Source organism: Aethalodelphis obliquidens, unplaced genomic scaffold (assembly GCF_003676395.1).
Source record: "Aethalodelphis obliquidens isolate GAN/ISIS:26980383/991018 unplaced genomic scaffold, ASM367639v1 scaffold10, whole genome shotgun sequence".
Lineage (NCBI taxonomy): Eukaryota > Metazoa > Chordata > Mammalia > Artiodactyla > Delphinidae > Aethalodelphis > Aethalodelphis obliquidens.
This window is the reverse complement of record NW_020837954.1, coordinates 21,338,998-21,411,086: the sequence shown is the minus strand read 5'-3', so window position 1 is coordinate 21,411,086 and position 72,089 is coordinate 21,338,998. Positions and strand designations below refer to the sequence as shown.

The following is a 72,089-nucleotide window of genomic DNA, read 5'->3' as shown; positions in this document are numbered from 1 at the left end:
CAATGTGCAGTGCTTACATGGATTCTGATGAGGTTAATACTGCTCACAGTGAGACTAAGTGGTATACTACTGATCTCAGGTGGCCTCGGCCTGCAGTGGCTTGAAGCAGGGTTTTGGTTCCCGGTCAGAGATTGAGGTCGGGTCGCGGAAGTGAGACACCGAATCCGAGACACTAGACCAGGGGTCAGTGACAAGGCCCTGGCCCTTCGGCTTTGCAGGAAAGAATTCCCACAAAGACGGAAGGTAGTGAAATAAGTGCTTATTAGGAGGAAAAGAGTACAGTACGTATGGAGAGACACACAGGCGGACTCAGAGAGAGTCGCACACTCGTAGTAGTTTAAATCACTTATATGGGGCATTTCTTCCAGGCTTCCTTTAGCCAATCATTTTGTTTTGCCTGGTTCTAAGCCCATATTTGGTTTATCTCAGGATCCTCCCATGTGTGCGTGCGTATCTCTTAGCCAAGATGGAGTCTAGCAAAGTGGTCTATGGGTAGTTGACATCTCTTACTATGGGGTGGTTCCCCCTCCCTTTTTGACCTCCAAGGAGCTTTTTAGTCGGGAAGGTCTCCTTGACTTTGAGAATGAGAAATACGTGGTCTTTTATCTTCTATCTGGGAAGGGCCCAGCCTCCTCTCTCAATTGTCCTGCTATTCTCATCTTGGAGTATCAGTCCACTGGGAACGAATCTCTAACTGCTTACCCTGGGGGTGCCCATCTACCTCCCACCTCACTACGACTGCAACTCTTTTACAACTTCTTGTTTCTCCTGAAGATAATAATTGCTTTAAAACTTTTCATTTCCTGTCCCATAAATTCAAATGCATTTACAAATTGCTGCTAGCCTGTTTTGAGCTACATAAATGTGTATTATACACATACATTGACATACACAGGATGACATGTAGTGTTTTTGTCACTTGAGACTTATTTCCTCAGGTTCCACTCAGAGATTGTTTCACTCAGGGGCAGTTTTCATCGGGAACTGCCAAAATTTGTCAGGACAAGATGCTAAGTTATAAATCATACAACTTTACATTCAAATATACTATGTTTGTGACACTGCATATACAAGTATACGCCCTTAACACACAGGAATTCAGATAAATCGTATTTTTGTACAATTTTCATCAAAAAAACTGTGGTGCATTTATAATCACGAATTCTATATTATCCAGTACTTTCCCGACTGAAGAGAATGTCCATTTTTTTCTGGGCTTTGATGAGAACTGAATGCTCTGCTTACAGTTTGCATGCATGATGGTTGGTAGATTTCTCCGCCTCTGTAAATTTCACATCCTCCATCTCCTTCCCTACCTAGAGCTTTCTGGTGTCAGGTGCAAAAGGACACATTCTTATTGAGATAAATCTCTGGCTCTGAACTTTGATGCCACTAAGGCAGTTAGCATAATGGTAAGAGGAGATTATTAGAAGCTATTCTTACACTTCCAACTGGCAAAACTTTAATTATACATGGAAATGACATAAGCCTCATAAATATATCCTACTAAACAAAATATAATGTCTCCAACACAGCTTCTTCTTAGCTGGATCCCAAAAATGCCTAGCACACCTATACAAGGAAATGTGACTGTCTTAACCAATAGTGGTTATCTTTCTTTAAAATTTTTTCAAAATCATTTGATTATGTCACCACATTGCTAGGGCCCTTTCCATTCATTGAAAGGGGGAACTGTGCAAGTGAGGGATTCTAAAATTGAAGATTCATTAACTTTAGAGTAAATCCACCAATCCCCCACTCCCTGCCATTTTTATTAAGCATATGCAGCAGTGGCTTCCTGAGAGGGGATAGGGAAAGTTAACACTTGAGTCCTTGCGTGTCTAAAGACGTCTTTAGCCCACCTTTACATTTAATTATTAGTTGGTTATGAATAGAATTCTAGGTTGAAAATCATTTTCCTAAAGAAGTTTGAGGGTATACTAAGAAGTCCAATGTCATTCTAAATCCAGTTCCCTCTATGTGATCTGTTTTATATATATTTTCTTTTGGATGATTTTAGGACTTGTTATAGGTTAAATTGTGTCCTCTTAAAAATCATATGTGAAGTCTTTTTCCCCACTACCTCAGAATATGACCTTATTTGGAAGTAGTGTCGTTATAGATACAATTACTTAAGATGAAGTCAATAGGGTTGGTTCTAATCCAATCTGATTGATGTTCTTATAAAAAGGGAAAATTTGGACAAAGAGTAAACACACATAGGGGGAAGACAACAGGAAGAGGTACAGAAATAATACGGTCATCTACAAGCCAAGGAGAAAGGCCTGGAATAGGTCCTTCCTGCACAGCCCTCGAAAGAAACAAGCTCTGCCAGCACCTTGATCTTGTGCTTCTAGCTTCCCAAACTGTGAGACGACAATTTTTTTTTTAAGTCACTCAGTTTGGGGTACTTTCTTACAGAAGCCCTGGAAAACAAATACAGGACCTTCTCTTTATCTTCAGTGTTCTAAAATTAGATCATGATATGCTTTTAATTTTTTTTGTTCTGACTTCCCTTTTAATATGGAAACACAGGCCCTTCATTTTGGGGATTCTTAAAATGTCTTTAATAAGCTGCTACCTTCAGTTTTCTGTTTTTTCTGAAATTTATGTTCACATCTGAATTGAAATTCTTAGTTTAGTCCTTTAACTTTCTCATTTCAAATGTTTTTATCATTGTCTTTTTTTTCACCACTTACTGAGTGATTTCCTCAATTTTGTGTTCTAGCCCTTCTTTGAATATATTTCTACTGTATTAGTTTTAATATCTAAGAAGTCTTGTTTCCTGAGTGTTCCTTCTTTCATATTATTCTGGGTTTGTTGTTGTCTGTATCTTCTTTTTCTTAATTTTTTTTTAATTCAGAAGATTGGAGGTTTGCATTGGGATCAGTTTGGCAGGTCTAATTGGTCTTGGCTTTTTCACTCACACACACACTCCTGCTCATTTAATAGATGGGTTAAGAGCAGTTATCTTTTCATTGTTCCCTGTCTCAGGGGAAATCATTCAATCTTTCACCATAAAGTATGTTGTTAGCTGTAGCTTTATTTCAGAATTTCCCTCTGTCAAGTTTAAGAAGTTCACTTCTATTCTTAGTTTTCTGGGCATTTTTATCGTGAAGGATTATTGATGTTTTTTCAAATGCTTTTTCTGCATCTATTGAGCTGATTACTTGATTTTTTTTTTTTTTTTTTTGCGGTACGCAGGCCTCTCACTGTTGTGGCCTCTCCGGTTGCGGAGCACAGGCTCCGGACGCGCAGGCTCAGCGGCCACGGCTCACGGGCCCAGCCGCTCCGCGGCATGTGGGATCTTCCCGGACCGGGCCACGAACCTGCATCCCCTGCGTCGGCTGGCGGACTCTCAACTACTGCGCCACCAGGGAAGCCCAATTATATATTTTTCAGTATATTTTTATCATGAAAAAGGGAGAAAAGTCACTATATCCCACCTGAATGGCTAAATGGAAAGAGCTGAACAGTATCAAATGTTGGCAAGGATGTGGAACAACCAGGACTTTAATACATTCCTGGTGGGAATTATTATTTCCACAGTCATTTTGGAAAGAAAATAGCTTGGCAGTATAATCAGAAGCTGAACATACGCATATATTCAATTCCATTCCTATGTATATGCCGAACAGAAGTTTATGTATATTTTTACCAACAGATCTGTATATAAATGTTCATAATAGCACTATTTTAATAGCCCAAAACTGATAACTTAAATCAATAACAAAATAAGTTGTAGTATCATCACACAATGGAATACTGTATAGCAGTGAAAATAAATGGACGATCGCCAGGGAAGTCATGCACAAACCTCATAAATATAATGTTAAGGGAAAGAAACCAGAGTCAAAGAGTACACACTATGTGATTCCAGTATGTAAAGTTGAAAAAGCAAACAACATTCATCTATGGTGTTGAAAGCTAGGGTAGTGGTTACCCTTGAGTGACTGCAAGGGGGCACTTCCAGAGTTGCAGTGATGTTCTGATTCTTCGCCAGGTGCTAGTTTCGTGGGGTTGCTTATCTTGTGAAATGTCATCGAGTGGTATGCTTACGATGGCACACTAGCTAATACTTGCTGTTCTGATTGCGAGCTAATACCTGGGCAGGGAACAGCTAAGTCTAGATGAGAGTGCTTGCGGTTCTGATTGCTAGCTAATACTTATTTCTATCCACTGAATAGCCCGAGGGGACATGAGTCCTGTACTTGCTTTGTTTACAGACCTTCAGGGGGAATAAGCGTTTATAAAAAGAATAGGGGATAGTGAAGGAGAGCTTCCCAGACCATAGTCTGACTTTGAGCCATGGCCCTGGGGGGCAAAGCCAGAAAGGAGTGGAGGCCAGATGCAGCACTGCTGTTGGCGCTGAGCATGTGTGTGAGGTGGGGCTGCCCTTGACTGGACACTGGGTCTCAGACTGTGGCACAGCTGACATCACAGAATCCACTGTGAGGCTACAGCTGGGCTTCGGGACCTAGAAATTCAGACAAAACACTGCATGCATTCTCAGATTGTTTGTTTTTTTATTTAAATTGCAGTAAGGAAGCTGAAATGGGCTCTCCAGGGGTATTTCCCTGAGCCCTGGTCCCCTTTGCAGCTCCCAGCTCTAGGTCCTATTGATGGGCTTCAGCGGTCACTGGCTCTATGGTGTCAGATGTCACACCTCCAGTGATCTCCAGCCCCTGGCCACTCTCTGCTGTCTCTACGACGGCCTCCATTTGGGTCCCTTCCACTGGCTTCGCCAGGATGCTCACATATTTATCACGTGAGGAGGCCACTGTCTTTGTAGTAAGACTGGCTCTGACGTTCCTGAAGAAAGAGCTGATCCTGCTGAGTCTCTCGGTGGTGGGACCTGAACTCGCTGTAGATAAGCTCCTACCCGATTTGTGCGAGGTCCTGGACTCGGTGGTGATGGGAGCACGGTTGATGCCTTTGTGAGCAGTGCCCTGCTCGCTGCCCCCCGGGCTGCCATGGCCTTTGTCCTTTTGGTCATCGCTAGTGGCTCTGCCGCCACCTGAGCACGGGCCAGCTGCTTTCTGGATGGTCTTGTTCCCCGCTGCCTTGTGGTGGCTTTCCACTGAACTGCAGAGCGAGGGGCTCATAAGAGCTCTGTCCTCTCCCCAGTGCTCCCTTCTCTCCCTTCTTTCCTTGCGGGCCTGGGACACCCTCTGTGAGCTGCCATCCTGTTCACTCACTTTGCCTTCCGGTGGCAAGGTTGAGATGAGGGTCCCCTCGTCCTCCTCGTCGGCTCTTCCTTCAGCAGTCTTGCCGGTGGGTTCTGCTCCGACCACAGTCACGCCAGCCTCTGGGGAGAGGCTGGTGGACGTGCTGGAAGCACCCTGAAGAGCTCGCGGCACCTGCCGAGCACACCCTGAATTGTTCGCAGCACCGTTTTCCTGCTCCTCGGGGATGTTCTGGCAGTGCCCCCAGTGGCTATGTGGGTTTTCCTTCCTCCTGGACCGTTGCTGGCTGTGGCTGCTGTGGCCGTGCTCTGCTCTTCAGGGGCAGGAGACTTGATCACTGCCACGCTCAAAGCACCCGCTGCGGTGCCTCCTGCCACCCCTGCTGTCTCCACCTTTGTCGTTGCCCACGACGCTGACGCTTTGTCAAGCACTGTAGATTTTGCTTTTGCGGTGGCCACATCGGGCATGGTATCGGACTTGTGGGAGTCCAGTTGGATCCCCTCCCCACCAGCAAAAGCTGCAGATGTGGCCCCAGACAGCTCAGAGCACGTGTGGAGGCTGCAGATGCTCACCTGGTCCTGATCCCACATTTCTTGGAGATCCTCCACTGCCGGGCTCCTGCCGTCCTCCTCCTCCTCCTCGAACACAGGCAGGCCGATCATGTCCCAGGCTGGAACGGCATAGGTGCGGCTGAGACTCTCCACTGGTGGTCGCAGAAGGTAAATCAGCTCTTCCCAAGAGGTGAAGAGGTCTTCCTGTGCGTCCGGAGGGGCACACAGCTGCAGGTACCAGGAGCGGCCAGTGGCAAACTGCACGCGCAGCTGTTGTTTCTCACGGTTGTGAGTGGAGATGCTCACGAACGTCAAGGGAAGGAGCCTGGTGAGCTCTAAGGTCTTTGCAGGCTCGTGGCTCTTGCCCTTGGCGGCCTGGCTGTGCTCAGCATGCTCTTCACAGCCGGTGGCCCATCGGGCCAGCAGCATGGTGTCTGGGAGTGGGAGGACGGGGCTGCTGGATGTGATGCCCACGGTCACCATGCAGACACAGTTGTGCACGTCAATCAGGTCTCCCCTCTTCGTGATCTGGATAAAGTCGCTCTCGAATATCGGTGCGTACTTGAAGATGTCATATTCGCCATTGCGCAGTTGCTGCTGCAGCTTCCCCGTGGTGGTGTTGAGCAGGCCCACGCTGGTGCTGCTCTGGGCCGTGTGATATGGGAGCAGAGTGTCCCCACTCATGGCTGTCTTTGATCACGACAGGCAGCGCGGTTAAGGTGGGCCCCTGGCTCTTCCCTCCCTCGGCCTCACTGGCAGAAGAGCGAGCTGCGGTGCTCGGTGCTCGTAAGTCACACACAGGCGGCCCTACGGCAGGTCTTCCAAGCCCGCCCCACAGGCCCCACCTTTGCCTCAGGGTCTCCCAGAGGCAGGGGCGTGCGTAGGGGTACAGATGATCACAGCGGGGACGCTGTAGGGTGCCTGGACCCCAGGCTGAATCTCTTCAAGTGTGTAGAGAGGTATGGTAGGCTCCCCCTCTGCCTCCCCTCACTTCTGCTTCTGGGTTTTTATCTCCCCAAGAGGCTGTGGTGAACTTCAGTCCTAGTGAGAGAAGTAACCACTTTCTCAGCCTAACCCCCGGCACAGCCTATTTATCCTCTGGGCCCTTTGTGACCTATCACTGTCGCATAGCCCTTTGCCTCATTGTGACCTATCACTGTCACATAGCCCTTTGCCTCATCCCCCAGCTGCCCCCTCAGGGCAGGGCCCCCATCCTCTCCCAAAGGAGGGGGAGAACATGTCCTCCCGCGGAGGACAGGCCCATCCTGCCAGGGACCCAGGTGCGTACCGAAATAAAAATGTCTTCAACTGGGAAAGTTTTGTGTGGGTCCTTTTTCTTTTCCTCCCCCAAATTCAGCTACTGGATGAAATCTATAGGAATGTAAGATGATGGGATAAATTTGAACCATTTAAGCTCATGGTTTAATTGTATCGAATAACGTAGAGTTGGCAGTTGCGATCCTTAGTCTGTCCTTTCATAAAATCTCAGTAAAAGTTGACGACGGTGATTTTTAATAATCACATTAAAAATTGCTTCTCCTAGGCACCATGCTGCATTCTTCACATATGGTGGTAAGAATGCACTGAGTTTGGTACTGTTAACTACTGTTCCCAGTTTATAGGTGAAGAAATTGAGGTTGTATCTCCTGTTTAAATTCCCAGAGCTAATAGTAGCAGAGGCACTATTTGAATGTAGGTCTACCTGATTCTAAAGCCTGTGTTCTGAACCACTACAGTACTTAGCCTCACAAAGAAAGCTTGGCCCAGCCAAATGTTTTCAAACTGGACTGATCTAACTACCTTTAAGAAGACCTATTTGGTGCATTATTAGAAGTTGCGTAATTAAGTTTATGTGTGTATACATGTTATGGAGAGAACCCAAGACAGCAGTTGGGCTGACGTGAGGATTAAATTATCCAGGGGATCACTCAGATCCTCCCTTCCTTTATGCTTGTGCAAACAGCCTGTGTGTGGAAACCTACTTATTCTTATGACATGTCCTCCCCCAGTGAAATGGGGGGTGAGTAGCCTGAGATGTAAGCTTTGATTCCAAGAGCCTGCCAGATGCCGTCCTGTAGTAACCTCCCTACCAGGCAGAAGTGGTTTGGAAGCCTTGACGCCTGTGGGGAGCATGTACCATTAGACATCCGGCCTCACTGCCACTCCCACAGAGCTAGTCACAGAACAAGTGATTTCTAAATTGTGACTTGAAAGTTCTGAGAAAGGCCCTTGCTGCCAACTCTCTTATCTCCAGTTTGATGTTATGCTTGAAATCCCACCATAGAGATTCATTCCTTGAGGATAAAGGCTATCTTTCTTTTAAAGTACACACACCTGTCCCTCAACAGATGACTGGATAAGCAAAATGTGGTCTCTCCAAACAGTGGAATATTGTTCGGCCATAAAAAGGAATGAAGTACTGATATATGTCACAACATGGTGAACTTTGAAAACATTATACTCAGTGAAAGAAGCCACATATTGTATGATTCTATTTACAGGAAATAGCCAGAAGAGGCAAATCCATAGAGACAGATATTAGATTAGTGGTTGCCTAGGGCTGGAGGGAGCAGAGAATGGGGAGTACAGGATTTCCTTTTGTGGTGATGAAAAATTCTGGAACTAGTGGTGATGGTTACACATTATTGTGAATGTACTGAATGCCACTGAATTGTACACTCTAAAATTACAGTGGTGAATTTTATCACAAGCATACACACACACACACACACACACACACACACACACACACACACACTCCTGCTCAGAACCTTTATAGTTAAAAAACATAGCTTCCAGCTTTAGAGAGGTCACCTGTGTGACCCTGGGCATGCTACCTAGCTCTCCACTTCATCTATAAATTGGGGATAATAACAGTTGCCGGTGAGGATTAAATGAGATAATGCATGTAAAGTATTGAGCATATTGTCTCACTCAATAAATGTCAGCTATTATTGGCATTAGTTTCAACTGGCCCTTTAAGCTTCAGTGTGAATTCCTTCCTGACAGCAGTTTTCGGTAAGACAAATAGAGAAGCTTCTGGGGTTAGAGCCACCATGAGAACTCAGAAGGATCTTCACTGGACAAACCTGGCCTCCTTTGAGGTTTTTTCTCAGGCAAATCCATGAAAACACTTTACTCCACGGAGAAACTGCCTGAACACAACCAAAGAGTATGGGATGCGGAAGAGAGGAAAAGCTTGGTACGGGTTTGGGTTTCAGGGTTTCTTTAAAGCCCGTGGGAGAAATTCAGATAAAGATGGAAAATAGCATTTTAGCTCCTGGCAGAAAGTGGAAGTTTCAACTCCAGAACCCCTGTCCTGGGCCAGCACCCTTTACAGCTCTTTATTCTGAAGTAGGTGTCAGGCCAGATCTCAGGGCAAGGCCAGGGGACAGGATGAGGGCGGGAGACAGGAGGGAGGGTGGGCTGTCCATGCCCTGCCACTGTGACATCACAACCCCAGCAGGTCGTGGCCCAAGGAAAAGACCTTGTCAAACCAGGTGTCTGACTCTGGCAGAGATCCCATCCAAGTTTATTCTTTCCGAGCCCCGGTTTCCCTCTCTGTCGAACGTGAAAGTAGATGAACGAAGCAAATTGATGGTAAATACTTATTAATCCTTTCTTTTTAAAGTACAGAAACATAAACTTGGTTACAGAAAACAAAACTATTTTTAATGCATTTGTTCAGAGAACTTACAGTTCCACTGATGATTTACATGCGTTTCTCAGATCAATGTTTCTTGCCATCGCCACTTCCCCCTTCCTTCCTCTCTAATTCGTTGTTGTCCATGGCAGCTTTAAAACTGTCTTAAGTTTCATAACGGCTGATTGGTGGCTCATCCAGAATGTAAATGCAAGGAAATTCATCCCCCTCCACCAAGACAAGGAAAATAGATTATCTCCTGAAAGAAGTGGTAAATGGTACTTCGCCCAGATGCTCTGTGCAGGTTAGGAACTTCCCCTGATATGTAGTTAAAGCAGCAAAATTAGGATGCCTGTGTCACAGGTGATAGTTTAAAGGAACTATACATGAGTTCAAAGGAGCAGGCATGCTTCATGTGCATGAACATTCAAGGAAGCGAGGATCTCTCTGAAAAATGGCATTGGTGGCAGAGTAGCCAGTTTTTATTCCCAGCCTGTGAGTGTTACATATGTAACACACAGGGAAAGAGCAAGGGACCCTGGTTCTGTTTCAGACCTAAGGAATCATATGCTCTGGAGATTCCAGAAAATTAGATGGACTGTTTTCTTTGAATTATCACACCTATCCTGTCTAAAGTTATACTCTCTCTTCCTCCCCATCCTCACTGCCATTCTTTTCCAAATTTGAAATACCTGTTTGCAACAATGAGACACAAACTTGGACCTTATAAGAGATGTAATTCAAGTGAACACGAGGAGTTCTGTGACAGATTGTAAGGTTCAAGTTGAGCAACAGGTGTACATTTTAGGCTCTTGTGTATTCAGAGAAACTGGTAGTTGAGGTATTCAGATTCTATATCAAAATTCTATCTTTTGGGCTTCCCCAGTGGCGCAGTGGTTGAGAGTCCGCCTGCCAATGCAGGGGATATGGGTTCGTGCCCCAGTCTGGGAAATCTCACATGCCGCGGAGCAGCTGGGCCCGTGAGCCATGGCCGCTGAGCCTGCGCGTCCGGTTCCGCAACGGGAGAGGCCACAACAGTGAGAGACCCGCATACTGGGAGGAAAAAAAAAAAAAAAAAAGGACTTTTTCTAATATATCTCTGGGTGATCCCTATAAGTCTCCTTTGCTGGTTGCTCCTTATGACCACATCTCTAAATATTGTTCAACAGGCTTTAGTCCTTAGAGCTCTTACCTTTTTTAAACTTATACTAAGTTCTTTTGTCATATCATCCAGTCTCAGGACTTGGGAAAATCCTATTAACTGGATGACCTCCAAATTTATCTCCAACCCAGTTTTCTCCCCTAAACTCCAGACTCTTACATCCAACCGCCTACCCAACATGTCAACTTGAATGTCCAAGAGGGATCTCAGACTTACATTTCCAGAATTGAGTTCCCTGTATTCCTACCACCCAAGCCTATTCCTGTTGCAGTCTCCCCCATTTCCTAAAATGGCAACCTCACCTTTTCCATTTCTCAAACTAAAAACCTTGCAGTCCACCATGACTTTTCTCTTTCTTTACAGTTCATATCTAATTAATCACTGTTACCTGTTGTTGCTAACTTCAAAATATATCCAGAATCTCACTACTTTTCTCTATATCTATTTCTACAATCCCAGTCAAGTCATCATCATCTTTTCCTGGATTATAGTAATAACCTCCTGAATGGTTCTCCTTACTCCAGCTTTGCCCGACTCCTATCTTCGTCTATTCATAAAGCAGCCAGAATAATCTCTTTCAAATATAATTCATACCATATCACTCCTCTGCTTGAACTCTGATAGTGTCTTCTCAATTCACTGAAAGTAACAGGCCATTTACATTATTTTTAATCTTTTGAGATATAATTGACATATACCACTGTGTAAGTTTAAGCTGTACAACATGTTGACTTGATACATTTATATATTGCAATATGATTACCACTGTAGTGTTAATTAACACCTCCATCATGTCACATAATTATTATTTCTTTTTTGTAGTGAGAACAATTAAGATCTAGTCTCTTAGAAACTCTGAAGTTTATAATACAGTATTGTATTGTAAACTATATTGTTGACTATTGTTGACTATAATCACTATGCTGGTGACTGGAACTCCAGGACTTATTTGTCCCTTAGTTGAAAGTTTGTATCCTTAAACAAATCTCCCCAATTCCTCCACAGTCCCACCCCAAACCCCTGGTAACTACCATTCTACTCTCTCTTTTTATGGTTTCTCTTTTTTTTTTTAGATTCCACATATAAATTATATCTTACAGTATTTTTCTTGGTCTGTCTGACTTATCTCACTTCGCTTAATGACATCAAGGTCCATCCACGTCCACTTACATTATCATGAAAAAAAGTAAGGTTTCAAGGAATACATCTTACAAATGATGTAAAAATATTATAAAACCTATAGAAAGTTACAGGTTATAAAAACAATAAAAGAGGAGCTGAGTAAATTTTGAAAGACCTAGATCTAGTCCATGTTTATAATCAGGAAAAGCTTTATACTAGAAAATAAAACATCTCCAAAAATTGATCTGTTATCCTAGTCAAAACCTTTAATAGATGAAAGAGAAAACTGCCAAAAATAATCAAGACTCCTGAAAAATAAGAACAAGGATGATCTAGATTTATAATAGGTCTTAACATATGATATCACTAAAATATTGTATTATTAACACAATGGTATAATACTGACTGATGAAAGAAGAGAGAGACTGGAAATAAACTACACACAAAAAAATTGATATATGACAAAGGTGTATATTGTTTTCCATCAAGAAAAGAGTATGCCAATTCATACACTCATATCAATTTCAGATAGATTACGGACTTAAGTATGAGAGACAAAAGTATGAAAGACAAAAATGTTTAACTCTTAGAAGAAAATTTAAGAGACTCACTTTACAAGTCTAAAGAGGAGTTTTTAAAACAAAAAAGCACAAAATCACAAAGAAAATTTTGACGAATTGGGCTCTATTAAAATTAAGAACTTCTGTTTATTAAAAATTACCACAAAGACAGTGGGGAAAGATATTTCAAAACATAAAACTGGGGACTGGCAATATAACATGAAAAGTTCTCCCACAGTAAATATAGGATAGATGAAAGAAATTGAAATAAAAAATGGTCAAATTCATAAAGATGCATATACAGAAAGGAAACATGATTGGGCAAGAAACATATAAAAATACACTAATCTTTAGCAGGGAAATGATCAAATATCATGTTACACTGACAAAAAATTAAAAAGTCTTATTATGCTAAATATAGGTGAATATGTTCATCAATAGGAACTTTTACATATTTCTGACAGGAGTATGAACTGGTACAACCTCTTTGGAAAGATATTTGACATTATCAATAAAACCAGAATCCTCACCTATACAGTGTAGCTAGAGAAGAGAAGAGGTTTGCACATAGAAGACCCAGAATTGCCAAAGCAATCCTCAGGAAAAAGAACAAAGCAGGAGGAATAACCCTCCCAGGCTTCAGACTACAGTAATCAAAAGAGTGTGGTACTGGCACAAAAACAGACATATGGATCAATGAAACAGAATAGAGAGCCCAGAAATAATCCCACACACCTACGGACAAATAATCTTCAACAAAGTAGGCAAGGATATACAATGGGGAAAAGACAGTCTTTTCAACAAGTGGTGTTGGAAAAGTTGGACAGCTGCATGTAAATCAGTGAAGTTAGAGCACACCCTCACACCATACACAAAAATAAACTCAAAATGGCTTAAAGACTTGAACATAAGGCATGACACCATAAAACTCCTAGAAGAGATCATAGGCAAAACATTCTCTGACATAAATCGTACCAATGTTTTCTTAGGTCAGTCTCCCAAGGCAATAGAAATAAAAGCAAAAATAAACAAATGGAACCTAATCAAACTTACAAGCTTTTGCACAGCAAAGGAAACCATAAACAAAATGAAAAGAGAACCTACAGACTAGGAGAAAATATTTGCAAATGATGTGACTGACAAGGGCTTAATTTCCAAAATATACAAACAGTTCATACAACTCAATAACAAGCAAAAAACACCCAATCCAAACAGAAGACCTAAATAGACATTTTTCCAAAGAAGACACACAAACGGGCAACAGGCACATGAAAAGACGCTCATCATCGCTAATTATTAGAGAAATGAAAATCAAAACTACAATGAGGTACCACTTCACACTGGTCAGAATGGCCACCATCAAAAAGTCTACAAATAACAAATGCTGGAGAGGGTGTGGAGAAAAGGGAACCCTCCTACACTGTTGGTGGGAATGTAACCTGGTGCAGCCACTATGGAAAGCAGTATGGAGGTTCCTCAGAAAACTAAAAACAGAATTATTATTGATATATGGTCCAGTAATCCCACTCCTGGGCATATACCCAGACAAAACTATAATTCAAAAAGATACATGAACCTCTATGTTTGTGGCAGTGCTACTTACAATAGCCAAGACATGGAAATGACCTAAATGTCCATCAGCAGATGAATGGATAAAGAAGATGTGGTGTGTTTACATATATACACACACAATGGAATATTAATCAGCCATAAAAAGGAATGAAATAATGCCATTTGCAGCAACATGGATGGACCTAGAGATTATCATACTAAGCAGAGTAAGTCAGAAAGAGAAAGACAAATACCACGTGATATCACTTGTATGTGGAATCTAAAATACGATAGAAATGAACATATCTACGAAACAGAAACAGACCCACAGACATAGAGAACAGACCTGTGGTTGCCAAGGGGGGAGGGAAGAACTGGGAGTTTGGGACTAGCAGATGAAAACTAGTATTTATAGGATGGATAAACAACAAGGTCCTATCGTATAGTACAGGGAACTATATTCAATGTCCTGTGATAAACCATAATGGAAAAGAATACGAAAAAGAATATATGTATAACTGAATCACTTTGCTGTACAGCAGAAATTACCACAACATTGTAAATCAACTATACTTCAATAAAATATTTAAAAAAGAGAGAGAGAGAAAAAGTTTGCAGACAGAACCTTCTCAGTATCTACAGAAGCAGGTATTTAATAGATTTATACTATAGATGCTCAGTATACATCAGTCCACTTCATGATCAGAATTGTTGGCAATGGTAGATAACACTTATATAAGCTTAGATAAATAATTTTTCACATATAGTTTTACAAATTTTGGAAGACGTAGTTTTATTCTTAAGGTCTGATTTGTATAGTATCAGAGAAATAATCATCTTTCTTATGAAGAAACATATAAGAAAGAATCTGAGTTTTGGTCAAGTCTCCATAACTTATAGGTTAGTTTTAAATTGGTTATTTAAAAATGAATATCAGCAATTAATATTTGTATCTGTGCTGCACATCTACACATTTTAATAGGTGCTGACATGTTCTGGATTTACAAAAACCACTATTTCCTTATGCCATTTGCAACTTAAAACACATTGGAAAAACGTGAAGCCCTATAGGTATTTATATTTTTTAGAAACCTATAAAACATAATATTAAAAGAAAATATGGCCGAGAGTAAACCCCTACTCATTTTTACTGCTTTCAATATGCTTTTCCATTTGCATAGAGCTTTTTGAATTCTCAGTTATGCTTGTTTTCATTACTGCCTTTTGTTTTAGCCGTGCTTTTTGGAATTTTTTACTATATGCTAAGGAATATAAAACTGGGATACACAAACAAGGAAACATTAGTGACACTATATTTTCATCGAGTAACTCTAAAATGTTCCCACATAGGTAGGATTGTGCTGATAGATGGCTGTTTTACAGAGAGAATCTATCTACTTTTAACTATAATGTCTAAAGTGACAGAATCTCTGCCAGTACTTTCTATGAGAAGTAGTACATGATAAAAGAAAATATATGGTTTATGGAAGCAGAACAGGATTTAGAGATTTTGAAGCATATCAATATTTTTGGATTTCTCCCAAAAACTAACTCCTAATTATGAAAGCAATCATAAAAATAATACTGATTTTAATTTTGCTCTAGGAATCATGGCCTTTTCATCATATTTGAAAGGGCTGAATTCTAATGTTTGCGATTCAAAACACATTAACAAAAGGCAAAGAATTATTTCTAAAGCTTATTGCACCATAATGTTTTCCTGAGTTGTTGACAATATGTTCTGGTGAAGACGTTCACATGTTTATGCATCAAAGACTTATCATCTGAGTTAATTAAGCATGAAGCAGAAAACATTTTTGGAGCACTTGTTACTTGGACCTTTTTCATTTCTTTGTGGTGATTCACAGCACATACTGTTTGTGACAGTCACTGGGTTGCTGATAACTGAATGGGTTTTCAAGTTTGAAAAGTCTGATAAGCTTCTTGTCTCATGAGGCCAAAGCACTTAGTTTCTAAAGCTACCAGGCTGCTGTTGGTATAGTGGAAAGAAAAATTAACAGATAAGAAGAGCAAGAGCAGAGGGGGAAAGGAGTAACAGGATTTTTTCTCTTAATCTGGGAAAGCTGTTTACAGAAGTATTTTCCCTAAGCTCTGCTGTCAGAGAACCTGTCATCACATCATGACACGACTGGACTCTGCCAATGATTCTGTGATTCTATAATTTTTAACAGTAGCCTTGAAAACTGCCCAAACAATACTCTTTAATATCTATGGGCAAAAACCCACGTAGGCAAAATGTTTAATTAATTAACATGCTACTTGAGGGCAGAAGCCACAGCTAGAAATAACTGAAGTTTTGACATGGTCTTTAAAAGGCTGTAATAATTAAATTGTGCATATTATCAAAATACTTGAAGTTTCATACCCTGTTGATATAAAGCCTCCCTTCTTATAAATCCCTTTTATATTTCAGATATTTAGTGATTTCAATTTTCTGAAGGAAACACATTTTAAAAGGTTACCTAATGACAAAAGTTTATTCAACAAGCTAACAAATACTTAATTTCTCAATCATAAACACAAATGAGATTCCTTCTCCTTCCTTTGAGCTAAATGGTAAATATTACTTCTTACTCTGAAAAGAGTTGGGCCTGACGTTATTCGCAAGGTGAAACAACTCCATTCGTGAGTTTTTAGAGGACTATAAATGAATTTTTTTCTACATGTTGAATTTTCACAAGTATTCATAAAATGTATTCAATCTTCCATTACCTGTAAAGTCAAATTAACAAGTTTTCATCTTGGTAGTTAACTTATAGTGATATAACTTCAAGTCTTCAAAGTTAATATGTCTATGCTGCTACAAGACCAGTGTGACTCTTACAATAAGCTCTGAATTTTCCTCCTTAGGCATGTATATAGTCAGAAAAATGACAGTATCATTTTGCTAGAATTTGAAAACAAGATATAAAGTATTCCAGTTCAAAATTATTTTCAAACGATTTCAAAAAAATTATCTCTAGGTCTCTCATTTCTTTTGGTCAAGGCAACTGTAAGATAGGGGAAAACACAAACACACTAAGGAAATAACTGCCTGCAGGATACCTGTATATGAATGTAAAATTATGAGAAATTTTAGATGGCTAAGGCCAATGGAAGGAATTATCTAAATTGGGGAGGAGAGGGAAATGAAAGAAAGAAAATATATAATAAAGCCAGTCAGTATTTTTTAGCCAATTGAAGGTCTAAAAAGATGAGTGATAATCTACCACTCCTTAAAAGTGGAAATAGTCCTGAATACATGTTGAGATATCATGATCTTTAAAAGAGTTTGTATAAAAAGCCAAAGAATGCAGAATTCCATGTGAATGTGCAGTGGCCATTCCTGCAGGTTTCCCTTTCACCATCTCAAGCATAGGATTTGATCACTCATGTATAAAGGCAACCGACAGTAACATCAGGTCCAGTGTTAACATCTGGTTGCATATGCATAGTTACCTGAAGTCACTAAATGTTTAAGTAAGTTACCACACATGTTATAATTTGTGAAGAAGTTTCTTTTCTTGACCTTTGGTTGATTCTCTCCCATATGAGAATCTTAATGTATTCTCTCTTCAGAAAAAAAAAAAAAAATTTCCTAAGTAAAAAATAATAATGACAGGGGCTTCCCTGGTGGTGCAGTGGTTGAGAATCCGCCTGCCAGTGCAGGGGACACGGGTTCGAGCCCTGGTCTGGGAAGATCCCACATGCCGTGGAGCAACTAAGACTGTGCACCACAACTACTGAGCCCGCGTGCCTAGAGCCTGTGCTCCACAACGAGAGAAGCCACCGCAGTGAGAAGCCCATGCACCGCAACGAAGGGTAGCCCCCGCTCACCGCAACTAGAGAAAGCCCCGTGTGCAGCAACCAACACCCAACACAGCCAAAAATAAATAAATAAATTTATTTTAAAAATAATTCAAAAAATAATAATAATAATGACAAAACTGCCAAATTCCAAATTTTAATAGCAGTTTGATAAATTTTCCACTTACATAAGCAAAATTTTCTTCTTCTGTTCTCTCACCTTGACAGCGATAAAATATTCCTAGATCTAACGTATGTTTTAAATATATATTTGTTTTCACATGGGCTTTAGTGTACAAGGAATATTCATGCAAATAAACTTCTATTTAGACATACTGATAGACTTTCTTCATTTATCATTAAATAACTTCGAAATATTAAACTATTATGTCCTTTTCCTATATTTCACTGGTTTATTTTAGTCAATGAAAGGTTTCTAGAACATGTGGAAAAAGACCTACACACCAAGCATATTTAAAATTGCTATGTAATACGTGTGTTTTATTATTAAAATAATGTTATTTTATTCAGGTCTACATAATTCAATCTATTTGAATTATCTCCTATTTTATGTAGAATGAAGTGATGGGCTTTTTTTTTCCACTTGTCTTCTTGTACTTGTTTGCTTTAGCAAGAATCAGTGGTCTGGGAATTGCATACCATTGTCGCTATTTATCTACTTTCATCCCTTTCTTTGGTCCTATGTCTCAAAGCACTGGGAAGGAACAAAAGATTGAATGATTTGTCTTGGGGCCAAACTTCATTGACTGACCCAAAAAATACATTGAAATTAAAAATCCTTCTAACCAAACTGAAACAGCATTGTGAAAGGAGTGAGTATGAGCACTGATTTTGTACCTGGAAGATAAGCTTTATGGCCATTTATTAGTTTCACCTTATCCATAGTCCATTGAGAAGAAAGGATAGAAAGCTGCAATTTCTAGAGGCTAGAATCAGACAATAAACAAACTGATCAGTATACAGTTTCAGATTTTGATTTTCTGAGGTTGGAAGAATGGAAATGAGATAAACAGCTTAAAAATTCTAAGAGAAAAATGGAGACTTAGTGATGGGAATCCAAAGGGATTTCATAGGCATTTGTAACTAACCTAAGACATTAAAGGGGAAAAGAAATCTTAAAGACCCTTTGTATCAATGAGTACTAAATCTGGCTATGCATTATAAAAGGCCTTGGGAACTTTTATAATATACTAATGCTTGGACACCATATCCCAGAGACTCTAATGGAATTTATTTAGAATGAGGCATAGGCATAAGCATTTGTTTCAAAGCTCATAGGTGATTCTGTTTTGCAGTCAGGGTTGAGAATCATTGGTCTAAATCACTGGATAGGAATTACCTTGGGATCTTGTAAAATGCAAACTCTGATTCAGTAGCTCTGGGGTGGAACCTGATAGCCTAACAAGCTCCTGGGTAAAGTCACTGCTACCGTTATTGCCACACAGTTGAGAAGCAAAAGTCCCATACTCTGTGAATTTTCATTCCTCCTGGAGGGAAGGTGCTGTATCAGGTGCTTAAGCTCCAGTCAATGTTGCCAGCAGGTTTTGTATTTTCCCCTTAACTCTAGCTTTAAGAATATTTCTTTTTAACTTCTATAAACTGACCCTTTCAATATTTATCCCTCAAAGTAACACATCATTCAGACACATATTTAAAAAATAATTCATTAACTGCTATGTGTTATTGCTGGGGTTCCCAACAAAGCAGACCAAGTGACTGAAATTAGCATGTGGGGAGTGATAAGAGGCTACTCTTGGAATCAACAGCTGTGGAAACGGAAGAAAGGAGGAGGGGCAGAGGGAGAAGGTGGCCAGTAGGAGCAGGCCTTTATACTCCTGCACTGAACAGTCACTGGATGTGGGCTGCCCCAAGATGGGAATATGACTTTGGGCGAGATGACAACTGAGGGCTGTCTGACAGGAGTGCCCCCAGAGGCTGAGCGAATAAGTCCTTCAATCTTAAAGAAGGATCTTGGCAGTGCAGCATAGAGTCCACTAAAGTCTACTCCTTGTGCTTCTTGAATATCCTTATAAATTCTGGGAGTGGCTCATAGAGGATTACAGGCTTCTTTTCCTAGTGGAAACTTATAAAAGGACGGTCACTGGGACAAATGACAGTCATCACCACTGCAGCTGCTGTCAGGATTATAACTGACATCATCTCTGTCTTCTACCACCCATTGTAGATTCTTCTCTCCTAGACTAGCACTTCTTACTGGGTAGTGTGACATAGTCCCTCGTCCTTGAGGGGTCTGAGCCTTAGACATTATGTTCTCAGGTTGTGGCTGTTACACCTGTCCACTGACCATTAAAATTGTATAAGGAATTATCAAGCAGTGCCCAAGTACGTGAACATATTCTTCCCTGTCCCTATTGTGTAACAGCAGCCCTACCTTCTGATAAAGCAAGTCGATTGCCCCTGTGATGAATCTTCTCATCTGCTAGCCCCTGAACAGGGGAAGCCCAAAGTTCCAGGCAGATGACACAGCTTATAATTCAATAAAGCTCTTGCTGTGTCCATGGTGAACCTGTTGTATACCTTGGAGAAATAGGACTTCTAAACCCTCAGAACCCAGGGCACACTTGACAAGAATATGTATTTGCTGTTGATGATGGCAGGTGTTTGATATCTATATTCGTTTACTTTGTCCTGAAAACAAACACGAGGTTTCTGGATCAGGGAAGATTATTAATACGACAGTAAGCACATCTGTTCCCCATACCTCATTTTCCCCCTTCCAGGTGATGCAATGCGAGCCATATGGTTGGGCCTGCAAGTGCACAAAGGAGGTTTCTTGCCCCAAAGGAGAAAAACCCCAAAATTATAATTCTGGGAGCAAATAGGGATTACACACTGCCCAGCTGCCTCCCTCTCCTCCAGAGAGAGAGAAATAAACTTTATCTTCCTGGGATAAACAAATCTTCTCTGGGAAGTGAAGAGGAAGTTTCCCAATTTTTAACCCTTTGGAATGTAAATGAATGACTGACATCAGATTTTATCTGCCTTTGTAATGTAAATACACACCTCTGGGAGAGAAATTTCTCAATCTCTCCAGAGGTCTCTATTCAGTCTTCTAAATTCTAGATTTGTCCTTTAACTGAGTTCCAGGTACAGAAAAACTGGGAAAGGATAAACACAAAATTTAGAGCAGAGCTCGCCTTTGGAAAGAGGAGATGAATAAGAATTTAAGGGGACGCACAGGGGCTTCAAAATATTCCTAACATCCTGTCCCTTAACCTGGACACATGAGTTTCATCTTGTTTTATATAGCTTCTATATAGTTTATAATATATTACTGTGTATGTATAAAATATTGTGAAATATGTGGTTAATTTAAAATTTTTAAAGAATATCAGGACTAGTTTTCCATGCCTCATGTTGCTTTTTATTTACATTACCAGCAGAAATCCCAGCTCACTCACACTTTGTACCACACTGCTTTATATATCTCCTAACCTGACACAAATCTACCACAGCTCTTCAGCATCCCAGTGTTTTCTAGATTCCTCTGAAATCCAGGATTAAATATCCCCATACTATCATCATCATCACTTTCTTTACCTTGATACCTTAACTCGGGACTCTGCAAATTACAGCCAGGTCAAATTCTGCCTGATGCCTATTTTTTGTAAATAAAGTTTTAATGAATCACTCATTCACTTACATAAGGTCTATGGCTGCTTTCCCACTATAAGAGCAGAGCTGAGTAGTTGTGGCAGAGACCAGGTGGCCTACAAAGCCTAAAATATTTGCTAGGTGGACCTGTACAGAAAGTTTGCCAACTCCTGTCTCATCTAAATCCTGGCTCTTTCCTGAGATCACAGCCTCCACCTAGCCCACTCAAGACAAGGCTACTTTTTTATTTCCCTTTCATATGTACCTCACAACTGGAAGATAACACAAGGGTGTTATTGATACTTCTAAACCATGCTTCCTTCTCTTGACTTTTAAAAACACAAAATATTTGATACTCATGCCATTGCCCAACATACTTACTTAGACAGCCATAACCTTTAAAGACCTCTCACAGACAAATCTAGCCCCCAGATTACTGCCAGCCAACCCTACTGTGATTGTACATTTGACCATGCTATTATCAACAACCTCACTAACTCACCTTATATTCACATCCCTCTCTTTGGCCAGGCTAGCCCATCCTTCCATCTAATTTATTCTGCAGCCCACACTCTAATAATATTTCAACTTTAACTACACAACCAGTCCACTGTTTCATTCTTCATTACCCACCCCCACTGCCTTTGAAGTCTAGTTTCCCTCCCTAGGTAACCTAATGCAGTGTTTCTCAAACTTTAGTGTGTATATGAATCCCCTGAGGATCTAACTAAAAACGCAGATTATGATTTAGTAGACCTGGGATGGGATTTGAACTCTTCATTTCCAACCAGCACCCAGGAAGGCTGCTGTTGCTGGTCCTCAGATCACAGTAGCAAGGGCCCAAATGTCATGTTCCATTAATTTAAGAGAAGTTACAGGGAAGGTTAATCAATGGGAGATGTTGAGTATAGTGAGTTATGTCTGAGTTTGCAAATGTGTAACTCTTATTAGGCTATTTGTGTTTGCTATTTAGAGCCCATTTGAAGTTAGGTTCCTGCTTTCCTCTAGAAACTGAGAGATAAGGACTTTACCTTCCTTGATGATTACATTTCAAAGGGATGGCCCTCAGGTCCTTGAGAAAGTCATTCATGGGTTATAAAACTGGCAAAAGGCTTTTAAAAAGATTTATATCTTAAGGGGAATTTACAAGTGTTCTAAAGTAAATGCTCTAGGAAAAGGGAGATCAGGAGCTTAAGAGTCAGAAGCCTGACTAAAGTTTAGTCAACCTGAGAGAAATTTTAAGGCCATCTTGGTCAACTGCCTCCCATTTATCCTCCTTTCTAACTTTGATTCTCCCCTGAATCAGTCAACCAAACTCCTTCTCTCTCTCTGTCTCTGTCTCTCTCTCTCACACACACACACACACACACATATTAATATTTAACAGTCTAGTAGTAAGTCGCTTCCCCAACAGTACTACTCCTGAAGCAGGAGGGAAGGGTGTAGGGCAAAACCTTTAAAGAATGACATAGCCACAGGACATGACAAAAACTGGTATTAGGTCCAAGAGGGCAGAAGATCTAACTTCCTGTAGACCTTGAACCTCATTATATTCTCATTGTAATACATTAGCATGCTAAATGACACACCCACCAGTGCCATGACAGTTCCAAGGCCAACCATAAAAGACCAAAAAGTGGGCGGTGGCCCAATTCCTGGAAATTCCCACCTCTTCCCTGAAATAGTTGGAATAATCCTCCCACTCATTAGCCTATGAAATTACCCAGCCCATAAAAACTAACCATGCCATATTTCAGGGCCTCTTGCCTTCTGAGATGGCCCACACTCTGTCTGTGGACTGTGTTTCTCCCAAGGCTGTTCTTGACTTTTGAGATGGACTGCATTCTTGTCTATGGAATGTGTATTTCTCTAAATAAATCCACTTAGCTATCATTTTGTCTCTCAGTGAATTCTTTCTGTGATGAGACATAAAGAACCTGAGTTTCATTAAGTCCTGAGACAAGGTGTGTGATCTTAATTAAAAGTGGTTCAAGTCCCAATCTGGGTTTAGGCTGGGTTCGAGTACTGGCACGTGGGTTCAAGTCCAATCTGAGTTGCACGGTTTCACTCCCATGAAAGCCTATTTCTATTCCAATGTTCTCTGTGTCAGGAAATGCTACCACTGTACACACCAAATGCTCAGCCAAAAACCTAGGAGTAATCATTATTTCCTCTCTAAACCTTGACATCAAATTCATCAGCAAGTCCTATGTAGTTCTACCTCAAATATATATTCTTTATCCATCCACTCATTATTTCTGTTGCTCCAATAGATATATAAGTAACACAAGGATCCATTAACTCTCATTGGTCTATTGCAATATACTGCTAAGTAGCTTTTCTAACATTGTTCAAAGTCTTTCATACTCAAGTGATCATTTCAGTTAGGGGGGTATTTTGAGCTGGGATATTTGCATATAGGATTATTTATACGTTTGCCTTTATGAAACACTTATAAGGAATAATACAGAAAATAATGCTGTTATTTTTGGTGAAGAAAATCAATTTTGTATAGTTTATTTCCACCTAAATAAAATGTGAATTTTGTTTAAAAAAAAAAAAGCTAACATTTCCAGAAGTCTACTTCAATAACGCTCAGCTTTCCAAACACTGTTTAAAGTTTCACCAATACTTAATTCCATATTATAAGCTGTGAATTTCACTATAAGGCAGCTTTAAGTGCATTTGTATTTATTATTCCTGTAAACAGAAGATAAGCATAATTTATGTATTTGTACAGAGCTCATTTATATTCCTTAAAAAATCCATATGTTGGCTCAGAATTAAAAGTTTTCAAGTCGGCCACTTGGGGTGACAGGCTTTCCGTCCTAGAACCATGGCCCAGTTTGTCTGTAACCTCATGGAGAAGGCCCCTGTGCTGGTCAACGCTGCCGTGACTTACTCGAAGCCTCGACTGGCCACATTTTGGCACTGTGCTAAGGTTAAGTGGTTCCTCCAACCCCTGCTGAGATCCCTACAGCTATTCAGAGCTTGAAAAACATTATCAACAGTGCTCAAACTGGTAGCTTCAAACAGCTCACAGTTAAGGAAGCTCTACTGAATGGTTTGGTGGCCACTGAGGTGTGGATGTGGCTTTATGTTGACGAGATCATAGGCAAGCATGGCATCACTGGCTATGATGTTTGAAGACCAATCTTTGCCTTATTATTTGGGAGTTCTTGGACCATGTGTGAGCAGACTGCTATTGAATAAAATAAAACAGTGTCAAAAAAAAAAGTTTTCAGTGTTCTAACCAAAATTTATTTCAACTTTGTCCATGAATGTTGGTATAATAATTAGACACTAAAACCTAGATTTCATTTTGTAAAAGTATTATTAACCCAAAGTAGCAGTATATGATTACCAGTCAGAAGTTATTAGATTAGGCCTTTATTCTTAAAAAGTAAGAAACATCAATAAATGGAAAATCTATTATCAGTTTTTGACATAGATTTTTTGATGTCCTTTTCAAAGACAAATATTTTCCAAAAATCAAGGCTATTTCAAATTAACAATTTCAAACCCTTCCCATCATTTTTACCAGAATTCCTAAGTCATGTTGTATGACTTTATTACCAATCATTCATAAGCACACTTAAGAACTTTTCTATAAAGTATGATGAAATTGTCCTTAAATCTATAATTTCTAAATTGACTATGAATTATGAATCTGAAGGAAAAGTAATGCCTAAAAAATAATCATTATTGATAAATAGCCTATAAGAAAGAACTGTGATAATTATGAATGTTTCAACAGCAAACAAAAGCTGAACTTAATTTGGCTTCAGAAAAGAGAAAATTTTATTAATAAGCATATGTATTTCACAGAATAGAAGGACAAAATGCAGCTGTATCTCATGAACAAATTGAAATGTGCGGGTTGACTGTCCTCAGTCTCTCTTTGTTTTCACATTCTTTCCTTCTGTAACTTCCTTCAGTTTTTTTCTCATGCTGCAGACCAGTTCCTCTGCTTTTTAGGCAAATCCCTCTACTCTTCAGAAAACAACTGAGTTTAAGATATCTGTCTCTATCCCAATTCCAAAATTCTTAGAGGATAGATCTCTTTTCTTACCTTTTATCAAAAACCTATCTCTGGACTACTAACTTTTGCTAAATAGGCTATAGTTTTTTCAGAGTGATTACAAGGATGGATGGAAGGTAGTTCCAGAAAAGTAATACGACTGGTCAGATAGAATAATAGGTATGTAGATTTAAAGACTCAATAGTATAAAGATGTCAAGCTACCCAAAGTGATTTATTAATTCAATGCAGTTATCATTAAAGTTCTATGTTTGATGAAATATAAGCAGATTCTAAAATGTATTTAATTTCTCAAAGGACTAAAAATAAATAAGTTACTGCTGAGGAAGAAGGTGGAGGGAGGACTGGTTTTCCAAATATCAAGATTTCCTATAAAGCAAAGTAATTAAGACAGTGAGATTTACGGCAGCATAGAAGTCAGACCAATTAAATAGAATAGAGGGACTTCCCTGGTGGCGCAGTGGTTAAGAATCTACCTGCCAACTCAGGGGACACGGGTTCAAGCCCTGGTTCGGGAAGATCCCACATGCTGTGGAACAACTAACCCCATGTGCCACAACTACTGAGCCTGCGCTCTAGAGCCTGTGAGTCACAACTACTGAGCCCGTGGGCCACAACTACTGAAGCCCGTGCGCCTAGAGCCTGTGCTCCGCAACAAGAGAAGCCACCAGAATGAGAAGCCTGCGCACTGCAACAAAGAGTAGCCCCCCTCGCCGCAACTAGAGAAAGCCCATGCGCAGCAACAAAGACCCAACACAGCCAAAAATAAATAAATAAATTTATAATAAATAAATAGAATAGAGGTCCCAGAAACAGACATAATGTCCACAATGCAGATATATGGCAGTGATGACACTGAAGGACAGTGGGAAGCATGGTTTTTTTAATCAGTTGTGTTAGGAAAATAGTGTGTCAACTGTGGAAAAAAATTCAGTATGCCAAAAAAAACCCCAACAAAACAAAAAAACAGTCATCACCATATAATATCTTGTTCCAAAGAGATCTTAATTTTTTAGATTTTTATGTCATGGATAATTTTAGAACTAAGAATAAAGGGATATTTAGAGGCTATTTTATTAGAAATTTAAATGAGAATTTAACCATGGCTAGTTCAAATTTTATTCTATATTTTCCTATTTTTGAAGATATATACCTAAAATGGACAATATCTTCTGAATAAAACCAACTTTTCATTACTGCAATGTATGAATGATGAACATATCCAGCTTATAAATATTGGTTCCAGATTGCAAATACATCTCTAATAATTTCAAATTCGTCATTACTTCTTGTTCTTCTTTTAGCACTTATATAATCAATACACAATGGAAAAGTTTTTTGAAACTTTGACAGCTCACGGTGCTTTTCTTCTGCTCCAAAATTGGAAAGTAGTCTCAGTTTTAGGTTTATAAATACGAACTAGATTGATGAAACTAGTGGATTTTGTTTCATGTCTACACCATCTATTTCCTTCCAATGTCTTTTTTCAATCTTACTCTTAGCATTTGTCCACTTATGAGCATATCAAGAACATTTTGGTAAATAAACATAATAAAAGATGAAAGAATACTGTCACACATCCTTTCAAAAAAAATTTCAGATTCTTTTTTAATTGAAATATAGTTGAATACATTATATTGATTTTAGGTGTACAACAGAGTGATTTGACATATATATACATTATGAATTGATCACCACAATAAGTCTAGTAACCACCTGTCACTATACAAAGTTGTTGTAATATTACTGTCTATATTCCCTATGCTGTAATAATTACATCCTTATGACTTACTTTATAACTGGAAGTTTGTACCTCTTAATCCCCTTCACCTGTTTGCCTAACCCTCCCATCTCCCTTTCCTCTGGCAACCAACAGTTTGTTTTCTGTATCTATGAGTCTGTTTCTGTTTTGTTTGTTCATTTGTTTTGTTTTATAAATTCTACATATAAGTGAAATCATACAGTATTTGCCTTTCCTTGTCTGACTTATTTCACTTAGCATAATATCCTCTAGGTCCATCCTAAAAATGTCCGGATTCTTGTTGCAAAATTTTGTGCGACGATGTCATTCCAGCTGAATGACTAACTGAATGAGAATATCATATTTTCCATTTATCCTTAGAAATATATTGTTCACTTGTTGATTCTTGAATTTGAGAAAGTTCATCTCAGACATCATAATCTGAAGACTCATAGCTGAGACTGTGCTTATAAAATCTATTTCATCATCATTATTAAGAGTCTAGGGTTCACTGTGGTGCTGTCTCACCACCTGATTTATCTCCTGATTCATATCATATTTGTGAAAACTCTTCTTTCATAAATTTTCTTCTCTTCACCATTATAAGCAGAAAATTCTCAACTGTGTTCAAGAAAGGTAAGACAATACTACAGAGATGATGTTTCGAATCATCTTCTTTACTTTTTGAGAAATGGCTTCAATATTTTGGATAAGGCAATAAGAAAAATAAGAGTGATTCAATGACAAAGGTTTGTTTGTTTTCATTTCAGCATGAGCCTTGTAGAAAAAAATCCATTAATCTTCTACTTTCTTATTATTTCAGTCTTTTTTAAAGCATCATTGATAATAATTGATGAGTAATGACAATCCCCACTATGATAAAATAACCAGGTGTTTCAAAATACAGAAAAATAAGATCACTGAGATCCTGTTATGTAACTTTACTTTATAAAAGGGTTCCACGTATCATATGGTAACTGCAGATAGAATGAGTTTTGTTTATTAAAAATACTCCTTTTTTCCTCTGACAGACTTTTAATAAAGAATAAAGTTCCTAAAGTATCAGTCCTTATATATAGTTAGAAGCACTCAAGAAATGAAACTCAAAAACAAGAAATGGGTTCAATGAATGCTGATGTTGTCCCAAAAGTTAATTAGAACTCCAACTTTTCTTAGGGAAATTAAAAACCTAAATGTGAAAGGCAAAGCTCTAATCCTTTTAGAAGATACTCTATAAGAATGTCTTTATGATCTAATTTGGATGGGATGTGTCCTGGGCTTTGAAGTTTTAAAAGATCCCCAGTTGATTCTAATGTGTAAACAAGCTTCAGAAACAATGAGCTCAGGGAATTTTTTATTGATATTTATGAAGATTAAAGTTTAGATTTGTCAGTTTTTTGCTTTCAAATGGATCTCTTCCTTTTTTTTTCTGTTCATTAAGCAATTATTTAAGTAAAAAAAAATACTAGATAAACCATTCTAAGGAAGCTTATATTACTGTACATCTTTAATTTGCTTTAATATTGCTGTATGTCTCTATATGTATCTATTTCATGCAGACATATCGTTAAACATTATGAAGATACATACAAACATGTTTATATTTGTATCCAAATAATCATCTTTGGAAAACAAATATCAGTACAGAACTGAAAATGTACCACATTTGAAATTACTTTGAAAAGCTGGTAAGAATATCTGTGCATTTTGGAGTGACCTTACACATTCTTTTTTTGTAGTAATGATATTTCAACTCATAAGTAGTCATTTTTTTAAAAAGTAGCTGGGTGCCTGAGAAAGGAAAGAGGTTTTTCTCTTCTGAGGTTCAGCGACATATACTAAATTATGCCATGTTTAAATTTCCAACATTGCATTTCCATCAGACAATAGCATTGCTATGATTAAAAGATGAATCAGAGAGATAAAATGAAAACTGAAACAGGAAATATCTTCAAGTTAGAGGCTTGGTTGGCTTCTCTTCCTTGGACTGATTACACACAATGATTTGAAATCATTCTCTTTTGCTGCAATGAAAAGGCAACTCATTGTCACCAGAATCAATCACTCAGAAGTGAAAAATAGGCCAAATCTACACTAGCAGAACATGCAATGAAAATAACTTCTGGGCTTCCCTGGTGGCACAGTGGTTGAGAGTCCGCCTGCCGATGCAGGGGACGCGGGTTTGTGCCCTGGTCAGGGAGGATCCCACATGCTGCGGAGCGGCTAGGCGTGCGAGCCATGGCCTCTGAGCTTGCGTGTCCGGAGCCTGTGCTCTGCAACGGGAGAGGCCACAACAGTGAGAGGCCCGCGTACCGCAAAAAAAAAAAGAAAATAACTTCTGGTTTTAGAGAGACCCATGATCAACTGAGATCCTAAAATTATTGCCAGCCAAAAGAATTGGGGTCTGTTAATGGGGAAGCTAGACTTCCATATATATTTTATACAGAACAACATGCCCAAGTTCCCCTATATATATTGTTTCATGAACTATATTGTGTAAGAAACTGCGGTGCCACGGCAACTGCTATATTACTGTGTATCTATCACTTCTATTTCTTTTGTGGAATATCAAGACTTCAACATATGGATATCAACAGGACAACAACGACAATTTCATTTTATCCTTCCAAGAGATGCTTTAATTTTAGAAATAGTAATAACCAACCAACCAATCAACAAACAAGGAAACAAACTATTTTTATCATTAATTGGGCTTATGGCACATTAAGGAATGTGTATGTTGATGTGGAGGAGTTAGATCTCATGGGGGATTAATGAGCAGATTAAGAAAAAAAATCATTATGAGGAAGCCAACTGGCAAAAAAACACCACATGCCAGAGGTGAGGGAGGGAATGGTGGTCTGAGGTGCAATATTGAGGCTGTACTGAAGTATCCTTTTCTAACCATTTGGTGGTGTGATGTACACTGGGGCAAAAAAGAGGCATATGTATAAATTTAAGAAGCTGAATTACTTAAATTCTGTAATACCTTAGACCCCTAAACAGTATCTCTAACAAAAGGCAGAAGATGGATGCAATTATTCTCTCTCTCACCTGCCAAAGCCATCAGAGCACTATGCAAGTAGTGTATTTCCATTGGCACCTGGAGAGGTCAGCAGGAGGTAAACTTCACTGGTATATCTCTAGCGCATAAACCATAGACTATCAAGCTCCAAGCTATATAAGTTTATTAGAGGTGAGAATAGCTGAATGTTTCAATATATGTGTACATATAACTTTATATCCTATTTTTATAAAAACTTACAATTTCCTTTAAAAATTTTGGCAGGATTTTTCCTCATTTCCAATCTTGGTTGTTCTTTTTCTTTTCCTTTTTGTGTGTTTTATCTCCTATGGTCAAATCTTCCAGAGATGTGCTGGATTTATTCTTTTTATTCTTTTAATTATTCATTCAATAGACCAGTTATTAGTCATTCCTCTATTCTGCTTTTTCTTTTCTAATCAATGTGTAACTTTAAATTTTATCCAATTCCTTAAGTTTTTATAAGGTTTAATCTTTTTTAAAGCTTTGAATAGTTATTTTAATAATCTCATCTTTTATTAAAACAATTTTAAAAGCAAGAAACTTCCTATGAATAATATTTGGGCTGCATTGTATTAGTTTCAAAATGCAGTGCCATTATCTTTACTTTTTTTAAGTACTTTTACATAGAAAATGTTATTTTATTCAAAGGTATGTTTAAATACATACAATTTAACTACATTATTTTTAAATTTTAAGATAAGGTAGATCATATCAATGAGCACACAAAGGACTGTCATACAGTGCTGTCTACCCCATGGCTACTTGAGTCAATTGTTTGGTTCTTTTCATTTTTATGTCATTATAATAGAAGTGTGGTTTTATTATCTATGCAATCCAGTTCAATACCTGTCAATAATACAGTAGATATTAAAGACTACCTAATAACCTTAAGTCTAACTGGTTTCTTCCAAATATTTGAAAACCATGTGAAGCATCAGCAGAAAATTTATGCAAGAACCATAAGTCCTTTAAACATTATCTCTAACAGAAGCCAGATAATGTTAAGCTTAAATATGTTAAAATGTATTACCATTTATAATACTTCCCATCATAATTCATCCAGAGAGATATCTTCAAGGTATCATTGGAATTAATTAGTAAAAATTCATCCATTGGGTTTGGATCACCAATAAGCAGAGCATTTATCTGTGTTTGAGGAGACACATAATAGATAATCTGCTCTACATAAGGTGAGGTAAGTCTGAATGATTCTTCATTTTTTTTTTGCCTTTTTTCTGAGTATGGAGCCAGTGCAACTTTATGATGTATTGCTACACCCTACCAGCAATTGATCATTCACTATTTCATGTACAGATAAGGCATTATAACAGGAGCAGGGCTATATGAATGGCATACAAGGATGGTATAGCTTCAAGTGGACTCTGAGGATTAATATCACTAATTTTTATAGTACTAGTAAAATGAATTATTAAAATATTTAAGATATGTAAACAAGGATATTTTAGTATTAAGACAGAATAAAAATAAACTTTGTTTAAAAGTGAATAGCTGGTTGTTTAGAAACATCTAACATCGTACCTTCAATATTAACATCCTAGAGAATTTAATTTATAATAATTAGCATGATTATTAAATATAGTCATGTGTCATGGTTATCTTAAAGGTTTCTGAATATACAATCTGAGTGCAAAGAGTTTAATTACACTCATTCATAGATATTGTATCATATTCCCTTTAGTCCATTTAAAAAGAGGAATAAATGTCCTCTGAAATATCTTATAAAATATTCTTAATATGGAACAAAATCCAAATAGAATGTTTTTGAAAGTTAAAAGAAGCTAATTACCAGTCTCTTGGAAGTCTTTCTGAAAATAGCTTTTAAATCTTGCCAGATAAGTAGCAGCTTGCCCAAAAGGGGAATAGAGGAATTATTCATAAAATGGCATTTTACATCTAGGAATCTTTCCTGGAAATTAAAAGCTGTTTGGAGAGATTACAAGGCTTTGGGGAAATGGGCAATAAATTGTAAACATCTTCCTAGATTATAGAACAAGATGTAAGGTCATTTTCAATTTTAAATGAGGAACTTGTTTAGGAAAAGGATTGAGAAAGACTGGATCAAGGTATATTAAATAGAGTGATACTTCAGCTCCTACAGGAAATAGGTACTTATATTTAATGAGCTATTACTTTTAAATCTGTTGTAATATATTCAGTTATAATTACACATTTGTGTTTGTATTTGTTTCTGTGTTTGTATTTATATCCATATTTAAGGTAAATAAAAAATGCTGAAATTGTGGCTCTAGAAATTATAAATAATTCCTGAGAGACATGTGATCAGATTGACAAGAGCAGCAAAAACATGTAGAAAAATATATGCGAGGGGGCAATGTAGGAATAAGATTGTAATGGGGGCTCCCCCAGCCCCCAAAGAAACAGCTATAAATCCTGCACATAATGCAAAAGGCAGCTCCTTGAAGACCCTGGGGAGTGAACAAAAGCTGCAGACTGGGAAACCATAACAGGATATCATTAGCTTTAGAATACTATAAACAGATTTTGTTCCAAAGAGGAACAAAATCTTTCATTTGTAGGAGGAAAGACAACAAAAACTGTCAACTTTAAAGTACTGGGAAAAAACAACTGCAAAAGGGAGAAAGAAACAGAAAACCAGTGACACTTAAGGTGCAGGAAATTATCCTGTGCCTAAAACTACAGTTAAAGCGGGTCAAGAGCAACTGTAAAGGCCATAATTCCATTATTCAGGTACTGGGATGGCCAGGATTAAGACATAATCAGACTATCAGAAAACACTCGCCACCATGCCCTGTGCGACTAGGATAACAAGTGCAAATTACAAGTAATGGTTGGGCCTCCTGGGACAAAAGCAAGAGGCAAATTTCAAACAGGCAAAATTCACACTGAAAGCTGAAGGTGCAGCTGACACTGAGAAATGATAAATGGGTCTCCACCCTAAACAACCCTCAAGCAAACTGGGCCCCCCACCCTAAAGGTACTGCTGGAGGAATCTGAAGCCTGTGGTGCACTGTGGTTAACTACAGCAACAACAAATCTCAAACCCTGCCCAAGCCCTGACTACATTAATTCAAACACCTACACTAAAAGCTGAGCAAAAGGAAAGTTATACCCACCTCACTGTAATTAGTAAAAATGTCTTTCAAAAAAGCAAAGGACAAATAAAGACTTTTGCAGATAAACAAAACTGGAAAGGATGCATTTCCATCACATCTACACTAAAAGAAATGTTAAAGGAGGCTCTTTAGGCCGAAGGACTATGACACCAGACAGCAAGATATGCATCTGCACAGTAGAAGAAAAAACACTGGAATAAATGAAAATAAAATAAATTTTACTTTATTTTTTCTAATTCTTAATTGCTCTAAAACATAACTGTGTGATTAAAAATAGTATGAAAGAGTTGTATGTCTATAGTATGTGTAAGAATAAAATGTCAGACTTCTCTGGTGGTGCAGTGGTTAAGAATCCACCTGCCAATGCAGGGGATACTGGTTTGAGCCCTAGTCTGGGAAGATCCCACATGCCGCAGAGCAACTAAGCCTGCACGCTACAAGTACTGAGCCTGCACTCTAGATCCCGTGAGCCACAACTACTGAGCCCGCACACCACAACTATTGAAGTCTGTGTGCCTAGAGCCCATGCTCTACAACAAGAGAAGCCACCGCAATGAGAAGCCCACACACCGCAATGAAGAGTAGCCCCTGCTCGCCACAACTAGAGAAAGCCCGCACGCAACGAAGACCCCACACAGCCATAAATAAATAAATAAATAAATAAATAAATATTTCAAAAAAGAATAAAATGTATACCAATCATAATACAAAGGATGGGAGGAAGGAATTCGGAATTTACTGTTATAAATTCCTTACACTATATGTGAAGTGGTATATTATTTGAGGGTAGAATGATTAATTAAAGATGTATATTGTAGACCATGGGGCAACCACTAAACTTTTTTTATCTACTAAGTTGACCTAATTGACACTGAAAGAACATTTTACCCAACAACAGCAAATACATATTCTTTCAAATACACATGAAACAGTTACCAAAGTAGATTATATTCGGGACCATAAGACAAATTTACACAAGTTTAAGAGAATAGAAAGAATACAAAATGTGTTTTCAATAATATAATTAGACTAATTATCAATTACAAAAAGCTATTTGGAAAAATCCCATGAATACTTGGAAGTTAAACAGCACCCTTCTAAATAACCCATGCATCAAAGATGAAATATTAATATACACTCAATTTTGAACTGAGTGAAAATGAAAATACAACATATCAAATTTTCTGGGGTGCAGCTAAAGTAACGCTTATAGGAAAATGTTTGGCACTGCATGCCTATATTAGAAAAAACAATAAAGAGTCAAATAGTAATTTATGCTTCCACAGTAAGAAATTAGATAAACAAGAGCAAACTAAACTAAAATCAAGCAATAAGATCAGCAATAGTAAAGATAAGATCAGAACCCAAGGCAGTACGGCATTATGCAAACGATAAACACATCAATCAGTGGAGAGCCCAGAACAGACCCATACTGTCAAATGATTTTTTTTTTTAAGAATAAAGGGAAGTCAATGGATAAAGAATGGTCTTTTTCAAGAAATGCTGCTTGAAAATTTTGACATCCATATACATAATCATGTACCTCAATTCATATCTTACACTTTATGCAAAAATTAACTTACAATGTGTTGTGTCCTTAAATGTAAACCATAAAATTATCAACCATCTAGAAAAAACTATGATAAAAAAGCTTTATGACCTTGGGTTAGGAGATAATTTTTAAATACAACACTGAGGGGAAGAGATGAAGATGGTGAAGTAGTAGGACGTGCAGTTTTACATCTTCCCACAAATACATCAAAAATACATCTACATGTGGAATGATTCTCACAGAATACCTACCGAACGCTGGCAGAAGACCTCAGATTTCTAAAAGGGTAAGAAAAATTCCACATAATTGGGTAGGACAAAAGAATAATGAAAAAAAGAAAGAGAAAAGAATTGAGATGGAACCTGCATCACTGAAAGGGAGCTGTGAAAGAGGAAAGGTTCCCGCACTTGGCGAAGTGCCCTCACCAGCAGGGAGATCAGCCACGACAGAGGAGGAGATTTGGAGCCTCGGAGGAGAGCACAGCAACCGGTTTGTGGCAGCCAGAACAGAGAGAAACCTGCACAGACAGTCAGTGCCACTGCCCTGCACTCCCCAGCATGAGAGGCACGTTCACTGGTGTGGGCAGGGGCTGGGTGCTGAGCTTGGGCTTCAGAGATCAGACCTGGGGAGAGAACTGGGGTTGGCTGCATGGAAACAGCCCGAAGTTGGTTGGAGTCTGGTGTGACCACAACTGAGGGTGTATGTGGAGGAAGCCCTGGCCCAGCTTAGAGGTCAGACATCATTGTTTTGGGGGGTGGACAAGAGGAGGAACCCGCCATTGCAGCTTTTTTCCCTGCACATGCTCTCAGGCAACAGGACATGACCTACAGGAGCTCCAGGAGCTGTCGCGAGCTGTCATTGTTGTGGGCTGTGGGAGCACATGCAAGCAGCCACCACCACCCTCCCAGGTTCCAGGAGCAGTTGCAAGCCACCTCCACTGCCATCACAGTTTCCGGGGGCACAAGAGCTGCCACCACAACCTAGAGCCCCAGGAACAGGGAACACCTGCCAAGTCTGCACACACCCTATCAAAGGGATAACAGCTAGCACACACTGAGGAAAGAGATGGCAGGCATCCTTCCTAAAAGACAGCCCTTACACCAAAAATATTAAACCCACACAAGCTACACAGGGAAGCTCCAAAATGCATACAGCCCTCTAAGACCACAGTAGACAATTGTTTCTCCTAAACTCACAGAGTAAGAAAAATACAAGTAAAATGAAGAAGCAGAGGAACTGCTCCCAGTTAAATGGCCAAGAGAATTCCCCTGAAAGAACAAATAATGAAAGACACCGATTTCAAAAAGGAGATAATGAAAATACTGAAAGAATTAAGAAAGGCTATCAACAGAAATGCAGAGTACTATAAAAAGAAACTAGAAAGTACCAAGTTGAGCCAAGAAAAATTAGAAAACTCATTTGCTGAGACAAAAGCTGAGCTAAAGGCAAAGAATAACGGAATGAATATTGCAGAAGAACAAATAAGTGATATGGAAGACAGAATAAAGGAAATCACCCAATTAGAACATCAGATAGAAAGTCAAATGGAAAAAAATGAAAGCAATATAAGAGACCTATGGGATAATATAAAGAAACCTATGGGATAATATAAATGTGCCAGTTTTCACATATTAGGGCTCCCAGAAGGGGAAGAAGGAGAAAAGGGGATTGAAAATGTATTTGAAGAAATTATGGCTGAAAACTTCCCAAAACTAAAGAAGGAAACAGAAATTGAGGTACAGGAAGCACAGAGGATCCCAGACAAGATAAACCCAAACAGACCTACACTAAGACATATTATAATAAAAATTGCAAAAGTTAAAGAGAGTATTCTAAAGTCAGCAAGAGAAAAACAAAGTTAATTATAAGGGAACCCCCATAAGGCTATCAGCTTTTTTTTCTACAGAAATATTGCAGGCCAGAAGGGAGTGGCAAGATATATTCAAAATCCTAAAAGGGAAAAATACACAACCTATAATACTCTACCTAGCAAGATTATCATGTAGAATAGAAAGAGAAAAATAATTTCTCAGACAAGCAAAAACTAAAAGAATACATCAATACTAAACCTGTCCTAAAAGAAATATTGAAAAGTTTTCTTTAAACAGAAAAGAAGCAAGAATCTACAGGAAAGAGAAAAACACAATTGGGAAGTAAATCACTTAAATAAGTATACAGATTTTAAAAAAACATATGAAACATTTTTGTGAAAACAATGATAACTACAATGAACAGCAAAAAGATAAACATGAAGATGTAAAAGAGGACATCAAAATCATAAAATGTGGGGGAGGAGAGTAAGAAAACGTAGATTCTGGTTTTTTTAGAATGTGTTTGAGCCTATATGACTATCAGTATAAAGCAATTAGGTATAGGAAGGGGTTAACATACTTGAAAAACAGGATAACCACAATTCAAAAACATACAACAGATTCATAAAAACCAAAAAAGAAAACACAAGCATAAGATAAAAAGTAATCATCAAACCACAAAAATAAAAACAAAAAGAAACAAAGAAGAAACAGAATCAACTGGAAAACAAGGTTTAAAATGGCAATAAATACATACCTACCAATAATTACCTTAAATGACAATGGACTAAATGCTCCAATCAAAAGATATAGAGTGGCACATTGGATAAAAAAACAAGAGCCTACAATATGCTGCCTATAAGAGACCCACTTTAGAGCAAAGAACACACATAGATGAAAAGTGAGGGGATGGAAAAAGATATTCCATGTAAATGGAAATGATAAGAAAGTGGGGGTCACAATACTCATAACAGAGAAAATAGACTTTAAAGCAAAGACCATAAAGAAAAATAAAGAAGGACATTGTATAATGATAAAAGGATCAATCAAGGAGAGGATTTTACACTCATCAACATATATGCACCTAATATAGGAGCACCCAATTACATAAAACAAATACTACCAGATATAAAGGGAGAAATTGACAGGAATACAGTAATAGTATTCCTTTAACAACGTACTCACATCAACGGACAGATCTTCTAGACAGAAAATCAATAAGGCAACAGAGATACTAAATGATACAACAGAACAGCTAGACTTAACTGAAATTTTCAGACATAACATCCAAAAAAACCAGAATACACATTCTTCTCAAGTGTACATAGAACATTTTCTAGGATTGACCACATAGTAGGGCACAAACCAAGCCTGAACAAATTTAAGAGTATAGAAATAATCTCAAGCATCTTTTCTGATCACAACATAAAACTAAAAATCAACCACAGAAAAAGAAATGAGAAAAAAAATGATTACATTGAGACTAAACAACATGCTACTAAAAAATCAATGGGTCAATGATGAAATCAAAGAAGAAATTAAAAGTACCTTGAGACAAATGACAATGAAAACACAACCATACAAAAATCTATGGCATGCTGCAAAAGCAGTTCTTAGAGGGAAGTTCATAGTGATATAGGCCTTCCTCAAAAAAATAAGAAAAATTTCAAATAAACAACATAACCTACCACTTAAAAGAATTAGAAAAAGAACAAATCAAACCTAAAGTCAGCAGAAGGACGGAAATAATAAAGATCAGAGAGGAAATAAATAAAATAGAGATTAAAAAACAATAGAAAAAAATCAATGAAACCAGGAGCTCGTTCTTTGAAAGGGTAAACAAAATTGACCATCCTCTGGCCAGGCTCACCAAGAATAAAGGTGAGAGAACCCAAATAAGCAAAATAAGAAATGAAAAAGGGGACATGACAGCCAATACTGCAGAAATACAAAAAACCACAAGGGAACACTACAAACAATTATATGCCAATGAATTTGACAACCTAGAAGATATAAACAAGTTTCTAGAAACATGCAGCCCACCAAAACTGAATCAAGAAGAAATAGATAAGCTGAATTAACCAATCATTAGAATTAAATATAATCCATAATAAAGCAAACAAACAAAACCAAAAAAAAAAACCAAAAACTCCCTACAAACAAAAGCCCAGGACCAGGACCAGATGGCCTCACAGGAGAATTCTACCAAACATACAAAGAATTTATACTGATCCTTCTCAAACTCTTCCAAAAGACTGAAGAGGCAGGAACACTCCCAGACATTCTATACATCCACCATCACCCTGTTACCAAAACCAGGTAAAGACACCACCTAAAAGGAGAATTACAGGACAATATCTTTTTTTTTTTTTTTTTTTTTTGCGGTACGCGGGCCTCTCACTGCGGTGGCCTCTCCCGTCGCGGAGCACAGGCTCCAACTTGCAGGCTCAGTGGCCATGGTTCACGGGCCCAGCCGCTCCGCGGCACGTGGGATCCTCCCAGACTGGGGCACGAACCCGCATCCCCTGCATCGGCAGGCGGACGCTCAACCACTGCACCACCAGGGAAGCCCCTGGCCAATATCTTTGATGAATAAAGATTTAAAAATTCTCAACAAAATATTAGCAAACTGGTCTTCCCTGGTGGTGCAGTGGTTGAGAGTCCACCTGCTGATGTAGGGGACGCGGGTTCATGCCCCAGTCCGGGAGGATCGCACATGCCACGGAGTGGCTGGGCCCGTGAGCCATGGCTGCTGAGCCTGCACATCTGGAGCCTGTGCTCTGCAACGGGAGAGGCCACAACAGTGAGAGGCCCGCATACCGCAAAAAATAAATAAATAAAAATTTTAAAAAAATTAGCAAACCGAATCCGACAACACATAACAAAGATCATACACCATGACCAAGTGGGATTCATCTCAATTTCACATGGATGGTTCAACATATGCAAATCAATCAATGTGATACACCACATAAATGAAAGAAAAGACAAAAACCACATGATCATCTAAATAGATGCAATAAAAGCATTTGACAAAATTCATTATCCATTCATGATAAAAACTCTTACCAAAGTGGGTATGGAAGGCACACATCTCAACATAATAAAAGCTATTTATAACAAACCCACAGCCAATATAATACTCAACAGTGAAAAGCTCTAAGCTTTTCCTGCTAAAATCTGGAACAAGACAAGGATGTCCACTCTCACCTCTTCTATTCAACATAGTATTGGAAGTCCTAGCCACAGCAATCAGACAAGAAAAAGAAATAAAACGTATCCAAATTGGAAGGGAAGAGGTAAAATTGTCTTTACATGCAGGTGACATGATACTATATACAGAAAACCTTAAAGACTCTACACATAAACTACTAGAACTGATAAATGAATTCAGCAAGGTAGCAGGAAAAAAGATTAACATATAGAAATCAGTTGTATTTCTTTACACTAACAATGAAATATCAGAAAGGGAATGTAAAAAAAAAAAAAATAACTTTCAAAATTGCACCCCCAAAATTAAAATACTTAGAAATAAACCTGACCAACAAGGTGAAAGACTTATATGCTGAGAACTATAAAACACTAATAAACAAAACTGAAGGTGATTCAAAGAAATGGAAAGATATCTCACGTTCTTGGATTAGAAGAATTAATATTGTTAACATGGCCATACTACCCAAAGCAATCTGCAGATTTAATGTGATTCCCATCAAATTACCCATGACATTTTTCACAGAACTAGAACAAACAATCCTAAAATTTATATGGAACCAAAAAATACCCAGAATTTCCAAAGCAATCCTGAAGAAAAAGAACAAAGCAGAGGCATAACTCCCAGATGTCAGACAATACTACAAAGCTACAGTAATCATAACAGTGTGGTACTGGCACAAAAACAGATATATGGACTAATGGAACAGAATAGGCAGCCCAAATATAAACCCAAACAATTAATCTTTGGCAGAGGAGGCAAGGACATACAATGGGAAATAGACAATCTCTTCAACAGTGGTGTTGGGCAAGTTGGACAGTTGCATGTGAATCAATGAAGTTAGAACACATTCTCACACCATACACAAAAATAAACTCAAAATGGCTTAAACATTTAAACATAAGACATGACACCATAAAACTCCTAGAAGACATCACAGGCAAAACATTCTCTGACATAAATCATACCAATGTTTTCTTAGGTCAGTCTCCCAAGGCAATAGAAATAAAAACAAAAATAAGCAAATGGGACCTAATCAAACTTACAAGCTTTTGAACAGCAAAGGAAACCATAAACAAAACAAAAAGGCAGCCTACAGAATGGGAGAAAATATTTGCAAATGATGTGACCAACAAGGGCTTAATTTCCAAAATATATTTACAAACAGCTTATACAACTCAAAAACAAAAAAACAAACTACCCAATCCAAAAATGGGCAGAAGACGTAAATAGACATTTCTCCAAAGAAGACATATAGATGGCCAATAGACACATGAAAAGATGCTCACCATCACTAATTATTAGAGAAATGCAAACCAAAACTACAATGAGGTACCACCTCATACTGGTTAGAATGGCCATCATGAAAAATTCTACAAATAACAAATGCTGGAGAGGGTGTGGAGAAAAGGGAACCCTCCTACACTGTTAGTGGGAATGTAAGTTGTTGCAGCCACTGTGGAAAACAGTATGGAGGTTCCTCAGAAAACTAAAAATAGAGCTACCATATGATCCAGCAATCCCACTCCTGGGCACATATCCAGACAAAACTATAATTTAAAAAGATGCATGCTCCCCTATGTTCATAGCAGAACTGTTTACAATTGCCAAGACATGGAAACAACGTAAATGTCTATCGACAGATGAAGGGATAAAGAAGATGTGGTACATGTATACAATGCAATTCTACTCAGCCATAAAAAAGAATAAAATAATGCCACTGCATCAACATGGATGCAACTAGAGACTATCATACTAAGTAAGTCAGAAAGAGAAAGACAAATACCTTTTGATATCACTTATATGTGGAATCTAAAATATGACACAAATGAACTTATCTATGAAACAGAAACAGACTCAAGGACATAGAGAACAGATTTGTGGTTGCCAAGGGGGAAGGGTTTGGGGGGAGGGATAGAGTGGGAGGTTTGGGTTAGCAGATGTAAGCTATTATATATAGAATGGGTAAATAAGGTCCTACTGTATAACACAGGGAACTATATTCAATATGCTGGAAAAGAGTATTTTTTTAAATGTGTATATAACTGAATCACTTGGCTGTACAGAAGAAATTAACACAACACTGTAAAACCATTATTATTCAATAAATAAATATTAAAAGCACAACTTATAAAAGAAAATATAAATTTTACTATCTGCCTGTGAAAGACATTGTTAAGAGAATGAAAAAAACAAGTGCAGACTAGACAACAATATCTGTAAAACATATACAGTTCTAACACATGACTTGTATCCAGAAAATATAAGAAATCAATTAAAAATGGTAAAAAAAAAAACCCTAAACTGAAACTTTATCAAAGAAGGTATGTGTACATTTTTGCTCACAAAGTAAGACTTTGTTACATTAGAAAGATTTTGAGAAATTCTTGAGACAGGGGTGTTCATGATGTGGAAAGACTATCAAAATTGGTAGTGGTGCACTGTTTTCATAAATAAAGCTAGTAGGTTCTAGGATGATGGGAAGCATGCCACTGTTCAACAACCATCATTCTGAGGATCTGTTAGATAATAAAACAGCTCCTAGAGGTTTCCAGTACACACAGCCATGGAGTCCCCAAGAAGAAACAGCTGATCAGATTCTGAGAGGACAGCAAGGAGAAGGATGAGAGGCAGCAGTTCTCTTGTCAGCTCTGACTCTTCCGACAAAAATTCTGGTAATGAAATTGGCCCCAAACCAAGAGGTTTACTACCAATTCCAAGATCAAATGATTTAGAAGTCACCTGCTAGAGAAATGGTTGCCAGATGTGCAGCTGATCTGAAAACTTTACTCTGAAATTGTTTTGTAGTCTTTCCTTATTTATGCCTATCTCAAAACATAAAACATATGCCTACATACTAGTCATCTCACTCAAATCATTTCCATTCATTTGACAATATTAACTGTTACCTACTATATACCAGGCAGAACATTTTAAATCACTAGTACCAAGGAAGAGAAATCGGGCATAAATGACACCTAGATTTGAATTAACCTTAAAGATCATGTGCAAAACTGAGTAAGCCCCGTGTTTAGGATATAGCTTTGTAAATCCTACCAGTTAATGTTTCATGGGGTTGGTTATGAGTTAGGACCTAGGCGGGTGCTTCTTAAGGTTTAGTGTGCATGTGAATTCATTCAGATCTTATTAACGTGCAGATTCTGTTGCAGTAATTCTGAGGTCGGGTCCAAAATTTTGCGTTTCTAAACGGTTCCAAGCTGATGCAGATACTGCTGGTCTGTGGAACACACTTGGAATTTTAAGAGCCTAGAATACTGAGTGCTTCTCAGTACTGAGTAAATTCAGAGTAACTTTATGTAGTCCCACACATGACCAAAGAAGATGCTGCTACTGCAGGTCTTGGGGCAAGACCAGGCTGCAATAAGTGCAAAAATCATTTGTAGCTTTAAACACATAGTTTTAATCTGAAGGTTCTTACTTTGTGTCATCACATTTAAAAAAAATCTTAGTCTAGAAAATTTACTTTAGGAAGTACTAATATCAATAAATTTTAGCAAAATTCCTTTAAAAACTAAAAATAAACATCATATACAAATAAACCCATACTGAGGTTCAGATAATATATTTGAAAATTCATTTAGAAACAATATTACATTGGAAGATCATGTTAACAAACTCTCCATAATTTTACCTTAGCAAGTAACACCTAATATTTTAAAGAGTGTTATCTACTTGTCCAAAAATTATTAAACTTTATGTGAATGAGGTATTATAAATGAAATCTCTCCTCAATTTCTGGCCACCACCAAGTTGAGAAATGAGGTTATTTTTTCAGGGATAATTTATTCATTGATTTTATTTGTATTCTTTCTACTTCAGAATGTAAAATAGCAACCTATCATAACTGAGATTAGAATTGCCATTTCTTTATCATAATGCTCACTCAGGCAATGAAAGAAAAACAAAAGAGTTGCCTAGTTCTATTTGATTTGTTTCTTCTGCTCATAATGATACCTTGTAGTTTTCTAAATTATTATTGGAACAGAATTTTATTTTTCACTTTAAATGAATTTTTTTCTTCTTTTTCCTAAACCTGTTTATTTCTAAAACTATTTATATTTTATCTTTAAAATTGATTTTTCTCATCACCTTATAATTTAATTTTTACTTTATATATGTGTATATATATACAAACACATACACACAAATATAGAATATTTTTAAATAAAATTAATTTTATTTGAAGAAACAGGTATATATTCAAAGAAGAAAAAAATGCTTAACTAGAAATAAGTTCTCCTATTCACTTCACAGGGTTTTATTGTCAAGGTGTCTTGTTTATTAATAGCGTATTTAGTATGTATAAGCAGGGCCAGTGAACACACTATGTGAGTTTTGTAGAAGCATAACTTTAAAATTCTCTCTCTCTTATCTTAGCTTGTTTAACAATACTGTGATCTTGAACCTCTAATTTAGTCTTTAAATATGTAAGGAATATATTTAAATGCATTCTCCATTAACTATCTATTACTTTTATATTAAAGCTAAAGCAAATATAAAGGTGTGAGGTAAAATTCATGTTTTATGGCAAGACAAGAAAAATTTAAACATAAAATTTAAACATTTTTCTCTGCCCTTTGGCCTCTTCTCTCCACTCTACTGTGCACTGTGTATCTGCATTATGCATGGACAAAACCTCCCCCATTGCCAGAAATATCTGCTCATAAAGAGCAACACTCTCCTAGCAATAATAAGACAATTCCTTAAAAGATAACCTTCCTTTTTGATCTTGTAAGGGGTCACATGACACACTTGAAGACCTGTACTTGAAGACCTGACTCAAAGAACTTATATAATCATGTTTTGACTTCTAATGGGTGAAACAGTTCTCAAAGCTTTCTGAGATGCTATTCCCAGGTTATAATTTGGCTCAAACATAAATTTTCCATTACTTTCTTAGATAGTTTTCCATCAACAAAGGAAACAATGAAACTTATTACATAATTATTAATACGTAATTATTAATATGTAATATTATAGAATTATTCAATTTAATCTCATGCATTTTGAAAATATATTTGCATATCTAATTTGTAGCATTAAAATATAACATCACTACTCTAGGAGTTAATTCAAGAAGCAGATCATTTACAAATATATTAAGCTGTAAAGACCATAAAACTATGTAAAATAAAATGGATAAATGAGAAATTTCACTTTTTTTTTTTTTTTTGACTTATGTTAAGCATGAACCAGCATTTGGAGATGTTTGTTTGGATTACACAGAATACAGTGTAGTTATTATTTCATCAGTGTGTTCTTTTCATTGCATACTTTATAGCATTGCATATATAGCCTGCGAGCATTTCCATAATGATTGCATCAAAAAAATTACTCTTAGGTAAATATACACAAACCACTTTTATCCTTCAAGAATAGTGGTATTTTAATAAACTTTCTTTTCAAAAAATATTTGCAATTTCCAAGCCTCTCTGAATTCTCTATACTTTCAATCAGGTAAATGAAATCTATCCTCATTTTGAACTCAACTGTTTAAAAATAATAGAGTAAAATTTCACCCTTTATTCATTAGTTATAATTTGCATATAGTTATTTTAGGGCATTCTGACATTCAGCTGATATTACTGAATGCCTATTTCATTTCATCTGCAGTATTCATTGCACATAACCTTATACATTGTTAGCATCAATAAATTATATAATAGTAATACATTTTTTCAATTTAATAAATAGTTCCTAGTCTAAAAGGCTGAGCTAAGTAATATTGGCAATTGTTTTAACGCTGGATCTCTCAGAACTGGCAATATGTTAATGTACATTATGACTTCTCAAGAGGAAGATTTTCCAGGATTTCCCAAGGTTTTCTGATCATGGAACTTATTGTTTGTACAGTATGTCTCAAAACTATTGTGCTGTGGTACATAATTTGTTATTGGGGGGGGGTTTGACATAAAGTACTGTGTAAGAAATAACGGCAAAATATATAGATTTTTAAGTGGTCACTCGCCTTAATAAATACTTATTTAACTGAGTACATACCCATTAAAAGGACAATACAGCACTTTTACAACACATATAAAATGTGATTAATAAAATAACTTATTTCCATAAAATTTGAGATTTTAGAGAGCCCATCTGACTATAACTTATTTAGCACAACTTAGGAAATGTTTTGTGGTAGAGACATGTTAGTATAAGTCTGTTAGATCTAGGGTTTAGATCACTCCTAGAGGATTGTTTACAATCCTTGGCACACATTTTAAGAGAGAAGCAAACAGTTATTTGTTGAAAACAGAGGAACTGAGATGGTAAATGGGCCACATATTTGATGACCAGAGGTACTGAGATTAATGTGAGGAAAGGAGAAAACAGACTTTTTACTTTACAATGTGTAAGCTAACTGTTCAAAAGTATAGAAAACTTCTTGGGAAAGAATGGATTTCTCTGTTAATGAAGGTACTAAAACATGGATAAATTTATTACTTCTTTCTTAGACTCCTAAAGAGAATACAAGGGTCAAATGAAATGTTACAAAAATACATTTTCAAACTTTACATTCTATGATTCTATAGTCCAGGAATAAAAAAGCAAGCTTTCTATTTTGTAATATGTGGACTGTTCACATATTCTAAGTAGACAGAAATAAAATTAGTTCATATAATAGCCAAATTTATCCCATTTTATCTTATTTAATCAACATGTAAATTCTGAAGAGATAATAAACATCAAAATCCTACTAAACCCAATGGCTTTGGGGTCTTGTCCAAATGAAATCATTCCCTCCTCCTTTGATTCTACTTGACCTTTTATGAAAGAAAAACCATCACCAGATTGTTAGGTTTGAAATTGCTATAGAAAATTAGTATAATTTTGAAACAATAGATGGATGGGAAACATTATAATTATCTCAAATGACTAGGCCAAGACAGACATTTTAATAAATGATGTTGGGACAATAGGGAAGCCATTTAGAAAAACTTGAAATCAGATCCTATAAGGTAACACACAGCTACACAAATTCTAAGAGAAATAAATGACTGAATTCCTTGATTACCTGAATGTATGGGAAAGCTTTCAGACTATAAATCAAAATGCAGAAGCGATAAATGAATAAAGTAATAAATGTGACTACAAATTTAAAAGTATATACTTTTACACTGCTAAAAATACCTCAAAGTCAAATATAAACAAAAAACCTGGGAGAAAATGTTTGCAAAATATATCAGACAAAAGACAAAATCCATTATATATAAAAATCAAGGATTTTTTTTTTAATTGAGAAAATAAGGAGTCCAGTTTCTAGTCAGAATGGAGTAAGAAGGATCAGAATATCCTCTCATTTGAAACAACTATGACAAAACATACGATACAATGACACTCAAGTTACTGGACAACAGACAGTGAAGGACAGCCCTCCCTAAAAGACTGGAAACAACTTAAGTGAGCCTGACAATTGTCCCAGGTGACATCCTGGAGAAAGTTTCTGGGGAAGAGTGAAGGAAAGAGAGCCTAGGCAAATACAATTGTCTCTCTGGTTGAAGAATGGAGCTGGGATCTAAGGAAACCTAGACAGCTTCACAGAGAAATTTTATAAGACAGAGTGCTGGAGAGGGAGAGCTGCACGTAGCAGCAAGGAGAGGATGTCACAGATCTGAAGAGGGTCCCTATCAATATTCAGTTGAATACGGATTGCTCATTTGTATGAGGAAACTAAGGTCTTAGAAAGAATCACCTAAAAAGATTATAAGAAAAAGGGAACAGAGTTCATACAGGGCTTAGAAAAATTCCTGTTCTCACCAGCTTGAGTGAAAAAAAACAACTTGTAATTAATGGGGCCACAGCTAGAATAGTCAGAGTCTTGACTCAGTAGTAGGGAAAGATTATTAGTCCAAACACAGTTCTAGTTTCACCTAACAAAAAGTAAGACCCAAATGATCAAACTCTTTCCAAGTAATCTGATCATGTTCCAGATAAAACGGTAAAGGATATTTATAGGAAACAAAATTGCCCTTACACATAAAAAGATAAAATTCACAATGTCCAGAATCTAATTAAAAAATCACCAGGAATGCAAAAAAGTATGACACAAATTACAAAATGAAAATATATCCCTAAATGAGGAAGAAAAATCCATTAAAACTGACCCAAGCTTTGCGCAGTGGCAGTATCATAGCCAATGAGGTTTATCCGAGGCGCGATTATTGCTAATTGAAAACTGACCCAGAAAATGATAGAATTAGTACTCGTTGAAAGTTATTATACATTCAAAAAGCTAGAGGAAAGACTGAACATGTTAAGGAGAGACATGGATAATATAAAAAACTCTCAAATCAAACATCTTGATATGAAAACAAAATGTCACAGATAAAAAAATACACTGGATGAGATTAATGATTGGTTAGACATTTACAGATAAGATTAGAGAACTTAAAGATGTAGCAATAGAAACACTCCAAAATGAAACACAGAAAAAAGAAGATGTCTGAAAACTATGGCCTCTGGGCTAAATCCAAACATGCCCACTTGTTTCCATATTGTTTATGACTATTTTACCAGTGTAAGAGTTGAGCAGTTTGTGATAAGGACTATAGGCCCACAAAGTCAAAAATATTTACTATCTGGCTCTTTACGGAAAAGTTTACAAACCCTTGTTCTAGCCGATGCAATAAGCATATATGATAATGAAAATAATGATGGGTATGATGATGGAGGTAGTAGCAGTATATTATTTGCTTAGGAAGAAATTAAATTTGTATTCACAGAAAACATCATAATTTATAGAAAATTTCACTGAATCTACTAAGAAGCTACCATAAGTGAACACATGAGTTTAGCAAAATTATTGGATAAAATATATAAAATTTAACTGCATATCTATAAACTGGCGATCAACAATCAGAAATTAAAATTATAAAAACAATACCATGTACACTTGCATTAATAATACAAAATATTTAGGAATAAAGCTGACAAAAATATGGTCAATAGCTATACACTGAAAACCACAAAACTTTGCTGAGAGGAACTAAAGAAGCCTTAAATGGCAGGGGGGAACTGACTACAAAGGGCCACAAGTGATTTTTTAGAGTAATGGAAATATTCTATTTCTGGATTATAGTGTTGGTTGCATGGCTATGTCAGAACTCATCACATTTGTACACTTTAAAAGGGTGAATTTTATCACATTTATAACTTAATAAGTTTGTCCCAAACAAATCCTATTTCTTTTAAAGTGCGAAAGACATGAATAATTAAAAATAAAAAATAAAATTAAACATGAATGATGTAAACTTATGGTAAAGGATACAAAAATTAAAACTATAGTGCAATGCAATTCCTCACCCATCAGATCAGCCAAAATTTAAAAATTAGGCTAAATTGGGAGATTGGGATTGACAAATACACACTAGTATATATAAAATAGATAACTAATAAGGACCTACTGTATAGCACAGGGAAATCGACTCTATACTCTGTAATGGCTTATACAGGAAAAGAAACTTAAAAAAAGAAAAAAAAAAGAGTGGATATATGTATATGTGTAACTGATTCATTTTGTTGAAACTAACACAACATTGTAAATCAACTATACTCCAATAAAAATTTAAAAAAAAACGCTATAGGAAAACTGAGGCTCTCATACATCACTGATGGGAAGGCAATCATGAACAAATTTGGCAATAACTAACAAAACTATATGCTGTTTATTCTTCCTCATTGAAATTCCATTTCTAGGAATTTACCTTGAAGATACAACCACAACAATACAAAAATACATATGCATGGGATTATATATTATAGGATTGCTACTGAACAACACTGGAGACCATTAAATGTCCCAACACAGAACTTTGCTTGAATAAACTGTGGTACACGAGCATAAGTGTAAAAAGCAATGTGCAAATGAACACCCACACCCACCCACCCAAACTGTAAGAAAGAAGAAATAATGAAACATGCATAATTTGCTTACTTTAACAGATTGAAACTGAAGGACCATACTTCCAGGAACAATGTCATGAGGCAGTACTGCAATCCCCTCTGCAGAAAATAAATATAAAATTGGAAAATGTTATTTAAAATCAACACCTCAGGCACTAAAAAAAAGAACTAAAAATTCAGATAACAACTTGAGAAGTATTTATGCATGATAATTTGTTACTGTGTTGTGTAAGCACACAGAATTTTGGTATTCTTGCCCCATAATCCCACCCTCACTTAGAGCTGCAAAGCCTGCCGCTTTACCAGACAGAGGTACTGAGTACCCTTTGAGGCAAGCATCAGGAGCTTCCAGTATTTTAAAAGGCAGATTTTGGAAATGAGAGACCTGAAGACTGACTGTGAAAATAAACTTACCACACAAGCCTCCCTGGCTGAAGGCTGACTAAAGTACCTACACCTAAGGAGACCCTAGAAGCCCAGTGAAAATTGAAAGCCTGGGGAGACTTGAGAATTTTCTGTCTCTTTGAATGTGTTCCTCAAATCACACACACAACTCAGAGAGCAAAGGGTGGAAGCCTTAATTGCTTGAAGTATCTGACCTTAACCTTTGACTGACTTTAAAGTATGCAGGAAGGGGCTTCCCTGGTGGCGCAGTGGTTGAGAGTCCGCCTGCCGATGCAGGGGACACGGGTTCATGCCCCAGTCCGGGAAGGTCCCACATGCCACGGAGCGGCTGGGCCCGTGATCCATGGCCGCTGAGCCTGTGCGTCCAGAGCCTGTGCTCTGCAATGGAAGAGGCCACAACAGCGAGAGGCCCGTGTACCACAAAAAAAAAAAAAAAAAGTATGCAGGAAGAAGCTATGCTATTGGAAAAAGAAAGCAAAACGCAGAGATGGCATACTAGAGGGAGATAGATTTCACAGTATGAACACAGAAATTTTAATTGCCTATTAAACAACTAATTAAATGAAATGAATAAACAAATAAAAATACAGAAATTCTCAGTAAATCAAAATAGAATCAGAGGTTGCTGCATTGTATTGTCCACAATGTCCAGTTTTCCAATAATTATTAGCTGTGCAAAGAAATATGGAATATTCATGAACAGTCAGGGGAAAGAAAAATAGAGCCAATAGGAATAACTCTGAATGTCTGAGTGTGCCCAGATGCTGGATTTAGCAGACAAAGGCTTCAAAGCAGCTTTTATATATATGTTCAAAACTTAAAGAAAAAGGAAGAATTATAAGATTATGTGCTAAGAATTAGTGAACAAATAGGGCATCTCATTAGAGAAATGGAAACTATGAAATAATCAACTGGAAATTTTAGAGTTGAAATACACAATCAAAATTCTCCAGATGGGTTTGACAGCAAATTTGAGATGTCAGAGAAAGACTCGATGAATTTCAAAGTAGACTAACAGTAACTGTCTAACATCAAAAACAGAAAAAAAAAATAGAAGAAAAATGAAAGAATCTCAGAGATGCGTGGCACATGTCAAGCATTCCACAGTAAGTGAAAGTGGAGTCCCAGAAGGAGAAGAAAAAGAGAAAGGAGCAGAAAAATATTTGAAACAATGGCCAAGAACATCTCCAATTTGCTATACAATAACTTTCAGATCCAAGAAACTTAACAAATCTCATGAAGGAAATCATACATAGATCCATCACAATCAAAGTGTTAAAAGTCAATACAATAACAAGACCAAGAGAAAATACAAAACATTTGGGGGCAATGAATAGTATTAATGATTGGCATTTCATCAGAAACAATGGAAGCCAGAAGAATGGTATATCAAAGGTATTGAAAGGAAAACAAATTAGCTGTCAAGTAAGAATTTTATATCTGGTGAAACTACCTTTCAAAAACTAAGGTGTAAAAAAAGACGTTCCTAAGTAAAGAAAACCTGAATTTGTTGCTACCAGATTTGTGCTACTAGAAATGCTAGTGGAAGTCCTTGAGACTGAAGAAAAATGCACAAAAAGGTAATCTGGATTGACAAGAAGGAATAAAGACATTGGAAATATTAAATATGGAGGTTAATATAAAAGTATACATACAGCATTTCCTTCTTTGACTTTCTTTAAAAGACATGGTTGTTTAAAACAAAAATTGTAAAATTATATTTTGAGATTGATACTGTATATACATGTAATACATATCACAATAACACACAAAAAACAGGAAATGAAACTATACTAATGCTAAGTTTTTATATCTAATGGAAGCAAATATGTATTTATTTGAAGTACACCGTTATAAACTAAAAATGCATATTGTAATCCTTAGAGAAACTATTAAAAACGATATAAATAAGCACAACTAAAAATTCAATAGAGGAATTAGAATTGTATAATAAAACATTTTTACACAAAAGAAAGCAGTAAGGGAGGAACAGAGGAACAAACTTATGATACAAAATAAATATTAAGGTGGCAAAAAAGTCAATCATATCAATAAATACTGTTTATGGCTTAAATAACATAATAGAAAAGGCAAATATTGTTATACTAGGGTAAAAAAGAAAGCTCCAAGCATATGCTTTCTATAAGAGATTCAAATTAAAATCAGACACAATGGGGTTGAAAATAACAGAATGCAAACACAAATCACAGGAAAGATGAGCAATTATTCTTATATCAGAAAATATATGTTTAAAACAAAAAATATTAGTAGAGATAAAGATGGAGATTTTTATGATTATACAAAAGTCAATACAACAGAAGATACAACAATTACAAATGTAAAAGTACCTAACAACTGAGCTTCAAAATACATGAAGCAAAAATTTAGAAAATTAAAAGAAAAATTAGAGAAACATTTATAGGTGGAGATATTAACATTTTCTTAGTAGCTGATAGAAAACATAGATAGAAAATCAGTAATAATATAGAAGACCTGAAAACAATATCAACCTCCATGATCTAATTGACAATTGTAGAAAACTTCATCCAACAACACAAAAATATATATTCCTTTCAAACAGCCATGGAAAATTCACCAGGATAGAACGTATGCTGGATCATAAAATAAGTCTCAATAGATTTAAAAGGTCTGAAATCAAACATTACCAAAAGTGACTCACAAAGAAATTTAAAATTTTAATAGCTGTGTATCAAGTTAAGAAGACTGCAGGTTAAAGGTAAATATACACAACTCTATTTTATCAATTTTATTTCTATATACTAACCAAAAACTTCCTAAAATGAAATTAATACACAGATTCCATTCACAATAGCATAAAAGTTCATATTTAACAAAAAATGTGTAAGACCTAGAAACTGAAAACAACACAACACTGCCACAAGAAATTAAAGACGACCAAGATAAATGGAGAGAGATATCATGTCCATGAATTGGAAGACTTAATAAGTGCTAAGATGTCAAATTTCCTGAAATTTATTTATAGATTCTATAAATAAACCAAACAAATCCAAATTCCAGCAACCTTTTGCATAAATTGACAAATTGACTATAAAATTTTTTGTAGAGATGCAAAGGATACAATATATCCAAAACAATTTTGAAAAAGAATAATAAAGTTAGAGGATCTACAACCTGATTCTAAGATTTACTATAAATCTACAGTAATCAAGACGATATGGGGACTTCCCTAGTAGCGGACTGGTTAAAAATCCGCCTGCCAATGCAGGGGACATGGATTCGATCCCTGGTCTGGGAAGATCCCACATGCCGCAGAACAACTAAGCCCGTGCATCACAACTACTGAGCCTACACTCTAGAGCCTTGCAAGCCACAACTACTGCGCCCTCATGCCACAACTACTGAAGTCGGCATGCCTAGAGCCCATGCTCTGCAACAACAGAAGCCACCGCAATGAGAAGCATGCCCACTGCAATAGAGGAGCCCCCGCTCTCCGCAACTAGAGAAAGCCCGCGTGCGGCAACAAAGACCCAACGCAGCCAAAAATAAATAAATAAAATACATAAATTTATTTTAACAAAAGATATGGTATTGGTATATGGATTACACCAATACCGTATCATCTTGACATAGATATATGTCATATATATACACACTTATTATATATACTTATACATCATTTACATATTATACATGTACATGTATGTATGCTGATTAGTGGAACATACAGAGTCAGAAAAGAAATCCATACAAGGTCAACTGATATTCTCCAAAGATGCCAGATAATTCATTGGTATTGGTTCACAACCTCAGGAGTTCCCCAGGTGATTTTGAAACTCGTCCTCAAACACAGAGGGCAAGAAGTGACCAAAGAAAGAGGAAGACCACAACAAATTGGTAGGTGGCAGGTTTAATAAACAAGGGAACTTACATATGAGGTTTGTCTTGGGTGGCAGCAAGATGAGTAGTAGATCTCTGCACTCACCTTCCAGAATCTTAAAAGTTTATATAGAAGCCTTAACTGGGTTCAGTCATGTATACTGTCCAGATGGTCTCAACACCATCTTACTATCTCAAGGCTGTGTCCTTGAAAATGGCTCCCACTGTGAGAGTAGTGGGTGTGACATACATTCCAAGGAAAGAGCTGGGGGGAGGAACCAGCTCTTGGGTCATGTCTTCTCTATGATCTCTACCAACAATTAGGGAAAGGATAATTGTGGGTTTTTTCTTTCAATAAATGATATTAGAATAACTGTATACCCTTAAAGGATCAATAAAGGAATATCGACTAATGATTTATTTCATTCAGTGGATTATATTCCAGTACTTATTTATTTTTATGCATAAATTGTCCCTTATTTGGCCCTCTGGACCATTTCATGGCTCCTTTAATATAAGTGGTAAAGTTGGAATAATAAAAATTGTTTGGGCAAGACTCATTAATAGATTCCACATCTAAGGGAGGATTCTGATGAGAAAACAATAGACAAACGCAAAATAAGAAATATTTTATTTTAAAAACAAATATCAGTGTCTTAGAAAGACTAAAGAATACCACCAGATTAAAGGAGATTACAGGGACATGACATCTAAACGCAGTATGTAATCATGGAGAGGATCCTGTATTGCAGGTGGAAATATTATAAAAGGAAAATGGGTCCTAGCCACTGGGTAGCTGATAGGATTGAGATACAGATTATCAAAGTATCATATCAATGTTAAATTTTCACTGGGTAGCTGACAGGATTGAGATACAGATTATCAAAGTATCATATCAATGTTAAATTTTCTGAATTTCATAATTGTATTATGATTTTAAAAGAAATATACACAAAATATTATTAGAAACAAAAAGAAGTAAAGACACAGCTATAAAGCAAATATGCCAAAATGTTAAAAATTGATGAATATGAGTAAAGGATATACTGGAGTTTTTTGTAATATTATTCTTCTTATATTTTTCTAAGTTCAAAATTATTTCAAAATAAAAGTTAAAAAAGACCCCACAATAACCATATATAAGGTAACACAAAACTCAACATATTTCAACAAACTGGGAGGCAAACTTTAGTTAAGGAAAGCCAATTTATGAAGAAAACAATCAAAACCAAAACTTATTTTTATTTAATGTAAGGAAATAGTAGGCTTATCTTAAGAAAACATGAGTAAAAATACAAATATAAGCCTCATGAGAAAGTAAACATTATATGAAAATAATTTTGCTCTTTTTATTTTCCAAAGCGTTGAGCACCAATCCATATGTGGGTAGATAAGATAAAGATAAATAAGTGCAGCCAAAAGACAGACTTCTTTTCTGTAAGTGCAAAATAGTCTGTTAAATTTTTAACCTTTGAAAAAACGTTTGTATGTGGAACATTCTCAAGTTACAGTTCATCCACTACACTGTGATAGAACACCACCTCATCATATATCATTAAATTAAAAGATATGCACTTTACTAATTAATCTCAAAACCCATATGTTCTCTGGAATGGTTTGGAGTTAATACACAGGAATAATTAGTTTTTTAATGCATTTATACATACTTATGGTAATCTTACTTGTTGAAACCAAATATTTCAATCATGTCAATGCTCATACTTACTAACCAAAACATCTGAGCGTGGGCACAGAATTTAAAAAGAAAAGTTTCCTAAAATTATGGAATAGAAATGGGATAAAAGAAAATGTCTCTTTCATCCTTTGTATTCAGATATTACTATAATTAAATTTAGAGTTGTGACTGGCACTTAGCAAATTAATGGGGTTTAGATATGTGAAATACAATCCAAGGACATTTAACAAGGAAGTAGAGAAAACAAAAATGTACCCGTATTTTCAACTTCTGTCTAATGCTCCCTTCTCTATACTATACTTACTGTTGACTAAAGTTAAAAAAACTATAGACAAAATTCTAACAGATATAGAAATGCTTCATAAATTATTTATATGAGTCCATGCATGTGTGTTTTTGTTTTAAGTCACAAAAGTATTTTATAATTTGATGAAACATTTATAATAGAATCTCTTGTGTTAAAAATCAGGGAAATAATTTTTAACATTTTTATCACAATAGCATAAAAAATTAAAATGAATTAAATATTACAAAATATTTACATTTCAGATTGTCATATTTACATGTTATTACATAAACCCCTAGAGTCATAGAGCAAGAGCATGTCCTTTAAGGTAGAGAAACATTTTCCATTTGAAAACCCAACTCTTAATGTGCTTTATTAGGCCCTAAGAGAGACTGAATATAGGGCACTAAATGACTTGAGATCAATGAAACTTATTATGAGCTAATATTAACAGATCTACCAAATAACAAGACATAGTAGAAAAACAGAATATGGTGAAAATGATTTATTTACTTGTAAATAAGCTCAAAGGCACGTCCAGTTTCCCTACCTCTGCAGCACTGATGCTTCTCCCTCAATTCACACCTTTGTTCTTCTCTGTGTTTCTTGTAACCAACTAACATAAAATAAAAGGACTTAGGCCTGATTCACAAATGTGTTAGTGCCGTAAGTTGGTTGAAGCCAGAAATGGATGGCTGCTGCCCTTAAAGGGCAGTCCAGAAGGACTTGATTATAGACCTATGTGAAAGAGAAGTTGGTCTTATGTAGATATATAATAACTCTTGGGTAGTGGGATCAGCTTGGTTACTGGGTCAAAAAACTGGTCAAAGGACCAAAACTGCAAGATCTGGGGACAAGAAAGTCTGGGGAAGAAGCATATGGATCCATATATGGAAGAGTGTACAAGTGCATGCATCTTTATAACTCACATAATACCAACCATAGAAGATACACTTCAGAGAAGATAGAATGACCTGTCCTGACAATATCAGACAGATACTCTCAACAGCCACTCCAGTGATTTCACTGTGGGCCCATAAAAGGAGGGATTATGTTTGCAAAAGTGGTAGCTGCTGATGAGATAATAGCATAGATCTCCTCTCACTATGCGGATCCTGCTATTGATCTTACTGAATAAACAGCCTGCCAACATCTGAGACTGATTTTGAGTTCCTTTTATGGCACCATTTTTCAGGGAGGTCATCCAGCTATTTGGTGACAAATCAATTACATTATACACTTTCAACCTTGAAAGGGTCAGTGAAGCTCCCTCAGTAGAATTGATAAATACTCCAGATATGATACTCTGGATCATTCAACAATACAAATGACATGATCAGCCAAAATGAGCTGGCTAAAGATAATAAACTCTAGAATGAGTGCTGGAAAAGGGAGATGGAAAGTAATAATTGTAACCCAAGTACCATTTGTAGCTCAATCTTATAATTCTCTATAGCCTTTTAAAATGTATTGCAAATAGCTATTACCTTGAACAATTAGACTTGCACATCCCCTTCATTAGCAGAAGAAGTGAGGGCAACCTATTCTTATTCTATAAACCATAACTGGGTATCATTGAAGTATGGGAGAGGATCTGATTAGTCCATTGGGTAGACTGAATCACATCCAATTCATATGTCTCCTTTGGTTCACTTGGCTTTACCTGCCTCCTGATTCCTTAGGCATTTGGGCAATGGAGTACTCTAACTGCCATTGCTCTGACCTCATCTCTCAATATTCCTAAATATTGTAGGGTTTCCCAGAGTGAGGGCCAGGCTCTGACAGAGTATCAATTACCCCAGTGGAGCAGAAGCTCCAACAACTATGGCACCTAAGCCTAGACTGATCCCACCCACAGAGGCTTTGGCTCTTCCCACAAATTCCAGACTCAAATGAAGTGCCATGCTCAAGGTTATGATTCTGCATTCCTCAGCAGCTGTCCAGGAGGTGCAGGCAACACAACCTGGAAGGGTGAGGGAACAAATGCCCTTTGGGCAGATTTTGGCCAATGAGAGGCAATATATGCGAAGGAGCCATAGAATGAATGCCTCTCCCTTGCTCTCCAAAGGGTTATTCTCAGGCACAGTAGCCCCAGATGGCCTAGCCAGAGACATTGCTTGATTGAGTACACAGCTGTGTTTATGAAACTGTAGCCACCTTAGTAATATACCAACATTTGTTTTACTCTTATGCCTCATTTCCTTTTCCTTTCACTATTGCTACTCTGCGTTTGTACTCCTCAATAAAGCATCATCACATAGGTTCTGCTTTTGAGAACCCAAGCTAAGACATAATAGCATAAAATAAGATTTCTTTATTCTACACTTCCAAGAAATTATATAGGCAAAAGTGAAGTGACTATCCTACCACAGCTTTAGGATTACAGATGATTCTAGTTATTTATTGCTACAGAACAAAGACTCCAAAACTTGATGGCTTAAAGAATGAATTACTACTCTCACGGGTCTGTCAGTTGACTGAATTCAGCTGGGAGATTTTCACTTGGGGTTTCTCATGCGGTCACGGTCAGATATCAGCTGATAACGTGGCCTACACATAGGATCATGTTAAAATAAGGCCAATGGCCCACTCTCACTGTTACTACAGATACTACCCAATGGCAGTCCTCTACTCTATAATCATGGGTTACAGGAGCCAGCCTCTTGTCATTTAGATTCTTATGACCATAGTCCACTGTCCCCCAAACTCCAAGTTCCTGTGATTTCATATGAAATTAAAAAAAAAAAAGTTGAGAATAATATCCCAACCTTTCCAAAATAAGCCCATGTCCAGTGCACAGCCTCTCAATCTAAATTATAAATAGGTGGTTAACTATGGTTCACAAAACTCTTAGTTATCTCATTTATAGTACTGCTTAGAATCTAGCACTTTGCTTTGCTTTGGAAAGTGAAAAGGGTTGTTTGCCATCTACTGTTTTATGGCAAAGGAAGTCTCAGGCTTAGTTCTTAGCCTTTCTTCCTAACTCTAAATTTAGGCAGAAAAGTCCCAAGTTAATATTCTATACATGGAATGAAAGTGAGACCAAGAAAGAAAGTTAACATATAAATGAAATGTCTCAAAGCCTGTCCTCTGAGCCTATAAAAGCAGCAGTTGATGTCTACTGTGGTAAATCTGACTGTCTTTAATTCTAGGAAGTAGATGATTTAAATAGCAAATACATATATTGCAGTTGCAGGAAATAGAGTACATATTGTCATTACAGTTTGCATATCAACTCCTTAAGAGTTTGGCTAGCAAGGATCTATTCCATGTAGAATGCTCATTTCTGGTAAATTTGTAACATTTAATTTTTTGTTGTATTTTAATCTAGGAGCCATATCCTGGACTGTGGCCACCTCCCACATTATTGTCCACCTGATTGGCTAGGCTTTGTACTTGATATGCACTAAATGTGATTCTGTGTACAAAAAAAAAATTCGAGTAGATCTGTTTTGTAAATATTAATGTTCATATACCTGTGAGCAGAAATATCTTCTACAATGGAATTTTATAATTTTCAGATAATATTAAGTAAATTTTAAAAATATAATTTTTAAGTATTTGGTAGCATCAAATACTTAATAAAGCCCAAATTCATTTTACTTCTTACACCCCAAAATTAACTTGTAAACTTGACTAAATTTCACTTAGTTATTTATGCATCTTTTGAATAGATAATTTGAGGTTTTATCCCTTGTTCTCATATTATCACAGCTGACAGCTCCCAGCTACAACTCAGAGTAGAATGTTGAGTAAAACTGGAAACTATCCATTTGTTCTCCCTGCATTTTGCCCTTTCCTGTAATACATTTTGATAACAGTAGGTTAGTACAATAAGATATACCAATTTCTCATTGACTAAATAATCAGTGACTTACTAGTTCTAGAAATTTTAAAATTATTGAATAAACAAATTGACATACAATTGCCTATAAAGACATCTCCTATCGGTCTTATCAGTCTTGACTGACAGAAAGAGCTTTTCTTTATTTGAGCTGATAAAATATTGTTTTCTTTCATGTTTTTGCTTATAGTAAATCTGATCAAAATAGTTTTTGTCCTCTAATCCACTCCTTTTTTCTGTAGCTGATATTCTAACAACCTGTTCTGCTAACCCCAGGTAGCTGTGTTTTCTGAGTGTCTGGAAACTTTATGCTGCTACTTCTCTGACTGCTTATCTTCAGGGATTATACACCAATTTTATGTTTATCCTCAGCCTAACATTAGTTAATTATCTAGCTCTCCTTCACGCTCTATAAATAAAAACAAAATAAATTATAAAATACTATAAATAAAGGAATTGCAAGAGTTACTATCACAAGTAATTTGGGCCTCTGTTTCTTTCTAGATTGTATGCAAAATTTTAAACTTTGTTAGTGAGAACTGTCCCCCAGGAACACAAGTGGTATATTATGTTGGGGGAGTAGGGGTTGTGGGGAAGACCTGACTGTGACACCAGAAACCCCTAGTCTGAGTTCCCATCCCTGACTATATACCTCCAGGCAAGATGCATAATATTTTCAGTTTCAACCTCTCCAAGGGAGGTATAATGGGGCTGTTATGAAGACTAAAATTTCCGATACTGAATGCTACGTAGGTTTTTGTAGGTCCTCAGAAATTAGACATTTTATTCTCTTATATAACCCTTCCAATATTGGTCACGTGTGCGTGTGTGTGTGTGCGTGTGTGTAAATGGGAAAGGATAGTGCTGAACTCCTTTTATTATTGGTTTCAGAGCTCACTGACCTGTGGCTTGTTTTTAGGATTATCCAGACAGGTAAGTAGTATATATTCAAAGGCACCTGAACCTCTCCTGAAATTGAGGTTTAAAAGACACTGTCACAACACTACTGTGAAAATGGTCTGTGAACTCAGTAAAGCTCTAGTTAAATTTCATTTTTTAAGCTTGTTTTTCTGTTACAACACTTAAAGACTTTATAAAGTATTGCTCTTTCCTATTTATAAATATTTAAAGCTTGTAAAGCTGACTGTAGCTGGGCAATAATAAATAAGGTGCCTAAAAAAGACTCTGGAAATGCTAAAGTTGACACTTTACAATATGTAGAAAGAAGTGAGGTGAAAATTGTGAAGCAATTTGGAGACAGAGTGAATATATTCATACATTTAAGCATCAAAGCCACATTGGAGAGATTTTCACAAAGAACTCTAAGGAAACAGAAAGGGTGACTTACGGGTATCATTTAATTAAAAGCTTCTCCTCCGAAGTCATACTGATTTATCTTTTTTCAGCCCTGGCACATATATTGAAAAAGACCAATAGCTTAGTGCCTTCCTGCTGGAGCTCCTCACTGGTGCTGACATATTCTTACGCATAAGAAACAGTGAAGGATTATCTAAATCTGGGGTTCATTTCCTAACTCATGAGCCAACCATGGAAAAGTTACATAAATATGTCATACTAAGAAATACTTTTTCTCATTAATCATATTTTCCCAACAGGCATGAATTGTGACAACACACTGTTGTGATTATGTTCGTAATTGTCAGAAAAGATCTATTTTTATAGTACCTAAGACTTTCAATTTAATTCAAAACCACCAGAATAAACACTGCCTAATAAAACAAACAAAAATTCTACTAATTATTTTCCAAAGTATAATATAAAATTAATTGGAATTTTTTCACATGGAATCTCATTTATTCTTATGGATGTTAACAAGGAAAAAATATATAATTATAACACCTGGCCCAAATGATACTCTCAAAATTTTTGTTACCAACACACTTTTTAATTATGAGTATGTGAACATACAACTGCATGTATAAAAGAGAGGTTTGTTAATGACACAGAATTTATATTTTAGTCTCCTATCACCACAAGAGTCCTGTGTTTACTCAGCTTCATCTGTAGTTAAGAATCCTTGGAGCTCCTACCAAATAGTTTTGGACTTCTATGGACCACTGACCCCTGATAAAATTTCTGCAATTGAGATAAACTTACAAACTTATTTACAGATACTTACTTAGTACTTATTATATGCATTCCCCCTTTGTTGTGTAGAATACAAAGAAATATAAGAAACTATTCCTTTCAGGAACTAAAAAATCAGCTGAAAATCTAATATACATATTTAAAATACCAAATATCCAGAAAAGACAGCACACAACTAAATGCCTTAAAAGAAACCTGAATTGCGAAGTTATTAAGACTTCAGTGAAGTAGAAGAAAATGGTAAAAAGTTTCCTTAAAGACATGGTTAGTTTTTATGCCAAACCACTGATTTCTCGTGATTAATGACCCCCTTATTTCAGTACCTTCGTAATAGGAATGAACAAGTCTGACTCCATATTGGATCTGCTTCTTTGACTTTAATATTTATATACTACTGCCTTTGCTGCAAGTTAATCACTAAAGGGTTCTTTCCTGTAGCTTAAAATATACATAATGGCCCATCTCCAGGTACCCTGCCTCCCATGCCTGAGTATTAAGCTAAAATACCTTTGTTTAGCTCACAGGAAACATCCTGACCAGGCCCACCTGTGAATGGCTATAGGAAAGAAGAATTTAACACATTCCCTCTGGAGTCTGGACAGAACTAGGAAATATTTACAGCAACTTATCTCCTTTTTAAAACTTTATCTCCTCACATTCCACCCCCAACCTTAAAAGAAACTAGCATCCAAACCTGGGAAAGATGGTTCTTTAGGACATTAGTCCACCATCTTCCTGGTCTGATGACTTTCTGAATAAAGTCACTATTCCCTGCCCTAACACCTCATCTCCTGATTGACTGGCCTGTCCTGCAGCAAGCAGTACTTATGGTAACAGCTTGGCTAATCCCATTCCTTCAGACATCAAGCCCTAATTCTATAAATAACAGGATGTTAAAATATGACACCTTCTGTTTAAAGTTAGGAAGTACTGATACTTCCATATTTCAAAGGTCATCTATGTGGAACTATGCAAAGATTTTAAAATATCTAGCAATCCTTGGTTCAATAACCACCCCCAAAATATAAAAGAAATTTGAGTGGTATTAACCAAAAACAGGGAAATAATTTGTTTGGAAAAAGACTGTGAGGTTCTGTTGCATATTCTCCTCCCAATCACACCCTTACCCCCACAGGAAAGAGACGAAGGACTTCATGGAGACCAGAGAACATGGCCCTTGACCCCAGTAGTATGTGGGTTACTAAAGACAGAGCAAGAACCAAATTTAAAATTGTGTCTGAGTTGCTTTTTTGACAATGAAGGAGAGTGAAATGGCAATGCTGAGAACAGCCTGTCCTAGCACAGTTTGTTAGAGACCACAAAGGAAGAAAGAACTGGTCTGGAGAGACTGTAATGGGATTTTTTTCCCCCAAGACAGGTATCTGGAAGAGCCATGAGACCCTAACAAAATACGTATGTGTGGAAAGGACCGTTAAAAAAACCCAAAAAGTTAGCAAAGGAGACATTATCTGAATTAAGGGAACCAAAGGTAACAAATCCTGTGATAAGGGGTCCTCCAGAAACCCAAAGAGCCCTCTATAAGAGAAAGGATCAGCTCTCAAGACCCTTCTCACACCCAGAGGCTCCCTTACTTTATATGCCAGGCACAGAGAGAACTGACACCAGAAAAAGACAGTGCCCGTCAAGCAACATCTTGCCTCACCACTCCTTTCCCCCAGCTCCAAATATAAAGGGATCAGAACACACAGTCAGATTGCTGGTGTGGAGGAACAGAAGAAAAAAGTGAGAAAATTAGATAAGAAACCACAGTTTTCCCTTTACCACTCTGTAGACTTTCAGGTTTAAAGGAAATCTGAGGTAGGGGAGAGAGTCAAGCTTTGATGAAATTTAGAATTTTGACAGTTACTGAGTCACTCATTTTATATTAGTGAAATGTAATGGTAATCATGTCTGGAAATTACTAGAGTGTTTACTATTTAAGACTAATAGAAAGGGTGGTGGTTATCTGTAACAGATTTCCCTAAGGATAGCGAAGAAAGAAACCTATGCAGGGAGACAAGAGGTGTGAAAGTCAAATTGTTTTCTGTTTACACACAGTAGAGTTCCATTTATTTCAATGGAAATGAGTATTGCATATATTTTCACCTAAGTAAGGATTCTAAGTTGAGACTCTGGCAAAGACCTGGGAGCACTATACCACTTGATATCTCCCCAAAATCCTGAATGTCTTTCACATCTGGTTATTTATCTGTAACTGAATTAAAAAAACAAACAAAATAAAGATAATGTTAATGCAGATTTTTTCCACATCAACTCCTCTCTAATTCATGAGCACCAATATGCTATTTTCTGGGCTTTTTCTTATCCCTGCTATCTTTCTATTACATGTAAATTAGACAGATTTTTCCAGAAGTTCGGTTTTGCATTATCTCAGCCTTAATACTTTCCCTGAAAGTATAAAGGCCAAAACCATATTTTTTACATAATAAAATTGTCATAGAAAATGTCATAGAAATTATAAACACAAAACATGTATTATAAATGTTTCCTAGTCAATATTTCTTTCCAAATGTTTAGTAATATTAAAAGTTGTGCTAGTCACCAATTTTGACAGTAATCTATGTCCATAACTCATCTCAGAGGTTTTGATCTAAAATAAAAATGCCTGTAATTTAACTCAGTTGCAGCCAAATTACTTAGGCAATTGACAAAGAGGTAAACTTAACTTTAAATAAACAAGGTGCAATTCCAATGTGGTTGGGCTCCCAAGAACTTCCTCAAGGTTTCCCCTGTCCCCTGTTGTCACCTTTACTTCACTCACAATATGTTATCACATCCCTTCAACAGAGATTGAACTCAACAATATACTTGTAGGTAATGTAGTTTTTGTTTTTTTTTTTTTGCGGTACGCGGGCCTCTCACTGTTGTGGCCTCTCCCGTTGCGGAGCACAGGCTCCGGACGCGCAGGCTCAGCGGCCATGGCTCACGGGCCCAGCCGCTCTGCGGCACGTGGGATCTTCCCGGACCGGGGCACGAACCCGTATCCCCTGCATCGGCAGGTGGACTCCCAACCACTGTGCCACCAGGGAAGCCCGGTAATGTAGATTTTACTAAAAATTTCCTTTGAAAACTAGAAAGAAACTTCATATTGCATATCACATTGCAAAATTCCCTTGTGATTCTCATTAGGCACTTCAATTCTTCCTCCCAAGCCCCACTCTGAGTAAAAGCCTATTTTGCTACTCTTGGGAACTATTTATCTCTGGCCTTCACTTTTCTTCACCCACCAATAAAAGTCCTTTTATTAGCAGACCATGACTTCTCAGAGAACAGTTTATATATTCTAACTCAATGTATTAGTTACTACAAATTACCCCCAACACTAGTGGCCTCAAACAATACTTATTATCAATCACACAATTTCTGTAGGTCAGGAGTCAGGTGCAGCTTATCTGGGTCCTTTACTTCAAGGTCTTTCACAGGCTGCAATCAAGATTTCAGTCGAGACTGAAGTCATCTCAAGACTCAGCCAAGGAAGGGTTTACTTCCACATTCAGTTACATGGTCGCTGGTAGGATTTAGCCCCTCACAGCTGTTGTCTGGAGGCCACCCCAGTTCCTTGCCACGTTGGCCTCTCCACTGTGCAGCTCAAACGTGGCAGCTTGCTTCATCAGAGCAAGAAGGAAGAGATAGAGCGGAGGCAAGAGAGAAGTCACAGTCTTTTTGAAACCTAATTTTGAAAGTGGCATTCCAAATCACTCTTGGACTATTCTATTTGTTAAAAGAGATACACTAGGTTAAGCCCACACTGAAATGGAGCAATATGTGTGTGTGTGTGTGTGTGTGTGTGTATGTGTGTGAGTGTATATATATGTACATATATATATACAGAGAGAGAGAGAGAGAGGAGTGGGGAGAGGGAGGGGGAGAGAAAGTGTGGGGCAGGGGGAAGACACACTTCAATATCAAGAGTCAGGGATCATTGCAGACCATCTCAAAAGGCAGCCTACTACATGCAACAGTGCCTTTAGGGAAATCTCACCCTCCACTTCGACTGACTTATCGATATATTGACTCAATAGTAACAGGTCCCTTCCAAAGAAGGAATTCTATTACTAAGAGAAAGATATTTATTCATAATACCACCAACACAAAAACACACACACTCACACACAGGCACTTCTGTTCACATGCACATACCACCTAAAAATATACCAAAGAATATATATACAGGACATGAAAATAATCATCTTATATGGAAAATGATTCTTCCCTTTAGAGTAGGATTCAAACAGGATCACTTTAAATAGAAAACACTCCTGTATATATTATTACCAAAATATGCAACTTATAAACACAACTTCAGATATATTTCAATTATATAAGAAAAAATATTCTAATTTTTAAATGATTTCCATGTCAAGTTATATCAATCATTATGTTTTTATATAACATGTAAACTTTTCTTAGAGTTTTCATGAAGTCAAAATATAAAATGACTAGATGAGACCTTCCTGAAATGAAAGCTATAAAGATGATTTTAAAATATCTTTGCATATGAAAAGTTTTAGTTAACATTCCTTACCAAGAACGACATCAGGATGTTAACTCTGACAAGTAGAAATAATGGGTTGTCTATTCATCAGCCTGTGGCTGATTCTGGCTTCTTAGAAAAAAGCAGAATGACTTGTTAACCTTAGAATGTTCCATTCCTTTACATTCCCATATTTGTATCATGTAAGCAAAGATGGAAAGGCCAGGCTGTGAAGTAGAAGAGAAATAAACTGAAAATATAAGTGGAAGCATGAATGATTTTAACAGCTACTTTATAACCAGAGACTACCTATATTCATCTACGGTTTGTCACACTGAACACCAGGAATGGTGTGGGAAAAGTACAGAAATTTTACTGTTACACTTGCTTCTATAAAGTTTAGATGTCTCTGGTTATCTAGGAGTATGGAGATGAAATCGAGAAAAGGAAATAAGATGTCCAGGAAATATGGCATTGTGAATGCAAAATGATTAGAAGCAGCAAAAGATAACCATTAAGGAAATATCACCAATGCCAAAATGCTGAAACTAGGAATCATTCCAATATTATGCTACAAAACTTTAGGATATCTTGTTATACAATATACAAAAAATAAGAATACCAACAAGGACACAATTAAATGATGTCAAAACTGAAACAGGACATGGTAAAATGATATAAAATTACTTTTTCCCAAAAGCAGAGCATTATGATAGAATATTAGTAACAGTGACCTTTTTTTAAAAAGAAAATAACAACGAAAACAAATAGGAAAATTGGGACTTTACTTTCCTTCACCTACCTTCACCCACTTAGAAAAATTAAGTTGTTTGGTTAGTATAATCCCTCTCTTTAGAGAGCAATTTAACTATCAATATTCTAATTGAGAGAATTGGGAAAAAATGGCTTTTCTTTTTTTTTTTTGCAGTACGTGGGAGGCTTTTCTTATATGGAGTCCCTTTTCCTATACATATGGAAAGCATTCTTGGGACCCAAAGTATAGAAGCTGGCCATGCCTTGACATACTCATTTATTCAGGCACTCATTTATTCATTTATGTCTGGGCTCACCACCGTATGAAGCAACACAGCAAAATTTGAAGGCCTTCACTCAATAGCAAGGAATATTTGCTCAGTTGGGCAAAATTGGCCCTGAATTTCTATGCTTTCAAGAATCATATAAAGAAAAACATGACAGAGACAAAACGTTGCCTGGAACTTTCCATAGCCCCACCCACCTGTCCAAACCATGTAGCTTATTGAATATCATCCTTCAGCTTACATAATTTCAATAAAAGCTCTAACTAGAGGATTCAAGATATATCTAGGTAAACAGAGAGGGAAGCCAAGAAAATTCCATTTGCAATATTTTTATTTTTCAAATATAAAGGTTGGACAGAAATTACTCCACTGACAGCAATGTAGAATTATGGAAATATTCTGTAACTAACCAAAAGTATGCACATTGCATACGAAGTGCAAATAAAGAAAAAACCAGCAGATGATGAACCTTTGAGAACTGGAAGACAGATAGAAGGACTACGTAATTGAATGAGTGCTATCAGAAGCAATAAAGAATAAGTTCAACAATGTAGAAAACCAAATCAGAGATGTGAAGAAGACAACTGATAAAATCACTTATAATGCAAAGTAAAGGATAACAACAGATGAAAGTGGAGCTACAGAGGTATTAGAAAGCCCTGGAAGACTGACACAAAGATAAACGTCAAAATAGTTTGGATGACTGGAAAAAATAATAAATAAAACAGAATCAATAAAAAATAGCATTTATATTTTATTAAAAAGACAAAATACCAAAAAATAAAATTTTAAAAATTTTAATGTTATTATTTTTTAAATATCTGAAATAAAGAAAAAATTGAACATGCAAATCCAAGGGGCTTCCATGTAACCAGAAAGTGTAATGAATTTAATTAAAATTTTAATAAACAACAGAGTAGAACCTAGTGACATTTTTGTGTCTACCTAAAGATAGACACAAAAATCTCATATCAAAACAGGCAGGAAAAAAAGCAGTCCACTTACAAATAATTTAATCTAAAAAAATCAAACTCATCTTTAACTTCTCTTGTATGTTATTAGATGTCATGTGTTACTGTCCATGTTTGAAATCAACAGAAAGGAATCCTCAAATTTCATACGCTCAAAAATATACCAAATCTATCTGAAGATACTATTCAACTAAACTTATTTTGATTAATCCAAGTGAAGATTTTGTCAATGGAGAAGGAAGTCTTGCTATAAAAGTCTTTGCAATGAATACTGATTCAAGTAAAACATAATTAAATATAAATAACAGTCACTCTTTCTAAGCTCTGTAATATGTAGGTTAATTTAAGCTTTCCTGGCACTTCTGTTATTCTTTTTTCATAATCTATTATTTATAGACCACACAGAGCAGGTCCTGTGATGGGCCCCTCTTAGTGAAAGTTGAGACGTGTATATATGCGGTGTAAGAAGAGTAAATGTTCAATATTCAACATTAATAATTTTTCCTTATCAACCTTATGATGTTTCTTTAACATGCTGTGGGACAGCAGTGGGGCCATTTTTTATTTTAATAGAGACTGATTATTTACTGTGACTATTTCTATTCTAGAATTATTCAAATGGTAGAGGACTTCATTCTAGGTGACGCTACACATGGAAATAATCATCTTTGTAGGTGCAGACATAAAAGTGATGCTAGGAAAATATATATTTCCTTTAAAGAATGCTTACCAAAGTATAAACCACTAATTACTGCCTGCTACTGTGGTGCATGTCTGTGTATATGTGCATTTTCTGAACAGCATAAACTAACAACTCTTGGATGTTTTCCCTTCTTCAGCTCAGTAATTATATTCGTACTTAATTCTGAGCTTGTTACATATAATATTTTGCCAAATACGATGATTTAGAGTCATTTTGACACAGGCTTAGCATCATAAATATTGACTGTGTAAGAAAATTGACCATATTTGCCTAAAATATGAGGATTTTGATCCAAATGCATGAGAGTTTGAAACTGAAAATATGCAAAAATCTAATTCAGTCCAGTATCTTCAGAAACAGTTGATGGATGTGACTTGTCATCACTGCCAATGCACTAAGTTTAGGCTTTGATTTCAAGAGTTATTCTCTACTGTGTATCAGTGTTTAGTCACTGCTGTGGGCAATCAAATTATAATAATCAACCTATAAACCAAAACCAGAATGATAATAATCCTGCACTGTCTAATCTTCTGTCTCTCTGGTATTTGTTTTCTGGAAACAAAGAAACAAAAACAGACCACATAGTGAATCACTGACAATACAAAATTCTCTAAAAGCTTTCTTCATATTCCTGTACCCATCTATTTCTCCCCCAAGAATCCTGTGATTATACAGACTAAAGTGACCTCAAAGATCACTGAACAGATTTAAATCCTTCTGCTCTGCATACTTTGTACTTTATTATAAAATCACCACCTTCTGACATGATTACTGTTTTCAGCAACCTCCAGTTAAATTTTACTGTTAAAGAGGTGAAATAATGAGTGCCTCTAGCTGTATGTGGTAAGTGTCCACACTCAGACCTGTAAAATGAAGATTGGCATTCTCTGAAATTTTAAATAATTGTATAGCTTCCTTTTTTGCTTTGCTTTCTATTTTCTTTCCTTCATGCATTTCTTTTTTCATCCCTCCTCTCTCCCTTCCCTTCCTCCCTTCCTCCATTCCTTCCTTCCATCCTTCCTTCCCTGCTTCCTTTCTCCCTCTCAGTCTAAAACTATTACGTGGTCTGAACAGGTTAGGAGCCTATGGGGGAGGATGAGGCAGCAGCACAACTCTGAGTATTAAAACCCAAATGGAGTAAAAGGCATTTGGGAGGAAGTGCATCAGAGGCTGTGTATGTGTTATCAGAGCCTAAGAGGTGTAAGAGGGCATACGACAGGAGCCCAGTGTGGTGTCTCAGAGCCTGAACAGTATGAGCAATGGTCTGAGAAGGAGAAGAAAAGTGGTGAAAAGACATCCTGGCTGGTGGCTGGAGCCCAAGTAGGATGAGGAGGTCCCTGTGCAGAGGGGATGGCTACTGTGACAGTGGGAAACTGGTTACATGAAGGGAGCACCAATCCAATTGTAAATATACTGTGGGTGAATGGAGCTAGACTTCTTACTATTTGAGGAGAGGACTACAGATATAGAAAAGGAGAAAACGAAAACGCACTTTGTATAGCTGAAATAGAATAGGAATTTGAGGTATCAGTTTGAATAGGAGGTATTAGTATGAATTTGTGGTTTTTTAATATAGAAAGCGATCTACTGGAATTAAAGGTATTAATGAAATCATATGGTTTTCAATCTATAAAGATACAGAATTAAGTATGAGTGTAAAAGAAGGGTGTGTGTGTATATGTGCATGCGCATGTGTGTTGTAGCTCTATCGACTTGCATGGCCTGAGAAAAACAACACCCCAATGGCAATGACCACACCAAGATCACAGATCTTGGTTTCTAAATAGTATTCTCTACTAAAAGGAACCAGAACTCCTTGTAGAAATAGCTGAGTCCAGGCCTGGGGCTAGGAAAGAATAAGATGATCCTGGAACATCTTGTGCCAGAAAGCAAGGAAGTGCTTAATGATGGGGGCATATCAAAACAAACATAGAAACAAAACAAAGCAAAATTAACTCAAGAGCCATCTTGAAGGTGTTCACACTGACTGGATCTGGACATGTTAGCAACAAAGTAAATAACAGCAAATAACATATAACTCATTAAGCAAAACAAAATCCATTAGTCCATACTGAGATAATTTTTTTAAAAAGAAAACAACTTCTTACAGAGGAATGCAAATTAATAAATGTAGAAGGAACAGTAGTTTAGAAAATAACCATTTGACAATTATCAAAGCAAAAGGTAATTAAGCCAAGAAACATCAATGTATGCTAAAAGTAGTAAGTGAAATTTGGAGGGGGAAATAGAATATTTATATACTTTCAAACTACCTCCCCACGAAATACTTATTAATAAAAAGGAGAAAAGAGTAACTTTACAGTGGAAAAACTGGAAAACCACCACTTTAATCAAATGACCAAAATTATCAGCATCAGCAATGTGGCAGATCAAAATCATGTGCCACCTGATAGGATACTATGAGCATAACACAGCATCATTTCTGTGATATCGCTGCCAAAGATGCATAAGCTGAATGCAATTATGAGAAAGCATCAGAAAAACCCAAGCTGAGGGTTGTATTGTGATTATACAGGAAATTCCCCTTTTTGCAGGTAATATGAACCCAAGTATTTGAGGATGGTGGATCATCATGCTGGCAATTTACACCCAAACAGTTCAGGAGAAAAAGTTCTTTGTAATAGTCTTCCAAATTGTTTTGTAAATTTGAAATTATTTCAAACTAAAAAAGAAGAAAAATAGTATAACGTGCATTCTTCTCCCTGTATTTTTTTTTCCTTTCTGCAGACCTCAGAGTATACTCTCCTAATCCTGGATATCACAGTAAGGAGGCTATGTGTGGTGATTTTTGCCAACAGAACGTCAAGGCAGGAAAGATAGGTTCTAGTGGAGCTTTTTATCTACATTACTTTTTAGAACAATTGAATAATATAGATGAATAACCAACTACCAGTCCTAAGGTATCTGAACTAGTTTTCCTGTTGTTCACTTGTGAAATTATTGATAGGTAGAGAGAATTCCTAATTTTAAACCAGTGGTGCCTCAAAATTATATGCTAGCA

The 72,089-nt window shown here is 36.8% G+C and overlaps 1 protein-coding gene and 2 pseudogenes across 1 annotated transcript; 2 read left to right on the top strand and 1 right to left on the bottom strand.

The window, feature by feature from the left end:
* Positions 1 to 4,524: 4,524 nt before the first annotated feature.
* LOC113623018 (protein FAM71A-like) lies at positions 4,525 to 6,421 on the bottom strand. The gene is made up of 2 exons (XM_027111749.1): positions 5,393 to 6,421; positions 4,525 to 5,360 (listed from the first exon to the last, which is right to left on the bottom strand). Exons 1-2 carry the CDS (start codon positions 6,419 to 6,421, stop codon positions 4,617 to 4,619), a joined length of 1,773 nt encoding a protein of 590 aa, XP_026967550.1. The 3' UTR covers positions 4,525 to 4,616.
* A 17,633-nt stretch (positions 6,422 to 24,054) lies between these two features.
* LOC113623017 (ATP synthase subunit g, mitochondrial pseudogene) lies at positions 24,055 to 24,365 on the top strand (annotated as a pseudogene).
* Positions 24,366 to 47,865: 23,500 nt separating this feature from the next.
* On the top strand, positions 47,866 to 47,989 carry LOC113623055 (uncharacterized; annotated as a pseudogene).
* The last annotated feature ends 24,100 nt before the right edge of the window (positions 47,990 to 72,089 follow it).

Coding starts and splice junctions, on each gene's coding strand:
- LOC113623018 (XM_027111749.1), bottom strand. CDS start 6,421: ATGAGTGGGGACACTCTGCTCCCATATCACACGGCCCAGAGCAGCACC. Junction 5,361..5,392: donor CCCCGAGGAGCAGGAAAACG/GTGCTGCGAACA, acceptor TGTGCTCGGCAG/GTGCCGCGAGCTCTTCAGGG.